General features: G+C 45.6%; 2 protein-coding genes, 1 non-coding gene and 2 pseudogenes across 4 annotated transcripts; 1 reads left to right on the plus strand and 4 right to left on the minus strand.

Annotated features, from left to right (window-relative positions):
- The first annotated feature begins 12,393 nt into the window (after positions 1-12,393).
- Positions 12,394-28,405, plus strand: AHCY (adenosylhomocysteinase). Its single transcript, XM_055435888.2, has 10 exons — positions 12,394-12,531; positions 18,149-18,339; positions 19,469-19,544; positions 21,133-21,282; positions 22,091-22,203; positions 22,658-22,865; positions 22,957-23,044; positions 23,151-23,268; positions 24,264-24,458; positions 27,518-28,405. The coding sequence occupies exons 1-10, from the start codon at positions 12,504-12,506 to the stop codon at positions 27,647-27,649; spliced, it is 1,299 nt and encodes a 432-aa protein (XP_055291863.2). The 5' UTR covers positions 12,394-12,503; the 3' UTR covers positions 27,650-28,405.
- Positions 12,620-18,131, minus strand: LOC148775356 (uncharacterized; annotated as a pseudogene).
- A 2,692-nt stretch (positions 28,406-31,097) lies between the features above and the next one.
- LOC148775357 (small ribosomal subunit protein uS5 pseudogene) lies at positions 31,098-32,043 on the minus strand (annotated as a pseudogene).
- Positions 32,044-44,448: 12,405 nt separating this feature from the next.
- On the minus strand, positions 44,449-48,728 carry ASIP (agouti signaling protein). Of its 2 annotated transcripts, XM_055435874.2 has the most exons (3): positions 48,566-48,728; positions 47,204-47,268; positions 44,449-44,680 (listed from the first exon to the last, which is right to left on the minus strand). In XM_055435874.2, exons 1-3 carry the CDS (start codon positions 48,723-48,725, stop codon positions 44,504-44,506), a joined length of 402 nt encoding a protein of 133 aa, XP_055291849.2. In that variant the 5' UTR covers positions 48,726-48,728; the 3' UTR covers positions 44,449-44,503. The 2 variants fall into 2 exon arrangements, 1 of the variants encoding a protein (XP_055291849.2); XR_016039223.1 differs by lacking the exons at positions 47,204-47,268; positions 48,566-48,728 and adding an exon at positions 44,916-45,074 and having other exon boundaries at positions 44,545-44,680.
- An 8,926-nt stretch (positions 48,729-57,654) lies between these two features.
- LOC129535600 (small nucleolar RNA SNORA73 family) lies at positions 57,655-57,854 on the minus strand. The gene has a single exon (XR_008681687.1). It is a non-coding gene; the product is annotated as a small nucleolar RNA SNORA73 family (small nucleolar RNA).
- Positions 57,855-70,803: the final 12,949 nt, after the last annotated feature.

Raw genomic sequence — 70,803 nt, forward strand, 5'->3', positions numbered from 1 at the left:
CTATGGACAACAGCCCACCAGGCTCCTCTGTCCACGGGATTCTCTAGGTAAGAATACTGGAGTGGGTTGCCATTTCCTTCTCTGGAGTTCAACTACTTGGGTTCAAATTCTAGCTCCTTTACTTATTAGCTGTGTAACTATGGCCTAGTTATGTAACTTCCTGGTGCCAGTTTCCTCATTTGTGGAAAACCTACTTAATATTGTTATAAGGATTAAATGAGTTACGGTTTATAAAGGACTTTGAATACAATCTGGCACACGCTGAGAGCTTTATGCAGCCAACTCATGTGATGTTAAGTGGAAAAGAAGAAGTATAAGAAAGTCTCTACATAGTATGATCTCAAATATCTAAAACGTGTACTTAATTATGGGCTTTCTGTGTGGCTCACCAGTAAAGAATCCACCTATAATGCAGGAGACATGGGTTTGATCCCTGGGTCAAGAAGATCCCCTGAAGGAGGGCATGGCAACCCACTCCAGTATTCTTGCCTGGAGAATCCCATGGACAGAGGAGCCTGGCATGGGGTCACCCAGAGTTGGACACGACTGAAGCGATTTAGCATGCATGCTATACCTAATTGAAGAGGCCAGAAGGAAATTTAACCAAAATGGGAATAGTAATGATCTTTGAATTATAGCATTTTAAAATCTTTTTGTTTTCTACATTTCAAAAAGTGCATGTTTAATAGAAAAAGTTATTAAATTTTCAATGTGAGAAAGTGGACTAAACAGTGCTTCGTAATGATAGCATTGTACTTAAGTGGGTAAAGTATTTTTTGATTAGCACTAAGTCTTTAAATTGATTTATTATTATGATTTTTATGATTATTATGATTCCCATTTTACAGTCAAGAAAACTGAGGCTCAGAGAGGTGATATGCCTCTGCAAGGTTCACAGCAGGAGTGTTAAAGATCAGGTAAGAGGCATGAGAGACAAAGGAGCAGGTGGCAGTCAACTCTACCAGAGAGATGTGACAGTCAGGGGTGTGTGGAAATTACCTCTGAAGAAACGCATGTAAAGTCACATATTATATAAAGTATCTCACATTGTACTGCACAGAATGCACAATGCACTGCACTGTCATAAACTTTCAGTGGGAGGTTCCCACTAGGTTTATTCTGGAGCAGGAAACTTTTGTTCCAATGATAAAGAAATGTACATGTAAATTATTTATCATTTTCACTTACTAAATTAGCAAAGAAGAAAACAGAATATAAAAAATGATAAACATGCAGTGACAAACTCAGAAACTGCAGATAACTTTTAGAAAACAACATGGCCATAAAATCAGGAAAATCTTTAAAAATACTTCTGCCCTTTGGTCCAGTTATTCCAAATGCTAGGATTTTTTTCCCAAGGAAATTATCCAAAATACATGGGAAGTTCTGCATGAACGAACAACTTGTTGTACTTCCAATAGTGAAAAATGGAAAAGGCGTACTACTCCATGAGAGTGCTGTGATTTATCCACTCTATGTGCACTTTTATTTTATTTTTTTAAAATTTTGACTGTGTTGGGTCTTTGCTGAGGTGCGAGGGCTCAGCAGTTGTGGTGTGCAGGCTTCTTTAGTTGCAGAAGGTATATGGGATTTCAGTTCCCCAATGAGGGATCAAACCTGCATCCCCTGCACTAGAAGGCAGATTCTTAACCACTGGACCACCAGGGAAGTCCCATCTATGCACACTTTTAAAAAATTATCCTCGAACATATTCTCTTTTCTTGCTTGGGTGTATGCCTCTGTCAAAATTCATCTAGATAATACTTCAGTTCTGTGCATATCACTGTATACACAATACCCCTCAACTAAAAATGAAAAAAGGTCACATATTATCTGATTGCATCTATATGACCTGTCCAGAACAGGTAAACTTACTGAAATAAAAAACATATTGGTTAGTGGTTGTCAGGGTCTGGTGGGAGGGAAGAATAGGAACTTTGACTGCTAGAGGGTAGATAAACGGTTTCTTTACTAGGTGATGAAATGTTCTGGAATTAGATCATGGTGATGATTGCACAACGTTGGTGGCTATACCAAAACGACTAAATTGTACATTTTAAAATGATGAATTTTATGATGTGAATTAAATCTCAATAAAATGAGGAGGAAAATTATTCTCATATAGTAACATAAAATTATGTGCTTAGTCGCTCAGTCATGTCTGACTCTTTGCGACCAAACGGACTGCAGCCCACCAGGCTCCTCTGTCTGTGGGAATTCTCCAGGCAAGAATATGGAGTGGGTTGCCATTTCCTTCTCCAGGGGATCTTCCCAACCCAGGGATGCAACCTGGGTCTCCTGTATTGCAGGCAGATGCTAATGGGAAAATAATCCCACCCCCATTCCCCTCAAATGAATGGTATAATACAGAATATTTCTGCATGAACATCATGGTCTCAAAGTCCCATGGACACACAATTCCAGTGGAGCATGATGTGTGGATTTCAGCAAGACTCAAAGAGACTATGAACCAGTACAAACCAGAACTTGATTTGTACACAGAAAAACCTTAACAACCAAGGGACCCTACTACATCTTTTTCGTGTTACTTACTCTGTATTAGCCAAGCATACTGACAATGTAGAAGGAAAGGTGGGGAAATCCATACTTCCTTTTCCTTTCAGTCCTTCCTTACTTACCAGTAAGCTGAGGGCAGATTGTTGATAAAATGTGCACATATCAAAAAGTAAAATAAGTGGCTTTTTTTCTTTAGCAGCATTGTACGGCTTGCAGGATCTTAGTTCCCCCACCAGCGTTGAACATAGCCGGTGTCAGTGAAAGCGTCAAGTCCTAACCTTTCGATCACCAGGGAAGTCCCAAATGAAGTGGCTTTTGTGCAGTGTTTCCTCTTTCTGGTTAGAACAAAACACATATGCATATTTGGTGGCACTTCAGGGGCTCTGAAGAGCTCCAGTTCGATAGCCCTTTATGTCTCATGCAGAAAGAAATCAGTGAGAGGCAAAGTGATTAGAATAGGAGCTTGTGAGGTTTATAAGTGGGTGGGTGAAAGAGTGGGCTACAGTTTTATAATCAAAGGAAAAGTGGGGATGGGGAGAAGACCTTCTTTGTCTTTCTTGAGTAGTAGATGCCATGCTTCCATCTTCAGCTTCTCCTCCAGGTTGGGTAGGAGAGCTTTCTTGTCCCTACATGGTCCAGCTAGATCCATAAACTGTTTTTCATGTGTGCAGACAGCGTGTCCTAACTGAGCTCACTGAGCAGGAGGTGGGGCTTGGGCCACCATTGTCTTATTGTTTTGGAAGATGATTCTGTTGCATTGTTTTCTTGCTAAACAAACCTGCTTTACTGAGTAATCATTAACTTACGAGGGTCTCCCATACATTTTCTACTTACACTCCCTTAGTGGTATTAACTCTTTAATCACCTACTTTGTCCCTTTACTCTGTCCTTATCACATACACAAGCTATGTAACACAAATTGTGATTCTACATATGAACTAAATGCTCTTATATTTGCCTTTAAAACTGTCATCGTACAATATAAAGAATGGTAAAATTTAAAAATATTTCTTTCACTTAGGGTGACACTGCTGCTGCTAAGTCGCTTCAGTCGTGTCCAACTCTGTGAGACCCCACAGACGGCAGCCCACCAGGCTCCCCCATCCCTGGGATTCTCCAGGCAAGAACACTGGAGTGGGTTGCCATTTCCTTCTCCAAGGGAGACACTAATTAGCAAATAAAAACATAATAAGTCAAGACAGAAGAGAAGCTCTGTATCTATATTTTAGTATATTTGTTGGGCTTCCCTGGTAGCTCAGCTCATAAAGAATCCACCTGCAACGCAGGAGACCTGGGTTCGATCCCTGGGTTCAGAAGATCCCCTGGAGAAGGACATGGCAACCCGCTCCAGTATTCTTGCCTGGAGAATCCCCATGGACAGAAGAGCCTGGCAGGCTACAGTCCATGGGGTCTCAAAGAGTTGGACATGACTGAGCGACTAAGCACAGCACAGCACATCTTTGATGGCACTACCCCCTCCCCCCAGAGCTTAAAACAGTTCTTTTTGACTGCTCCACAAGCCTTGTGGGATCTTAGTTCCACAACAAGGTCCTCAGCAGTGAGAACACGGAGTCCTAACCACCAGACCACAATTTCACCTCCCCAACCGAGTGCTTTTCGAACAAGGGCCTTGCATTTTCATTTTGCACTGGGCATCAAAAATTATGTAGACAGCTCTGGGTAACAGAAACACATTTTATTCAACTTCTCAGGTGGCTTCACGGTGCGATCATGTAGCAGCCCAGAGCGGTGGCCAGCCCAGGGATACAGCTGCTCACTTGTTTCCTTTCTCTGCTCTGCCTGCTCATCCTCACTTAGCCTGCACCCCAGGATCACACACCCTAAAGGTTTCACACATGAACCTTTGTGTGAGTTCTGAGACTCAGGCAAAAGTAAATGCTTTTTTCCCACTTTCTCTATATTTCAAATTGTGGAGTTAAGATATATTTACAACCTAAAGCTTGAGTGTTTTGTTTGGCGGAAATTTCTAGGACTTCAAGCCCTAGAGACAGTATCTCAAGTGACCTTGAGAGAACTGCTCAGAGGAGGCAAGGGGAGGAGCCAGGTCATACAGAAGTTTTGCAACAAAGGGCAGGTAGTCCCTTTGAACATCAGAAGATTATTCTCAATTAAAGAAAACCAGATGAGGCTTCCCAGGTGGTGCTAGTGGTAAAGAAACCCTCTCCTACCAATGCAGGGGACATAAGAAATATAGGTTCTACCCTTGGGTCAGGAAGATCCCCTGGAGGAGGCATGGCAACCCACTCTAGTATTCTTGTCTGGAGAATCCCATGGACAGAGAAGCCTGCTGGGCTACTCTATAATCCCAGCCTAGTCCATAGGGTCGCAAAGAGTCGACTAAAGTGACTTAGCTCGCAAAGAAAACCAGATAACCCAAGTTAAAGAATTTAGCACTTTTCTCTGTATGGGAAGATCCAAGTGTCTAGGCTCACTGAAACCACTCCTTTGATATGCATCTCAGCTATCTGTGGCCAGTATCCTGTTTTCACATCCTGAGCTTTCTCAGGGCTCACTGTAGGGAATGGCTACAGTCTGATGGCTGCTAGATGGCAGGTATTCTTTGCTTCCTGTGTTCCCTCAGAGCTCACCAGCTCACCATCTGTGGTAGCTGCAATCACTGGTGATGGTGACATCCTCGTTTACTGATATGGCAGGAAATACTCCATTTCTCAAATTTTTCTATATTAGAATTTAAAATAACTTTGATTTAATGTAAAAGAGCTAAAATGTAACTACATTTATTCATTAAACCAATCAACCATATAACAAACTAAGCATCAACTATGTGCCAGGATGATTTTTTTGTTGTTGTTTTGTTTTTTTGCTGCACCACACAGTACTCAGGATCTTAGTTCTCTGACTTGGGATCACACCTGTGGCTCCTTCAGTGAAAGCATAGAGTCCTAACCACTGGACTGCCAGGGAATACCTGGGGATGATTTCCATGGGAGCCAAAGGGACCAAAGTAGGGCTGACAACACTGTTGTAATGGGAAACACAGTGTCTCAGGCTGGAAGGGACTTCAGAAGCCATGAGTCACAGAAAGAATAATAAAGAAAGCTACACTTTGGCACACCTGATTTACAGGAAGAATAATTGTTTGTCATGCAAAGGGTCAGGAAGAACTTTCTAAGCACAAGGAATAGCATGTGCAAAAGCCTTTGGGCAGGACAGACAAATCCTTACCTGAAACTGCTCATTTCTTTGTTATTTTCCACCCGTTGCCCACTAGAATGCAACGCTGTGAGGGCAGGGGCTGGGTCTGGCTTCATCATATAGCTGCATTCTCAGAAGCTAACTAACTGGATCAATACTTAGTGAATGACTAAATGAAGGACCTCAACTTCTGGTTTTATTTTATTTTTTAAAAATATTTATTTATTTTATATAGCAGCCAGGTCTTAGTCGTAGCACGTGGGATCTAGCTCTTTGACCAGGGCTCAAACCTGGGTCTCCTGCACTGGGAACATGGAGTACCAGCCACTGAACCACCAGGGAAGCCTCAACTTCTGGTTTTATTAATATTTATATTATTATTTTTTTAATATTAACCAGGGCCGGGACTTCCCTGGTGGTCCAGTGGTTAAGACTCTGTGCTTCGAATGCAGGCAGCACAGATTCTATGCCTGGGGTGGGGGGAACTAAGATCCCACAAACCTGAGCCTGAGCACTCTGGAGCCTGTGCACCACAACTAGAGAGGAGCCCATATACTGCGACAAAGGATTTTGCATGACTCAGTTAAGATTCGTGCCCCAACTAAGGACTCAGTTTGCCCCCTGGTCAAGGAACTAGATCCCACGTGCTGCATCTAAGACCTGGCTGCTATATAAAATAAGTACATACTTTTTTAAATAAAATAAAACCAGAAGTTGAAGTCCTTAATTTAATCATTCACTAAGTATTTGAATGAACTCCGGGAGTTGGTGATGGACAGGGAGGCCTGGCGTGCTGTGATTGATTCATGGGGTCACAAAGAGTCGACACGACTGAGCAACTGAACTGAAGTATTGATCAAGTTAGCTAGCTTCTGAGAATGCAGCTATATAATAAAGCCAGATCCAGTCCCTGCCCTCATCCAACGCAGCCAGATAAATATATATAAAAAATTAACCAGGGCCTGTGCTGGATCTTGGGGCTAAAAGAGAAAGAGGTCTGTCCTTCCCCTCAAAGATGGCATGAAACAATGTGGAAAGGGCAGAGGCAGAGCTGCATGAGGGGGTTTGTGGGAGCACAGAGGAGGCATCTATTCTGGCCTGGGGATGGGGTCAAGGAACGGTTGGGCTTTAAAGGCCAAGTGGGACTTTGACAGGAAGTCTGGGATCAGGGAGCATCCAGAGACAGAGGGGAGAATATTGGGGTAGAAAAGAACATAGTGTGGGAGAACCATCTGTAAGTTTTGAATGGCTGTAGTGTGAACTGTGATGCTGTTGGGGCCAAAGAGACAAGGTGAGGTGCACAAGCAGGGGTCACACAAGGGAGGGCCTTGAAGGCCAGGCAAAAGTGCTTGGACCTTCTCCTGAGGCCAGCAATCTCCAAAAGTTTTGTTCAAATGAACTTAATATACTACATGAGCAAGTGTGTCCTTAATTGACATCTCCCAAAGCAGGACAGACACTTAGGATGCATTTTTGTCATTAACTGACACCGTTTCCCTCACCTGGTCTGTTTGTCTGATCTTTGTCAAGTGAGGTAGCAGAGATTTCCTAAGGAAAGGGGGTTCACATGTTGAGGGGTGGGCAGTGGGGCTCTTAGCCCCCGTTTCAGCATTCTGCAGTATAGTCTTGGGTGTAGTGCGTGTTTCTGTCAGGCTGTGCTGTGTTTAGTAGCTCAGTTGTGTTGGATTCTTTGTGACCCATGACTGTAGCCCCCTAGGCCTCCTATGTCCATGGGGATTCTCCAGGCAAGAATACTGGAGTGGGTTGCCATGCCCTCCTCCAGGGGACCTTCCCAACCCAGGGATCAAACCTAGGTCTCCTGCATTACAGGCGGATTCTTTACTATAGAGCCACCAGGGAAACCCCCTCTGTCAGGCTAAGCAAATATAAGTATCATGTACCAGGTTTCCTATATTAACCTAACTAAATGGACAACTGGTTTCAAAATGGTGGGAGGCTTCAAAATATTCCTGCAAAGAAATGGCAGTTCCAGATAATACTGAAGTTACAACAGTGAACAAACAGAAAAGGCTGAAGCTGACAGCCCCTCTCGTGAATCCCTATCCTGGTCAGTTATGTTGTAAAAAACATAATAGAATCTGAGGAAAGAAATTTTGATCAAAAAGACACTTTAGAAGACGTCCCTGGTGGTGCAGTGGATAAGAATCTGCCTGCCAATGCAGGAGACAGGGGTTCCATCTGTGGTCCAGGAAGATTCCACATGCCGCAGAGCAGCTAAGCCCGTGTGCCACAACTACTGAGCCCATGTTCTAGAGCCTTTGCTCTTCAATAAGAGAAGCCACTACGGTGTGAAGCCTGTGACCACAAGGAAGAGTGCCACTAGCTGCAACTAGAGAAAGCCCATGCAGCAACGAAGATCCAGCACAACCAAAAGTTAATTCATTCATTAATTAAAGACACTTTAGAGACCACTCCTTTAGGCAACTGGAAGCCATTTATTATTTTTAAGCTGAAGGAAGATACAGACATATTTGTAGTTTTAAGAAATCATTCTGGGAAATTCCCTAGTGGTCCATTGTTTGGGACTTGGTGCTTTCACTCCCATGGACCTGGGTTTGATCCCTGGTCAGGGAACTAAGATCCACAAGCCACATGGCATGGCCAAATATATATATAATTATATATATAATATATATAAATTATATAAATATACAAAATAAATAAAGATATAAGATAACATTTTATATATGTATATATATAAAATCACTCTGGCTATAGGGTAGAAGATGAATGGGACACAGCTAGGCTGGATGCTTAAAGATCAGTGATGAGGTTGGTGCACTGGTCCAGGTGGGAGGTGATGAATGTTGGAATCAGGTTGTTGGTCATGAGATAGAGAGGGAAAAATGAATTTTACAGCCCTGCATGTGTGTGTGTGTATATATATATATATATATTTTTTTTTTTTTTTTCCCTTTTGGCCGCACTACATGGCTTATGGATTTTAGTTCCCCAGGCAGGGACTGAACCTGACCCTCGGCAGTGGCAGTGTGGAGTCTTAATCACTGGACTGCCAGGACATTCCCTGTAGCTTTACTGGTGATGATAAAATGGGCATTACTGGGTGGAAAGTGAAAGTGTTAGTTGCTCAGTTGTGTCCAACTCTTTGTGACCTCATGGACTGTAGCCTGCCAGGCTCCTCTGTCCATGGGATTTCCCAGGCAAGAATACTGAAGTGGGTAGCCACTCCCTTCTCCAGAGGATCTTCCTGACCCAGAGACTGAACCTGGGTCTCCTGTATTGCAGATGGATTCTTTACCATCGGAGCCACCAGGAAAGTCCAAATAATTTATAGATTAATACAACTGAAGTAAAAATTCAAAAAAGTTTTTTTCCCCTAAGACTTGACAAAGTAACTCTAAAATTATATAGATTTGCAAACATCCAAGACAGTGCAAGATATTCTTTCTTTTTTTGGCTGTGCTTCGCAGCTTGTGAGACCTCAGTTCCCTAACCATGGATTGAATTCAGGCCATGGCAGAGAAACCCCAAAATCCTAATCACTAATTCACCAGGGAACTTCCACAAGATACTCTTGAAAAAGAATGAGATTCATCAAAAATCTTTAGTAATTTCAACAGTGCATACACAGATCAATGCATCAAAATAGAGAGACAGGAATAACCCAGTGTATTTATGGACACAATGTATGACAGAGATGGCTCTATAGCTCACTGGGAGAAGGATGTACTGTTGCATAAGTAAAGCTGGGACAACTGCTTATCCATTCGGGAAAAAAAAAATGAAATAGAATTCCTACCTCACACCACATACATATTTGAACTATAAAACTTTGGGCTAACAATACAGAAGAAATTCTTTATGACTTTGGGGGTATATCAGTTCAGTTCAATCGCTCAGTTGTGTCTGACTCCTCGCGACCCCATGAATCACAGCACGCCAGACCTCCCTGTCCATCACCAACTCCCGGAGTTCACTCAAACTCATGTCCATCGAGTCGGTGATGCCATCCAGCCATTTCATTCTCTGTCGTCCCCTTCTCCTCCGGCCCCCAATCCTTCCCAGCACCAGAGTCTTTTCCAGTGAGTCAACTCGTTGCATGAGGTGGCCAAAGTATTGGCGTTTCAGCCTCAGCATCAGTCCTTCCAATGAACACCCAGGATTGATCTCCTTTAGAATGGACTGGTTGGATCTCCTTGCAGTCCAAGGGACTCTCACAGGTTTTCTAAAACAAGACAAAAACTGTCATTAACACTACAGAAAAGGCTGACAAATTTGAATACATTAAAACTAAGAATTTCTGGAACTTCCCTGACAGTCCAGTGGTTAAGACTCTGCACTTCCACTGCAGGAGTTCGATCCCTGGCCAGGGAACTAAGATCCCACATTTGGAGCAGCATGGCAAAACAAACACAAAACTCTTAAGATTTTCTAGTTATCAAAAAAACAACAGAGAGAGGGTGAGAACACAAACCACAAATCTGGAGAAGATATCTGCAGCACGTATAATTAGCAAAGGACTAATACCCAGAATATGTAAAGAATTTCTATTAGTTGAAAAGAAAAACAAACCACCTAGTTTTAAACAGGCAAAGACATGAACGGAACTTTTACAAAGAAAGACTCTTAGATGGGTTATAACATAAGAATAGATGCTCAACTTCATTAGTCATGGTAGTCAAAGAAATGCAAATTAAAACCACAATGAGATATCACTTCATACCTGCCAAACAAGCAAAAAAAAAAAAAAATTGGTAGGCTGATAAGGGCATAAAACAAGAGTATTTATCCACTGCTGGTAGGAGTATAGACTGATGCAACCACTTTGGGAAACAGTTTAACATTACCTAGTTAAGTTGGACCTGAGCATATTTGCTTAAGAAATTCAACTCCCAAATTATATCTATATCTATCTACACACACAAGAATATTAAAGCAGTATTCTTTGCAATAGCAGAAAACTGAAACAACCCAATGTCCATCAACAATAGAATGAATAAGTGGATTAAACAGAAATGAAAATAAGTGAACCAGAGCTATAATATCTACATGAATGACCCTCAAAAGCAACGTTGAAAGAGAAAGTAAGTAGAAAAGGAATACACACATTGTATGATTTCATTTATACAAAGACAAAACACAGTCAAAACTAAACAATGTGTTGCTTAGGATAGTCATATAAGTTGTAAAATCCATTCTAAAAAAGCAAAGACATTAATGATAAAGACATTAATCACTGCAGTGGTAACTCCAGGGATGTGGAGAAAGGGCATGTAATAATTGAGAAGGGTAACAGGCCACTTTGGGGGTAAGGCAGTGTTTTATTCCATGTACACTCGGATTACCTGGATATGAGTGGTCACAACAGCTTAAGTGTGGGTGAGATGGGGCTGGAAAATGGAGCCCAATAAGAGAAAAAAGGAACATTAATACTTGGAGAAAAGGAGAGGAAGTTGCTTAGACCAGAGAAGGCACCCTGCGGAGAGTGGGTGCGGAGTCAGGAAAGTGAAAGACAAGGGCACATTGTGTGCAGCAAGGAGGTGGGTTGGGATGCAGGCTGAGGCACGCTGGTCTGCCTTCCCTACTGACCTTGGCTGGAGCAGTTTCAGCAGAGACCTGGGGGGTGGAGACCAGACAACTGAGGACTGAGTGGAAGGTGAGAAAGCACAGACTCAGAATGGGTTAACTCTGAAAAAAGTATGAGCGAGCAGGGGGTGGAGGTTGGGGAAGGGGGGTCCTATAAAGATGATAACGGGTCTTCACGTGGCCATTAAAACCACAAGGAGAGTTTCACAGCCATCAATTTGATAAAAATTTTTGTCAGTCTGACAAGTGGTGACAGGGATGTGACACGCCCCGTCAGACACTGTGGTGAGGCTATAAACTACTTTGGAAAACAGTTTGGCAAGACCTAGGAAAGTTAAAAACATGCCTTTAACTCCGAAACTTTACCCCTAAGTACACTTATGACTCTGACACCTACTCAGGTGAGCTAAAAGACAATGTTTATTTTTCCATTTATGCAATAATGGCAGAATGATACGCAAACTGAATGTCAGCAAATAGGAGAACAGATACATTAATCATGGGATGTAGACAATGAAATACTATGCAACAGCAAAAATGAATACATTCTAAGTCTATGCATTACTCTTACAAATATAATATCAACAGAAAAAAGCAAATTGCCGAACGATAAGTACAGTACGTTACCATTTACATGAAGGTTTTAAACACAGAAACAATTCTAAGAAGCATTTAATGATTTCTACATACGTAGCAAAAGTATAAAAACGTATACAAATTTAACTAAATTCAGGATAGTGGCAAGAGGGTGGAAGGCCTACGATATGCTAGAAACTTGACATGTTGCAGCTTTATTTATAATCTGCATGGTAGGTATCATTCTGCCCAGTTTACAGAAGAAGAAACTGAGGTTCAGGAAGGAGAGCTGGCTGGAATTTCAGTTTTACCCGGTTTTGACATGGGTTTCACTGGTTGAACGAAGGAAAGAATGCAGTTTGTTCTTAGGCCCTTCTCCGAGATCCCTTTGCTACCCAGTGCGGGAGGTGGAAGGACCGCTTGGGATAAAACCTGCTCTCAGCAGGGAGCAAAGTCCATTCCGGTCCCGCCCCTGTGCGTTGGACCCCGCCCCGACGGCTCAGCTCGCTCGGGACTCATGAATATGCAAGACAGGGGTAGATATTTAAAGGCGTCGGCGCCAGGCGCAGGTCCCTACCCGGCGCCGCCCAGCCCGTGACTCTTCACAGCCCTAGGCCCGGCCCCTTTCGCCTGCGTGCATCACTCCGTGCGGAAACGCTGCCAGCATGTCGGACAAGCTGCCTTACAAAGTCGGTGAGTTACAGGGCGTACAGCCAGCCGCATCTGCTCCGCACCCGCTGGGGACCTTTTCGGGCGCGGCCGTGGGGCCGACCTGGGGCACTCAGGAGGACCCGCTTGAATCACTGGCACAGCGCGGTCTTGGCCGCGCGTGGCCGCCTGGGGGTTGGAGTTCCCCTGCCGCAGCTAGCTTGTCTTGGCGTGTGACCGCGAACTACGAGTTCCGGCGTGCCCCGCGAGGCAGGGTGCAGCGGCGCGGGCTGCGGAGCGGCGGCGTGTTCCGCGCAGAGTCGCCTGGGGCAGGGGCAGCGCGCACCTGGCCACGGCCTGGGACCAATGGCACCTGCCTGGACCAACGCTAGGGAGCCTGGATCCTGCCTCCTGGGCCAGGACCGGCTCCTTGACCAACTGGATAGTCCCGGGCAAGTGCCCCCCGCCTCGAGCCTCCCACGGGGAAGGCGAGGGTACTGGGGCCCCGAAGGGCGCGTGGGGGAGAGGCCTGGAGACTGAGCCCGAGGCCGGGCACGTCCACTCACCGGGAACCTTCGGTTTGTTACTCAGCCTCTGGGGTCACTCACTTGGCCAGCAAGAACAGTCCTACAGAGAATCTCGAACTTTTGGAGTGGTTAGAAAAGTCCTTCCTGCTGTCCTATGTATTGAAGCTGATACACTGATCGTTAACGTTTACTGGGCGTTTACTGTGGCATGGCACCGCTTTCTACCTTTCTTATAGATTAATTCATTTTATTCTAATGACTTTTTAGGGTAGGGACTGTTACTTTCTCATTTTATGGATTTACTGAGACATGAAAAAAGGTAACTTGCCCACACTCTTACAACTGGGAGGTGGTGGAGTAGATGCACCCAGGCTGTGCTCATCTTTTCACCACTGTATAAGTGAACACATTTGGAATAATCCTAATGAATGACCTTTCAGCAGAAACCGGTTCAGGCTGGCTAGCAATTTTTAAAGTAAATCCAGCACACCATTCAACCTGGAGAAAAGCATCAACATTTATGGAGCACTTCCTGTGTATCTGGGGATTTGCATTTGTTTACAGAATGATCTTTAAGGCTGGACTTTATCCCATTATGCTATGCTATGCTAAGTCACTTCAGTCGTGTCCAACTCTGTGTGACCCCATAGACGGAAGCCCACCAGGCGCCCCCATCCCTGGGATTCTCCAGGCAAGAACACTGGAGTGGGTTGCCATTTCCTTCTCCAATGTGTGAAAGTTAAAAGTGAAAGTGAAGTCACTCAGTCGTGTCCGACCCCTAGCAACCTCATGGACTGCAGCCTACCAGGCTCCTCTATCCATGGGATTTTCCAGGCAAGAGTACTGGAGTGGCTTGCCATTGCCTTCTCCGTTATCCCATTATACAGAGAAAGAAACTGAAGCCCTAAAAGGAAATAACTTCCAAAAACTCTCTGGAAAATAGTAACTTACCAATAGTAGTTTATCAAGTATCAGGCCAGAGTAGGTTATTGTCCCTGTTGTGTGGATGAAACTGAAGCCCAGAAAGATTAAGCAAGGTCCAGTGGCTGAGCTGGAAAAGGGGCTTGTTATTACTCTGGAGAGAAGGGTGGGTTAAGGGTTGAGGGCTTTGGGTTGTGTGGGAGGAGATAAGGCTGCATTCGGAAGTGGAGGAACTTGGCTAAGTAGGGTTGAAAGGAAGCCTCCAGCAGGGAGGGCACACTGTGCCAGACATTGCCCATATGGCATCTTTAATCCTTGGGGTCAAGGAAGGTTAGGATTATTCCCACTTCACAGATGAAGAAACAAACTCAGAGAGGGTTTTGCAACTATTCTTGACTTGTCCTAGGACAGGTGTTACTGCAGTCTCTTCAAGTCCTCAGCTCCCCTGGGCACCAAAAACCCCAGAGCTTAGAGTGCCAGACCCTCCTGTGCTCTTGAAGTTGAGGGACCCATGAAAACGCTAGGGCTGGCACAGCTGTATCCCGAGGGCAGTGAAAGAGTTCTTTTCGCTAGAGGGACAGGGGGTGGCAGAGGGGGTGGAGCTTAGGATAGGAGAGGAACCATTGTCCACTACTGGGCCCCCCCCAGAAGCCTCTGGCTCTACCAGCTCTTCCTGGCCACCAGTTCCACCCCTACTCTTGACTGGCTGTCAGCCCTGGGGCAAACATTTCTCAGCCTTTCCTCATTGGGAGTTGGACTAGGTTCAGATTTGGGGTTGGTTTTTTTTTTTTGGCTACCCGTCCACTGCCAGCCCCTCTCATGGACCTTCTCTCATTCAGTCTTAACAACAAGGAGGGTCAGTAAACATGGCCGACCCCTACTCGGTGCTCAACCCAGCTGAGAACTAGAGACACAATCTGTTTTGTAAGTGAGGAGATCTGCCCACTTTTCTGTTTCCACAGCTACCACCCCAGTCCTGGGCTCCCTCCTCACAGGTCTCTGTGAGTCTCTTGCTTCGTAGATACTTGTAGCCACCAAAGAAACCTTCTCAAAAGACAAGTCTGGTCATGAGACTCACCTTAAAACTCTACAGGAATAATCCTGACTCATCATCTTACTCCAGCTACTAGAGTCACCCTGGCATGCTCTCAGTTCCTCCAGCAGCAGTATACCAAGTTCTTCCTTCTTTCCTAAGCACCTACTGTGTGCCAGGTACTGTATCAGGTGCTGGGGAGGCTAAGAGAGCTGCTTGGGTTAAAGCCCTGAGATGGGAATATGAAGATAGTAACTAGTGAGGGGGAGAAAAGGGTCGAGAGGTGGGCAAGAAGGGTGAACAGACACCTGGGTACGGCACTGTGGCCATGTGAAGAGTTGGTTAGGGGAAGCCATTGGAGGTTGGCTTGCTTTTTTACTTTAGCAGAAGAATGGAGGTGATACATTTTAAAATTTAAAAGTTTGTTTCTCTGACTTCTGTGGGGTATTGTTTGGTTTTTTAAAGATCTAACTCTTATTAGGTGATTCCTGAATCAGGCAGCATCCCAACTAGCCACTTGAAGAGCTCTCCTGTGGGATGTTTTACTTTGATTTTAGATTTAAAGAATTCATTAACAAAAAAAAAAAAATCCACTTGTTATACACAAACAATTAGACAGTTGTTAAAAGCAAAGAAATAGAAACAATAGAGAGGGGTAGTAGCATATACATCACCAAATTGGGCTGACAACCTCCATCCAAATTTGAACAGTGCTGGGAGATCCTGAGTACCAGCAGTCTGGAGTCTCAATTGGGAAAAGGGTCCCGGGCAGTGGTCTACCCCACGGGTGAGACTTCAAATTGCAGTTTTGGGGGCTCCTGCTTGTAATCCCAGGCTGCAAGCTGATACCGTCAGTTTGCACGCAAAAATGCAGCTCTCATTTCCCCTTAACTTTTACAATGCTGTTTCTTTCCTCTTGTGAAACGGGCCCCAGGGTGGGGGTTTGGCCAGGCCTCCAGGGGCTCAGGAAATTCCAAGACCCACTCCCTCTCATAACATAAGGTGTGGCTTGACTTGCTGGTAACCAAAGCAGGCACATAGTCCATGCAGGCTCAGAAGTCAGTCAGAGGGCTGCTCTCCTGCTTCTGAAGCCTGAACAAGATGACCTGCATCTTCATTTCCCTAACATGGGGAGAACAGCAAGGAGACCAGTGAGGAGGCTGCTTCAGTGATCCAAGGTGGTGAGATGCTGTTGGATTGCTCATATTTGGGATGTTGAGACAACAGTGCTGATGGGTTGGAAGAGGGTGAAAGGGGAAAAGAGGAATCAAGAAATCATAAGTTTTTGGCTAGAGCAGCTGGTTGAATGGTGGTTTCATTTCCTAAAATGAGGAGACTGGGGGAGTAACAAGTTTGGGGGTGAGAAAAAGGAGTCATGAGGGCTCAAACTTGACACATTATCTAGATGGACAACCAAGATGCTGAGTAGGCAGTTGAATTATGAGTCTCAGGTTCAGGGGAGAAGTTTGGGCTGGAATTGAACAGGTGGGAGACACTGCTGTAGAAAAGGTATTTCAAGCCATAAAGTGGGATGAGCTCATCTGGTAGGAGAGAAGAGGGAGATGATGGAGCTGTGAGGCCCTCCAAACTTTGAGAGTCTGTTACAGGAAGGGGAACCAGGAAGGTGGAAGGGAAACCACAGAAAGACAGGCCAAGCAAAGAAAGGGATTCAGAAGGAGAGAGTACTTAGTGCTGTTGGTGCTGCAGGGAGAAACGTAAACATAGATAATTGACCAATGGCTGTGGGGCCTTACGGAGACCTTAAGGAGAGCAGTTTCAGTGGAACAGTGAAGTCATCAAAGAGGTAAGAGTATATGGGATATTGAGTGATCTAATGGAGCATATAGGATTCCCTGGTGGCTCAGCAGTAAAGAATCCGCCTGCCAATGCAGGAGATGTGGGTTCAACCCCTGGGATGGGAAGATCCCCTGGAGAAGGCAGTGGCAACCCACTCTAGTGTTCTTGCCTGGGAAATCCCATGGACAGAGGAGCCTAGTGGGCTACAGTCCATGGGGTCACAAGAGTTGGATATGACTTAGTGACTGAACCACCGCCACCATGCCATTTTATATAAGGCAATTGAGCATCTGAGAATTTTGGTATCCATAGAGGTTCCCAGAACCAATCCCCTGTAGGTATCAAGGGATAACTAATAGCATCCACTGAAGCCCGAAGATGTAGACTAGTGTTAAAGTCCAATGTTCATGCTAACCAACCCCCCAAATTCAGCAGTTAACCTGCCTGTTACAGGCAAGGTGGGTTTAGGTAGATCTCTCTGTGGAAGAATGGGCTCCCTGCAGGCAGGCTGGTTGTTGCTTGCTTGCAAAAGAGGGGAGAACTGAACTGTGCATGCCCAGTTTTTTCCTTCTAATTTTACTAATTAAACAGGTTGCTCCACCTCCCCTGGGCAGAGAGAGGCCAAGAGCTGTTAGTTACACAGATGAATTCCCTCCAGATGGGAAGAAATGACAGGGGTGAAGAAACGTTTCTCTGTCTTCAAGGAGATCAAAGAATGGTGCTGAGTCCAAGGTGTTAGGTTATATCACTTAGGAGTGTTGAAGTCACCAAGAGTGGTGATTAGGAAGATGGAGAACCAGGAGCTAAAATCTTTAGGGAATGAGGAGGTTGGTAGGTGGCAAGCAGAAAGGGTAAGAGGCATGTTTAGGCTGATAGCTATTTATTTTTCAAGGGAGCACTTAACCTGTGTTGTAATCATGTTCCTCTGTGTGTTTGCCTTAGTCACTCAGTTGTGTCCGACCCTTTGCCACGCCATGGACTGTAGCCCGCCAGGCTCCTCTGTCCATGGGATATTCCAGGCAAGAATACTGGAGTGGGTTGCCATTCCCATCTCTAGGGGATCTTCCTAACCCAGGGATTGAACCTGGGTCTCCTGCATTGCAGGCAGATTCTTTACCATCTGAGTCACGAGAGAAGTCCTTATGTTCCTGGGGGATTCTTTAATTAAATGTGTTCTCCCACAAGGCTGTAAGTAGGCTGCGGTTAGGCAGGGACCATGTCTTTCTTTTTTGACTGCCCTGGCTCCAGGAAATCCTTGTTGAATCAGTGAGACTGCAGCCAGCCTAGTGTTTCGAGTCCACAGGGGATGAGTGTGGAGTGGCGGGTGCTTCATGGTTGATGGGATGAGGTAGCTCATGAACTTCCATCCATCCTGCCCCTGCAGCTGACATCAGCCTGGCCGCTTGGGGACGCAAGGCCCTGGACCTGGCAGAGAATGAGATGCCGGGCCTGATGCGCATGCGGGAAATGTACTCGGCCTCCAAGCCTCTGAAGGGCGCCCGCATTGCCGGCTGCCTGCACATGACCGTGGAGACCGCCGTCCTCATTGAGACCCTCGTCGCCCTGGGTGCTGAGGTGAGGCCTGAAGCAGCAGTTCTTGCGGAGCCGGGAACTCTGTAGTCTTGTTTCCCCTCAGGCCCAGCAGGGGCTCCAGCTCCAGCCTTGTCACGGGCGCCCCTCACTGCCATTGGTGGTGACTGTTCTGCTGCTTTGCTCTCACTGGGAAGATGGCGTCTGGTCACCCTCAATTCACATTCTCCTGACTGGGGAAGCTCTAGCAGGAAAGACTCAAGCCCAGAGCCCTACTGAGTCATCTAAGGGTCTGACTCCCATAGGCCCTCCCGGGGTCACGTGCTTGCTCTTGGCCAATCACGGCTGCTGGACAGATGGTGCACTCTGATTGGTTCAGCCTGGGTCATGTGTACCGATGATTGCAGCTCTTCCAAGTTCTCTGAAGATGTTTTACGCGGGGCGGGGTCGGTTGTGGTGCAGGGGAGCCAGAACCAACTGAGTCCAGCAGGGTTCAGTCTTTGGCCTGCTTCTTTCTTTTCTACAGTCACTCTCTTCAGTGGTCTGATTTTATGGTTTTAAATACTGTTTATATGGTTATGTCATAAAATAAACAATATTTATATGATATGGTACATCGTATCCAGCAACTGATGTACCATCTCCACTTGGAGATCTGATTGATTGACATCGCAACCTCAACATGTCTAAACAAACTCATGATTTCCTACACTTCTTGGTGTCTTCCCCATGTAAGCAATAACAGGCTTCAGCCTTACAGGTTCTCTCCGTTCAGGAACCTGGGGTCATCCCTGATTCCTCTTTTTCTCTCTTACTCCAACAAACTAATCCTCCCAACAAATCCTGTCAGCTCAACCTTCAGAATAATATTTATCCCCTCCACTGCTATAGTTGCATATCTTAACACTAACAACAGCTTCTTCACTTGTCTCCTTGCTTCCTTGTGGAGCCCTTCCCCCTCCACATGGCAGAGTCTTGTTTTCCCATAAGTTAGGTCTTGTCAGTGCTCTGCCTCCCATCCACTCACCAGGGTCCCCAGCCTGTGGTTGCAGAACCCGTTGGATGTGGATCCCAGGCCTCTCATCCCTAGATTCAGGGCCTTTTCTTATCCCTGTCTAGTGACCCTGGTCTTCTCACCTGGCTGTGACCAGCCCTGTCTTGCTGGCTCTTTCAGGTGCGGTGGTCCAGCTGCAATATCTTCTCCACCCAGGACCATGCAGCAGCTGCTATTGCCAAGGCTGGCATTCCAGGTGAGTCCTTGCTTCTGGGGGATACAGAAATACAGGAAGGGGCTCTGATTTTCTCTGTTTACTTCACTTCACTTTTACTGCTGCAGACCTCCCTACAGCAGGGGAGAGGAGTCATGGCCACAGAATCCTAGCCTAGAGACCCATTGGAAAGAGCCGTTTTGTCCAGCCGTCATCTCAGATCCTATTGAAAGCACTCACTTGCCCTAGTCAAGTCAGTGATTGGGAATCACATGATGTTGAAGAGGGGGAAGTTCCTTAAAAGGAGGATGTGGGTCTGTTTCCCAAAGAATCAGGAAGGGGTACTGGGCAGAAAGAGTCCCAGAGATTCACTGCATAGTATCTGATGGTCTAGGGTACTGGAGAAGGACCACAACCAAAGAGGAAGGACTTTCTCACAGGCTGCTGGAGAAACAGAAACAAGTCTGCTTGGGCTTGGAGGGACGTGGTTGGGTCAGACGATGATGAAATAGGACATTATTCACAGTTCCTTCTAACTAGCTGCAGGTGGAAGAGTTGGGGAAGACCTCTCCAGCGACTGACCAAGGATCGGCATGTCCCCAACTCCTCAGCCTAGTTTGGACTCCATGGCCCCTTTCTGGAAAGGCCTTGTTTTCAAGACCATTATCTGCCCCAGTTTGAGTGAAGGGAAGTTGACCTTGCTTGGCAGGTGTCCTTTACTCACAGGAGGTTCTTGGGAGCCCCACACCTGTGTCGCAGTTGTATCAAATGATGGGAGGAGCCTAGGCTGGCAGTCAGGAACACTGGACTCTGTCGCTTGCTCAGCATTGCCATGCTGGGACTTCTCTGGTGGCCCAGTGGTAAAGACTCAGGGCTTTTGGTGCAGGGGGCATGGATTTGATCCCTGGTTGGGGAACTAGGATCCCACATGCTGTGCTGCCAAAAACAGCAACAGCAGAGTGTCATGATGAGTGACCTGGGCACATCTCAGCCCCTCTCTGGGCATCTGTTTGTGATGATGATGGTAATGCCAGCCTCACAGGGTTTCTGTGAAGACAAATGAGATGGGGGCAAGAAGCAGTAAGAGTAACACCTGATACAGAGAAAGTGCTCCATACACAGTAGCTGCTGTTAGATTTTGGCCAGACTGTGGGCCCATAAATGGACCCTGGATCTTGTCTCTCGAGTCCACCTCATGTGGCTCCCTCCTACTGTCACACCTCCCTCCCAGCAGTAGGTACTGTGGGTAGGAACCCTGGTCACTGTGAGCTGGGGGCCCAGACAGACGAGGGTAGGAAAAAAAAGAAGAGTGAGAAAGGAAAGAATTATTTCCAGACACTTATATATAGGGGGTCTGTGTTTGGCTTCTGTACTACTATTGACAATGAAACTGAGACTCAGAGGTGAAGTGATTTGCTGAAAGTGACACAGCTGGGCAGTTCAGAACCAGGATTCACACTCTGATACCTCTGGCTCCAAGTTGCGTCTTTAGCACTGCTGAGTCCTCAGAGAGGCTTTAGGTGGCTGGGGATGGAAATTAGGAAGGAGATAGTCTTAAGTCTACCTAGGTGGGTCCCTGGAGCAGATGCCATTGTGGAGGGCCAGCCCTGACATGCTGCTCACTCTCCAGTGTATGCCTGGAAGGGTGAAACGGACGAGGAGTACCTGTGGTGCATTGAACAGACGCTATACTTCAAAGATGGGCCCCTCAACATGATTCTGGATGACGGTGGTGACCTCACCAACCTCATCCACACCAAGTACCCGCAGCTCCTGTCAGGTGAGTAGGGCAGGTCAGTGGGCTGGGTGCTGGTGGTCTAAATGGGTCTTGCTTGTCCACATGAGCGCGGCAGGCCTGGCAGGACTCCTGGTGCCTCAAGCAGCAGATTTTGTGGAAGATGGGATATCCGCAGGCTCCTGTAAGCATGCTGGGGCCCATCTTCTGGGCTGGGGCAGCTGGGGGAAGGCTGGCTGAGATGATGGCCCGAGGGCAAGCATAAGGCCAGGGCTGAGAACAGCTGGGAAGCTTTGTTAAAAGCAGGGTGGGGAGGGAAGTAGGGAATGTTTTAGTGAGTGCAAAGGCCCTGAGGTAGGAAAGGATCGACCTTTCAGGAAACAGAAAGTTAGCCAGCATGGCAACTTCCTTCACTGGAGCCTTAGTGAAGATCAGATGTGTAAAAAGTTATAATAAACTCAGCGAGAGAGTGGGCTTAGTGCTGAGAGCAAAGGGAAGTAATTGGATGGTATTGAAAAGACGTCTCTGGAAATATAAATGTTAAGTGTGACTACTGTGTAGAGGACGCGTTGTGGCAGGGACGAGAGGAGTGGGGATGGAGAGTCTGTGAGCTGTTGGGAGGTAGAATCTGAGGCCTAGTGAAGGTGGCAGCTCCTCCCTCGTGCTGGCCCATGTGATTAGGTGGACTGTGGTATAGGTTCCAGAGATGGGAAGCCAGAAAGAGGAACATCTTTAGAAGGCAAAGGTGAGGAATTCAGGTGAGTTCAGTTGTGGGCTCTCTTAGGCTCTTGGAGTCCCATCCCAGAGGCCATTCCTTCCTGGCCTGAAATCTGTCCCCTCCCCTCTTGTTCAGGCATCCGAGGCATCTCTGAAGAGACCACGACAGGGGTCCACAACCTGTACAAGATGATGGCCAGCGGGGTCCTGAAGGTGCCGGCCATCAATGTCAACGACTCTGTCACCAAGGTGAGCCTGGGGAGCAGCAGTGGCTCCTGCTGTTGGTTTCCAGAGCAGCTCAGGAGTAGGCCCTGAAGGAGGCCCCCGGGGAGGCTGCCGCTGAGGGATTTAGCCCTCACTTGGTGGGGAAAGGGGTTGTAGACTGAAAGTGATGAGTGCATTAAACAGACAAAGGATTGCGCAGTGATCGTCAGAGCAGGGCATCAGGAGGTCTAAAGTGAAGCAGATTCTTTGGGCAGTCTCTCATAGTTGAGCCTCAGGAAGCCTTCTGGACTGGCTGAGAAAGACTGGGGAGAAAGTCGTGGGGCTGAGCAGGGGCAAGGGGCACATGAACACACTGGCTGGTGGGGAGAAGTCCCAGGAGGTGATCAGCCCAAGGCCCAGTAGGCTGAGATGTTGAGAGTGGGTCTGAGGCCCCAGGCTTTGCCTGCCCCCATCCCCACCTCGCCCCCTCTCCTCTCAGAGCAAGTTTGACAACCTCTATGGCTGCCGGGAGTCCCTCATAGATGGCATCAAGCGGGCCACAGACGTCATGATTGCGGGCAAGGTGGCGGTGGTCGCGGGCTATGGCGACGTGGGCAAGGGCTGTGCCCAGGCCCTGAGGGGATTCGGGGCCCGCGTCATCATCACGGAGATTGACCCCATCAACGCACTTCAAGCTGCCATGGAGGGTATGATAGAGCGGGGGTTGGCCATCAGCTGCTGGGGCCAGAGGAGGGGCGTGGCCATGCTGGCTGACCCACAGGGGCTGTCTCTACACAGGCTACGAGGTGACCACCATGGATGAGGCCTGTCAGGAGGGCAACATCTTTGTCACCACCACGGGCTGTATTGACATCATCGTTGGCCAGTAGGTGCCGGTGTGGTGGTGGGGGTCCTAGGGAGTGAAGGAGGGGACAGGCGTGGGGCTGCCCTTGGTCGCTGACCCTCTCTCACGGACTGAGGCTCCCCCACAGGCACTTTGAACAGATGAAAGATGATGCTATTGTGTGTAACATTGGGCACTTTGACGTGGAGATCGATGTCAAGTGGCTGAACGAGAACGCTGTGGAGAAGGTGAACATCAAGCCCCAGGTGAGGAGCCCCAGCCCTACCAGCAGGCTTGGCAGATGGAGCACCAAGGGGGGCGTGCCTGTGGGCTGGCCCCCGAGGAGGACAGATGACGAGGCTCTGGCGACCTGGGCAGTGGGATGGGAGGAAGAGGTTTCAGGCTGCTTAAATTGGAATATTGGAGGGAGGCCAAGGGACCTCTTTTTTAAAGCTCCCTGGAGGATTCTGATATGCAGCCGAGGTTGAGTACCACTGCATCTGTCTTACTGATTGATTTTATTTTTGGCTACTCTGGGTCTTGCACAGGCTTCTCCTTGTGGTGGCTTCTCTCGTGGAACATGGCCTCTCGAGCGCAGGCTCAGTAGTTGTGGCACATGGGCTTAGTTGCTCTGAGGCATGTGGGATCTTCCTGGACCAGGGATCAAACCCATGTCACCTGCATAGATTCTTATCTATGGGACCACCAGGGAAATTCTACATTTAGCTTTTTACTAAGCATGGTGATTGAGAACCTGGGATCTGTCCTCAGACTGTCCAGGCTCAAATTACTCTGGACAAGGAACTTAACCCTTTAAACCTCAGTTCCTTTATCTGTGAAATGGGGATAATACCAGTACTTAATTTATAGGATTGTTAGTAGAATTAAATGTAATTTTTATATATTGTATACACACACAGTTACATGTGTGTTCTTAGCCCAGGGCCTGTGCCAGTAATAATATTAAAATACCATTAGCTAATGTGTAGTACTTAAATTAAGTGCCTTGCACATGTGAGCTCTTTAAATTCTCACAGTAGATGTATGAGGTCTGCAACTCAGAGTTGTTTAATAAATACTGGCTTTTATTATTAATTGTGTGTCCCGGTCCCTATGCTGGAGGCTGTTCTAGGGCAGTCTAGGCCCTTTGTGGGCACTGCTGGAGGCAGGGAGGCCTGCTAGGCAGGAGGATGGGATGAGGATGGGGTGGACACCGGGAGCAGTGCCTGCCAGTCCTTACCGCTGCTCTGCCCACTTGCAGGTGGACCGCTACTTGTTGAAGAATGGGCACCGCATCATCCTGCTGGCTGAGGGCCGGCTGGTCAACCTGGGCTGTGCCATGGGCCACCCTAGCTTTGTGATGAGCAACTCCTTCACCAACCAGGTGCTGGCGCAGATTGAGCTCTGGACCCACCCGGACAAGTACCCTGTCGGGGTCCACTTCTTGCCCAAGAAGGTGGGTTCCTACCTGCACCCCTGGCCACGGGTCATGTGACCTGGGCTCCCCAAGCAGGGCTTGCCTGAGTTCATACAGCGCTTGCCTCCACTCTTGAAGATCTTTTTTTAAAAATAAACAAAAAACAAACTCTTGAAGGTCTTAACAGGGTCCCCCTCAGGGCAGAAGTCATTCTCTCCATTTAACAGAGGAGGAAAGTGAGGCTCAATGCAGGGAATAACTTTTTGAGTAGCCAGGCTGGGTGGTGAGAAGAGCATGGGCTTTGGAGAGAGACACATCCAGGTTTGAATCTCAGCCTGTGTAACCAGGTTACTTCACTTCTGAGCCTCCATTTCCTTCTCTGTAACGTGAAGGTAATAGTACCTCTGTAAGGATTGTGAGGACTTCCTTAGGTCACAGGTCACAAACACACATGTCCACTAAGGATGAATGGGCTGGAGGGGAACTGAGCAAAGAACATTGCCCCAGTGGAAGGGGCTGGCTGCCTGTTATCAACCTGGGCGCTTTGGGTCAGGGCTCCTGACATTTCAGAGGAAGCCAGATATCAATATTTTTGTGTGAAATATTCAATTTTAAATATAACTGGGTGGGTTAACTTGGACTTGTTTGTAAGCCAGATGCAGCCTAGAGGCTGCACGTTTGTGGCCTTGGAATGGGGTGATGCTGCTCACACACTGGGCATGGCCCCGACATTCTGCGAGTGTGTGGTCAGGGTAACGATGACAGTGAGGTCATCTGACATCAAGTGCAGCACTCGTCCTAACACCCCACGCGTTGCCCTCCCTCGGGGGTCAGAATGCTGTGTCTTAGTGCTGGCTCTTCAGCATCATGGGCAAATTTGGTTTTGCTACTTAGCCTGATTGGGCCTCAGTGTCCCTCTCAGCTACGTGGTGAGAGTAGTTCTTGCTTCTAACCTTTGACTACTGGTGAGGCTGTGATAGAGTCTTCATATCTCTCCTCCCACCCTTTGAGAAGCTGCTTCTGCCAACTAATGAGAAGTAGGAAGAGGCCGGGGTGTCTGTCCCCCGAGCCAGCCAACTCCTCTCCCCCTAGTCTTCCTCAGGTACTGTCTTGTCTGACCAGATGGTTCACCTCTGAGGGCGTCAGGGGGCTGTCCTGTCCTGTGCAGCCTGCCAGGTCCCCATACTTGTGGTAGGGTTAAAAAAGCCTCATTGACCCCTCATCCGATCTCACTTGGAGGAAATAGGGCGGTAGTGAGAAAAGGGGCAGGCCTCTGAGATGAGACCAGGGTTAGAAGTGAAAGGTAAAGAGCTCACCTCCTACCCCAGCACCTGGCCCCATCCTTCTCTCCTTTCTCCATCACTGCCTTGGCATGGGTTGGGGACATGCTTCACGCTCACGTGCATTGTGTGGGGCAGGGGATTATTGACCATGACAGCATGAGCAGCCCGCTTTATTAAGGTGCCTGCACCATGCCCTCTTGAATATCACTGATCTTGTAAGAACTGTGAGAGATCCAGCCTACAGATGAGGGAACTTAAGGTTCAGAGACTGACTTGCCCCGACAGCTGTAAAGTACTGGACCAAGAGTAGATCAGCCCTGTCTGTCCGGGTTGTTAACCATTACGACACACTGCCCTCCAGGTGCAGGGTGCCCTTCAGTGTGGGGTGCAGGCCAGGCCAAGTGAAGGGAGGATTCATTGTGTCCTCAGGTCATTGGAGACCTTCATTCTGCCTCCAGAACTGCCATGGCCTTAGGGCTAGACTCTGCTCCTGCCTTTGCCTGCCTCTCCCCAGTTTCTTCATTTGTTAAATAGAAAAATAAACCCTGGCCTCCTCCTTAGGGATGTTTGCCTCTAATGAAACAGTGAATGTGAAACCACTTGGGAACGTAAAGCTCTCTGGGCTGTGAAGTGAAAGTCACTCAGTCGTGTCCGACTCTGTGACACCACAGACTATAGTCCATGGAATTCTCCAGGCCAGAATACTGGAGGGTAGCTGTTCCCTTCTCCAGGGAAACTTCCCGACCTAGGGATCGAACCTGGGTCTTCCACATTGCAGGCGGATTCTTTACTAGCTGAGCTACCAGGGAAGCCACCAGGGATCTGGGTTGTGGATAAAGGCGATTGTGCCATTATGGGATGGTGGGATGGGACTTGAGACAAGAAGTCACCCAGGCAGGGCTGCAGTCATCTGAAGGCTTGACTGGAGCTGGAAGAGCCACTTCACATCATCGTGGGCGGGAGGTTCCTTACCACATGAGTGTCTCCTCCATAGAGCTGCTTAAGTTTCCTTATGAGATGGCAACTGGCTTCCCCCAAATCCGGGGGAGAGCAAAGGAGGAAGCTGAAGTACCTTTTAGCTCCCAGTTTTCAAGTCACGCATCATCATTTCTGCTTCATTCTGTTCATTAGAAATGAGCCACTTGAGGGGTGAGGACTTAGGCTTCACCTCTTGAAGGAGGAAGGCATGTTATGAATTTATAGACAGATTTTTAAGGATATATTTGGAAGGCGGCTATGGTCACTACTGCTCAGGAAGTACTTTAAAACAACCACAACCAGTGTAATCCAAAAAGGAACGCTATTGGTTCTGTATTGGCAGAGTGTCAGATTCAGACACTGGATCCGGGGATTCATTGGCATCGGAGCTCTGTCTTTCTCTGTTTCTTGGCTCTTTTGTTCTCCCTGCATTCACTTCACTTGTCAAATTGACTTGCTATTGGTGAGCTGAGACCAGTGGCCTCCCTGTTTAGGAATCCTGAGAGCCCCTGTCATGATGGTATGCCCTGTTCATTGATAAATTCCTGGAAGCATTTTGGTTAGCTGCTTAGGTTGATGGAGGGTGAAGGAGGAGATGTAATTGATGGTCCCACCAGGGCTGCCTGGAGGGGAAGATGTAATTTGATTCCCCCTGGAAGAAGAGCTGAGCAGCCCAAACCCAGACACATCCAGTGTGAGGACAGGATGAAGTAATACGCTTAACACCCGGCAGATGTCACAATAGAACCGTTCCTGCCTCTTTGGGCAGCGAGAAGATGGAGGTTAGGGGTCCCAGAGCACGGCACTGATTCCAGCTTTTCCTGTGTTTCTCTGCAGCTGGATGAAGCAGTGGCTGAAGCCCACCTGGGCAAGCTGAACGTGAAGCTGACTAAGCTGACTGAGAAGCAGGCCCAGTACCTGGGCATGTCCCGTGAAGGCCCGTTCAAGCCTGATCACTACCGCTACTGAGAACCGGGCCTGCCCTTTGCCTTCCAGCTACTGTCCTTGCCTGGGTCCCACCTCTCCTCCCCAAGAGCAAACGGCACCACCTTAGAGATTGGTTTGATAACGTCCCCCATTGACTCCCTGGGGCTCATCACTCAGTCTTTGGCCTCTCCTGCATCCCTCATGCTGTTCCAAGTGTGGCAGGGGGAATTGAGAAGTCTCTCCTCTAGCCCTGGTCATAATGGAGGTACATGGGGGTTACCCACAGGGAACCATGAGCTCAGGGGTTCAGGAACTGCTCACTCAGTCCTTCCTTAGGCTGGAAGTTGGCAGTGGTGGTCAGAAAGCCCATGCACTTTACCATTCAGGCCTTCACTTGGCCTGTGGACTTTAGACTCATGTTCTTGGTTTACAGGTTTATTGGTTCCTCGGCCCATGACAGATGAGAAGGAGCTATGTCAAAGGGTGTGGAGGAACTGTGGGAGTTTGAGTGCTCCGGAGAGCCTGGCTTAGTGCTTAGCATTCTCTTAAACCTCAGAACAATGAGGTTGGTACTTTTAGTCCCTATTTTACAGGGGTTGGAATATATTGTTAAGCGAGAAAAGACAAGAAGAATGACAGCCAGCGGTTAAGAGGGGCCAGAGAAACATAAAAGCACATTGTAACTTGATGGTTCCCATCATAGCTCTGGGTCAAAAAGAGGTTAATTTGGTTTATAATGTTAAAAGAGAGCAAGAAGGTGGGTTAATAAAAATTTTGGTGCCTAAAAGAATTTTGAGCCTTTATTTTATAGAAAATCCATTGCCAACAATGTGTGGTGTGAACCAAGGGGTCTGATATGCTGTAATAGTCTGCTGTGTTGCAGTGTGGGGTGATAAGAGCTGCAGGCAAACCCTTGGGCTTGAAAGAATGGGTCAAATGAGAGAACTCTTACATCTTCAGGTGTGTCTTTTGCAAACAGCCTGCTTTTTTTAACCGAACTTAAAAGACTCATTTAATAGGTGAGTTATGACTATTTATAGTTATTGTAATCTCGATATTTATTTCTTCTACCTTATTTTTTTCTGTTTCAATTTATATTTTCTTTTTCTCCTCATTTTCACTTAGGATTGATCCAGTACTCCATCGGGGACTGTCATTTATTGAGCACCTGCTGAGTGTTAGGTGTTTTGTAGTTTATTTTCACTGTCCTCACAATGAGCTTAGTAATATTCTAATTTTATAGATGAGAATGAAGACTTACAGAGGTTAAGTGTCTTTCCTAAAGTCCACAATTACAAGTGGCCTCATCAGGACTCAAATCATAGGAAGGGGAGTGGGAAATTGGTCTGTTCTGTTTGCCTAAATGGTCATTTACTGAACCCCTATTCTGGTCCTGGAAGGCAGAGAGAAACAAGAACCCACCTGGGAAGGGTAACTAGAGCCTATTAAAGGGTCATCGACTTCATGGAAGGCCTTTGGGATATTTGAGACCTAACCCCCGCATGCGGGAATCTCCACTAGAAGGAGAAGGTCGGCATGCAAACAGCTTTGCCATCTCTTGGGCACTTCCCTTCTACCCAGCTTTAGGGTTCAGTGCCTGGCAGCACTGAAGGGCAGGAGAGAACAGATGATGCTTGAAATGGATTTTGAAGGAACTAAAGATTTGTAATAGGAATTGAAAACAAGAGCATTTTGGGCAGCAGGACAACTTAATGAATTAAGTGGGTGTGGCTGCAAAATAAGGGCAGCTAGGAGATAGAGCGGAGAAGGCAATGGCAAGCCACTCCAGTACTATTGCCTAGAAAATCCCATGGATGGAGGAGCCTGGTAGGCTGCAGTCCGTGGGGTCGCTAGGGGTTGGACACAACTGAGCGACTTCACTTTCACTTTTCACTTTCACACATTGGAGAAGGAAATGGCAACCCACTCCAGTGTTCTTGCCTGGAGAATCCCAGGGACGGGGGAGCCTGGTGGGCTTCTGTCTATGGGGTCACACAGAGTCGGACACGACTGAAGTGACTTCAGCAGCAGCAGCAGGAGGTAGAGGGCTAGACAGGTGGCCTGGGAGACAGGGAAAACCTTGAACACTAGGATGAAACTTTGGTTTTAATCACTGAGCTGCACACATCCCTGAAAATGACCCCACTTGACTGAACATTCATACTTGTGGCTTTTTTTTTACTGTCAGCCTCTGGCTATGAAGTGGTATTAATTAGTAGAGAAATTCAAGAGGCCAAATGGCCTGACCCAAGATCACACAGTACATGGTGCTGCCTGGACTCCACTTTGGGTGGTCTGAGTCCTGGGCCGGGCACTTGGGTGAGACAAATGGGGACTGTTTAAGTGAAGGTTGCTGTACCCAAGGCATGACATTTCGACAGAAGGTAGTGGTTGGGGTTGGAGCTGTCTCTAGTATTTCTTCCTTCAGAGGTGAGAGTTGAATACACAGGAGAACATGAGGAGATGGAGATTGAGGCCAGTCCTGCCACACAGATCAGCTTTCCCAGCCATATGTGCATAGCATTATGCCCTTAGCTGTATCTGGCATTGTAATTCCACCTCTTTTACTATTTGAGTGCAAATGCATCTGAGTGATAGAGGCCTAGTTTGCTTTAATTTTTTAAAAGTATATGGTGTCAAGCAAAACCCATGAGTCATACTCAGTGGCCTGTGGTTTGACCGGTTTCACGCTGAAAACTAGAGGATCAATAGACCTTGTTCATGCTTACTTGAGTTTAGATGCTCATCGAGGTGTCCTGCCCAGTTAATTCTCACTTTTTTTTTTTAAACTCCATATGTGTAGTTGACGTTGCACTGTTGTTCAGTTGATAAGTTGTGTCTGACTCTGCAACACCATGGACTGCAGCACGCCAAGCTTCCCTGTCCTTCACTATCTCCATGAGTTTGCTCAAATTCATTTGAGCCCATTCATTCATGTCCATTGAGTCAGTGATACTATCTAATCATCTCATCTTCTGCTGCCCTCCTTCTTCTCCTGCCTTTAGTCTTTGCCAGCATCAGGGTGTTTTCCAGTGAGTTGGCTGTTTGCATCAGATAGCCAAAGTATTGGAGCTTCAGCTTCAGCATCAGTCCTTCCAAAGAATATTCACGGTCAATTTCCTTTAGAATTGACTGGTTTGATCTCCTTTCAGTCCAAGGGACTCTTAAGAATCTTCCAGCACCACAATTCAAAAGCATCAATTCTTTTGCACTCAGATTTTATGGTCCAACTCTCACATCCATACTTGATTAGTGGAAAAATCATAGCTTTGACTACACAGACCTTTGTTGGCAAAGTGCTGTCTCTGCTTTTTAATATGCTGTTTAGGTCTGTGATAGCTTTCCTTCCAAGGAGCAAATGTCTTTTAATTTCATGACTGCAGTCACTGTCCACAGTGATTTTGGAGCCCAAGAAAATAAAGTCTCACTGTTTCCACTTTTTTTCCTTCTTTTTACCATGAAGTGATGGGGCTGGATGCCATGATCTTAGTTTTTTTTTTTTTCCAGTTTCATTCACTTTATTATTCCACATAAAATTATGTGGTGGCTACAGCTGGGGCCTGCGTCCTCTGCATGGAGACTCTGGTGTGGGTCTTCACAAGATGGTCAGTGAATTCCTGATATGGAGACTTGGTGAACACCGTCTCTTTCCAGAGGTCAGGGGTGAGATAACTGTAGGTCTTGGAAATAGCATCAAAAGTGGCCTTGGCAAAGTTGCCCAGCGTGGCGGTGCAGCCCCTGGCGGAGGTGTAGCAGTTGTCAATGCCGGCCATCATCAGCAGCTTTTTGGGCACAGGGGCGGAGACGACGCCGGTGCCTCTGGGCACAGGGATGAGGCGCACCAGCACGGAGCCACAGCGGCCAGTCACCTTGCAAGGAACTGTGTGGGGCTTGCCAATCTTGTTTCCCCAGTAGCCTCTTCGCACGGGGACGATGGACAGTTTGGCCAGGATGATGGCCCCACGGATGGTAGTGGCTACTTCCTTGGAGCACTTGACACCCAGACCAACATGTCCATTGTAATCCCCGATGGCAACAAACGCCTTGAACCTAGTCCGCTGGCCAGCACGGGTCTGCTTTTGCACGGGCATAATCTTCAAAACCTCATCCTTGAGGGATGCTCCCAGGAAAAAATCAATAATCTCAGACTCCTTGATGGGCAGAGAGAAAAGGTAGATCTCCTCCAGAGACTTGATCTTCATGTCCTTGACCAGGCGGCCCAGCTTGGTAACGGGGAGCCACTCCTTGTCCTCGGCCTTGCCTCCGCGAGCTCCGCGGCCTCTGCCCCGGCCTCGACCCCAGCCGCGACCCCGGCCCCGGACGCCACTACCGAAGCCTCCGCGGAAGCCACTGCGGCCTCCCATTCCGGGGCCCCCGGGGCCTCCGGGCCGTCCCGCAGCACCGGCGTCATCCGCCATTTGGTGTTTTCACAAAGAAGAAGCTGATCTTAGTTTTTTTAAACTAAGTTTTTAAAAATGTTTTAAGTTTTTTAAAACGTTACATTAGGTTACACGAATATATGCTATGGCTCTGCAATAAATAATTTTAAAATTTTGGTACTTCAACTATTATTAGCAACAAATGACACAGGAACCACCTCTCAACTGATAATGACATCAGTGGTCAAAACTGACCTAGCGCCACTCCTGCCCTCTGCCATTTCTTTTACACCGAGTTGTGTACCAGCCATTGCTCTAAATAAGCACTTATTTATTCCTCATGATAACCTTGTAGAGACTTGGATTTCCGTTTTACAGTTCAGGAAACAGGCTTTGAGAGGGTGAGCTGGCTTTTGTACTCAGTGGGACCAGAATCCAAGCTCTTAGTAGAAAAGAGAGGCTGCTGTTCATCTGAGCATTAAGCATTAAAGTGCAGCCTCTTAAATCCTCCACAGAGCTCCTGCCTGTGTGCAGACATGCTCCCTTCCCTAGAGCCTGTCTGCACCCAGGCTCAGGAAAGAGTGATACCTTTCAAGATGTTCCCTCCTGTGGGATCCCATGCAGTCCCCCACATCCGGTCCCCTAGGGGTTCTGGTTTCTGTTATCTTGGCCTTTTCCTTTCCTCTTTGGAGGTGTCCTGCCAGTTCTCAGAACCCTTTTTTAAAAAACAAAACAAAAATACCCCTCTCCTTTCACATCTGGTCTCAACCTTACCTCTGATCTCAGGTCTGCTAATCTGTCACATGTGTGACACTGACCAGATACTCACAATGAAAGTTGATGGGTGTCTTACTGACCCTCCACATCTCCACTCCTGAGGCTTCTTGGGGAGATAAGGAATTGGTCAAGGGTCCTATTGGAGAAGGAAATGGCAACCCACTCCCAGTACTCTTGCCTGGAAAATCCCAGGGACGGGGGAGCCTGGTGGGCTGCCGTCTATAGGGTCGCACAGAGTCGGACACGACTGAAGCAACTTAGCAGCAGCAAGGGTCCTATAGTATCTGGTCCAACCCCTGCCCTGCCACAGGAACGTGTGAAGGGAGATTAAGACCGAGGGGATTTTGTGCAAGTTTACTGGGCTTTGAAGGGAGGAGACCTGGGTCTGCTGTTAAGTTATCATGTGACTTTGGGCAGGAACAGAAATAACTATCTCAGATGGTTGTTTTGAAGGTCCAGGATAACATGTATATACAGAGTTTTTTTCTTTTTTGGCCAGGGCCAGGCAGCATGTGGGATCTTGTTTCCTTGACCAGGGATCAAACACCTCCTCATGGGGAGGGTGGAGTTTTAAGCACTGGACCATCAAGAAGTCCCCTAAAGAGTTTTCTGTCAAGTTTTCAGGGCTGTGTCAGGTACCAGTGAGTGAAGAAGGAGCTGTTTTGAAGGCAGGAAATTTAGACTGGAGAATTAGATACCTGAGGAAAATCAGGATCTTAAAACAGCAGGACTTTAGGGCATCTACAGAGCCAAATCCAGCATTTGTAAATGGAGAAATGCAGGCCCCGAGGGCGTACGTGACCCCCTGCAGGCCTCGGTGTCCTGTTTGCCTCTATGCCAGAGCTCTTCCCTGCATACCAAGCCCCTTACCCACATCCATGTGGCAGGTTGTGGTGGGAGGGCCTTGCTAGGCTAGAAGGGCTGGGATCTCTTTTCAAGTCCTGCTGGGGACAAGTAACAAGCTTGGAGGGTTTGAGGTAGCACGGACTAAAACAACCGGAGGGGTTGTGCAGGTTGGCTTGTGCCAGGTGTCGGGAGAGCAAGTTAGCCAAGGTGGTGGTGGTCAGGCTGTCTGGCCCCACGACCTTTTGCTCTCCACGTTTTGTAAAGACAGTTATGTAACAGCTGAGACCACTTACAGCACTGCTCATGCATGTTATGATGTACCCACTTGGCCATGGGCCACTTTTGTTCTGCAAACATACATACAAGCTCCACCTGAACAGCCCCTGTGGCTATGTTACCGCTACGTTATGGCTATGTCTACCAGGAGAGGAGGGAATACAATGTGTCTGTTGCTATGGCTGCTGTGCCAGTAAGGAGAAAAGAAACATGTCTAGTTCTTAGGACTCCTTAAGTTTTCTTCAGCTTCCCTGTTTGCGCCTTGCCTACCTTGGGTTCAGCCAATAGTGAGATACAGCAATACACCAGGAGAACTATAAGAGGTAGCAGGCAGGGGTCAGCTCCACTTTGGGGCCCCAAGGTTTCAGGAAACCTCAGGAATCCAGATTCTTGTCCCTGAGACCTGCTCAGGACTACCCCAGAAGACAAAGGAGATCTGCTTGAAGTGATGGAGGCAGCCAGGTATACTTATATAATCAGGTCTCGTCAGTCAGCTTCAGTTAAGTACCTCGTCAATATACTCTCCAAATGGGCTGGGGGACAGGCACATAGCTCAAGTTGGTCCAGACTCAACCACAGGATTTCAGGATTTTTACTGGAAATCTGGTGTGGTGCAATACAGAGAATTGTCCAAGAGTGAGTGACCCAAGGAGGTTACCCAGGGCTGCTTGGAGACAGATTCCTTGCGGTCTGCAGGCTTCCTCCCTGGTTGGAGGAGTTAAACCCTCCCAGGTGGTCCCAAAAGTCCCCAGGTGCTGGGCAGTGGGCTTTTCCTGACAACTAGCGTAAATAGTTGGTACCTAAAATCACAGTGCTTAGTACCCTGCTAGTGTGATTGCCCCCACCCACAGTTCTCATACTTACCATATTAAAAGGGAGAAAAACAGATAAGTAGGTAGGAACATACACCCACAGTGTGTCCAATAGAATGTCCTGCTTCAGCATGTCTGTCTCTGGGGAACATACTGGCTCTTCTACTAACTGCTGGCTCATACGACTCCTCAATAATCCAGTAGTTCAGCGCCTCAGAACCACCTGGAGGGCTGAATAAAACACAGGTTGCTGGGCCCACCTTGAGCTTCTGATTGAAGGAGATGGGGACCTATAATTTACATTTCCAACAAGAAGCCGGGTGATGCCTATTGGCTAGTCCGCAGTACATTGTAGAATTTTCAGCCCCTCCTGCCCAGTGCCTGTTGCAGAGCAGAGTCTACTGTAAAAGAGACCCACCTGTCCTGAAAATGGAGCAGAGGCGCTATCTTCAAAGCGCTGGCAGGAATGCAAGTCTGGAGCTGCTACTTTGCTCCCGTGAGGGGAAGCCTGCCTGAGGGTGACACTTTCCAGAGGACATGAGTCTAGCCATGCTTGACACTGACTAGATCCACCCTCTGGACGTTTCACTGCTGTGGCAACAACAGTTTCCTTTTTGGCCTTTAGCCCGTTTGAACGGGGGGTGCTATCTGGCAATTCCAAGAGTCCTGCTGAGGTGGAGAAGACAGAGATGCACCAGGGGAGAAAATGGGAAAACACTTGGGGCCGAGGCTCCTGCAAGGGGCTGTCTCTAGGCAGACAGAATCGCCTGCCTGGCTTTCGGTGGCCTGCTGGTTAAGGTCCTAGGCCTTGGAATGAGGTGGGCTGAGATGTTAGCTCCAGGCAGAGTACCTAGCCTCTTGGAGCCCCAGTCGCCTTATTTATTACAGTTACTTACCTCAAGGAGCAAATTAGGGACCTTGGCGATCATCCTGGCATGAAGTAGCTGCTCAGTTGATAGACATTATTAGGATGATATTATATTAGCATGATGCATGTGTACTCTCCAGCTCTTTGCAACTCCATGGACTGTAACCCATCAGGCTCCTCTGCCCATGGGAGTTCCCAGGCAAGAATACTGCAGTGGGTTTTCCTTCACTTGATCTTCCTGACCCAAGGATCTTATGTCTCTTACATAACAATCTGTTGGGAAGATTCTTCTGGTGGGAAGGGCTACCTGGGAAGCCCCTATAATAGTTAAGATCACAATAGGAGGCCTCAGGCTATTAGCAGCAACCCTGGGTCCCTGGCAAAGGGCAGGAAATAACCTCAGAGGCCTCCTGGAGAGGGGGAGTATCTCAGAACCCTCCAGAGGCTTTGCGTGCATCTCAGGGCCAGTGCAGGGGCTCCAGGATTCTGGTTTGGGTGAAATTACTGAGGACTACTTGAGAAGTTCCACCACAGTTGGGCCTTCCTGGGGTGGGGGCAGGGGGGCTCCGTTAGACAAGGATCAATTAATTTCAAGATCATGTAAGACTGGGAAATCAAGATTGCTTTGGGATTTTAAAGGGTGTAACCCTTGGCTGATCCCTGGATTTAGGGTTGCCTTCCCCTTATTCTGTTCCCTCCAGGTCCCTTCTCTACTTTTCTTTTGCAACATCTGGCAAGTCATACTTTATGCAGAATTCTAGATGTTGATAGACGTTGGGATAAATAATGAGAGAAAAAAAGAAACCAAAAGAACTAAACTTTCTCCCAGTCATAATGCTCTACTTTTTCACTTGGGGAGGAATCAGTTCTGGCTCAGACAGTAAAGAATCTGCCTGCCAATGCAGGAGACGTCGGTTTGATCCCTGGATCAGGAAGATCCCCTGGAGAAGGAAAAGGCAACCCACTCCAGTATTGCCTGCAAAATTCCATGGACAGAGGAGCCTAGCGGGCTACAGTCCATGGGGTTTCACAACTTAGTGACTAAACCACCACTACCACCACCACCACAGCTGACTCAATGGCTTATAAATGTGATCTCATCAAATTAGGTAATTTAAGGAAGGTTATTTTTTAATCATCACCATTATCATTAAATTTTCTTTAGTAGTTGTGTTTTTATTATTGCTCTGGTAGTCTGTGCAGCTGTTGGGCCCAGGAATTATAAAGAGGAACACTAAAGAAAAGAAAAATGAGCTCTGAAAGATGTGAAAACCTTCAGGAGCTAAGGGAATGAAGCCATTTGCTGGGCTCCCCAGATAACAATCATCATCGTTGTCATCACCATTTGGTGGTGCCATCTCCTAGACTCTACAACTTCCATAGCCTACTGGGAGAGCTGACAATAGCTACTAGCTCTCTGCAAGCCATCAGTATAAAACTCCTTTCTGGAGTGAATAGAAACATAATTTGATGATTTTACTGAGAAAATAAAAGACATTCCTGCTCCATCCCTAGCCCCCCAACAGACACCTGCTATGCCTATGTGCATATAGATATACCTTGTGCATGGAAGAAAAAAGGGCAGAACAAGTGTATTCTAGACTAATCTGAAATTCACTACAGATGGTTTGGCTAATTCAGTTAAAATAAAATTCCTTTCTTTACCTATCCTGTCACCTTCACACATGGGAATTGGCTTTTGGAATTAAATTCCTTTATAAAGTTCCTATTGTATGATGGAGTAATTTCCTGACAGTGGGTGATGATGCTGGATCTGTGGTTTTTCAAACAGGTGGAGGAACTTAGAGTAAGGATCCAAAGATTGCCAATTAGGTTGGCCTGTGGTCCCCAATCGCAGAAGGGATTGAGGTCCTGAGGATTGGCTACCCCTCAGGGTAGTGGTTTTTGAAGTGTCTTGCTTCTGTAGAACCATAAACTTCTATTTCTACTTTTAAAAACTTTGAAGCCATTTAAAAGATGTAATAAAAACACACATGTTTAAACATGCTAGGCACCAAATTTAACACGTTGGGGACCACCTGGATTAGAGTTTGAAGTAAACCTTTTGCTGTTTCTGTTTAACAGAAGACTGTTTCGAGGTCACAAGGTGAGCTGTTCAAACTTTTTGCAACAACTTCTCTGTGTGAATTAGACCTTTTTTGGCCCTACGCAACCAAAACAAAAGATGGAAACAAACTGGTTGTGAAGGCTGATATTAGGAGGGCAACTGTTAGTCTCTAATGTCTGATTTCAAGTTTTTATAATATTAATTTATAACTTCTAAAGTCTCACATAATGGGCTCCCCTTTAAGAATTCAACTGAGGAAATGGTAAGCTCCTAAACAAAACAAAGCATAAAAACCATCCTTCAGACTTTGTTGCAGCATTTCTGGTGCTGAGAGTGCCCTCAGAATAAATCCAGAGTCCCGCTCTCACAGTGGCCAGTGGATTTTGCCCTTCAGTAATTTTTTTAATTGGAGAATTACCTCTCCCATGTTAAGGACAGATTTTGTGCAACTGTCTGTCAAGATGGGCCACCCTTCCCTGGGTACCACTTTAGGTCAGTCAGATCCCCACTCATGGGAATTTGAATTTTGAGTGGTCCCATGCAAGAACTGAAGTGGTTGGAGGTGACATCCCATAGCTTTGCCCTGAAAACATTGTCCATTGATTTCTTTGACCTGGCTCCTTTTACATCTTCAGGGTGCTATCCTTTGTAAGGCTTGTTGTTTGGCTTTTCCTTTGATTGTTTGAAGAATCCAGACCTCTCCAGTAGAGTACTGCCCTACTTTGTTTCTTAGGCTAGCCAGAATCAGTTCTGTTGTTTGCAACCAAAACATTCTGACTGACTTCCTCCAGATTTTGCAAATGGGAAAATGGTAGTAGCATCAAGAGGTCAGTGACTTGTTCAAGCCCACTTTGTTAGAACTTTGGGCACAAGTGTAAGGCCATGCTCTCCAGGAAGAAATGATCCTAAATCAATATTCACAACAGGAGAACAAGCACATCTAGGACAGAACTCACCTTTGTACTGTGCATATGAGAGAGAGACAGGAAGAGAAATGTGAATAATGGCTGGGAAATAGGAGGCGTGTACCCCAGATCTTCACAACTTTCAATTCTGGTCACTCAGGCAGGGTTTTGCAGAGACCCAGAACCATTCTCTCTGGACCCTAAGGCTTGAGGAGGAATTTCTGAAAAGGTGAAAGAATCTTAGGATCTCAACTGAAGGGGAACTTGGGCAGATAAATACCTAACCAGGGATCTGAGTCAACAGAAGCAAAACTGAGGGTCTGTGGGAATAGATCACATATGCTAACAATAGTAGCGGCAGTGTTAGTCGCTCAGTCGTGTCTGACTCTTTGCGACCCCATGGACTGTGGCTTGCCAGGCTCCTCTGTCCACAGGATTCTCCAGGCAAGAATACTGCAGTGGATTCCCTTCTCCAATGCTAACAATGGTTCTGACTTTTAACAAGGGCTGGTGTCCATGGTCCAAACTGTAAGCTCTGTAAGAAGGGGACCGGACTTGTTCACCACAATATTTACAGCACCTGGCACAAGGCCTCGTGCCTTGTCACTCAGTACACTTTTGCTGAAGGACTGAATGGGTTGGGCTTCCATGTGATTGTCTGGACCCAGCAGCCTAGTGATTTTGTCACTAATGGGCTGGGTCTTTGGCTTTGCATTTCTGGCCTCACCCGGGGGGAGAATGGTGCCTGGCTGGTGAGAAATGTCTAGAAAACAGAGGAGCAGTGGCTGCAGTATGTTCCCAATATTCTAATTACTGATGACTTTTACTCAACAGCACTTGTGGTACAGGGAACAAAATGTTCTGCGGGTTTGCAGCCTAGATCACAGAACACAAAAGCGCAACCGGGAGCTTCTCTCTCTCTGTGTCGCTTGCTTTGTTAAGGTATAAGAAGGAATACTATTTCAGATTTACAATAAGAACAGCAAGAGTGATGATCTCCCATTTTATAGACAAGTGAATAGAAGCCCAGAGAAATGCTGACTTTTCCCAATGTGCAGAATCGTGTCCCCAGCCTGGCCTGGAGCACCCATCATTTTTCTGCGTGTGTGTGCTCTGCCCGGGGAAGTTCCAGCTCTGTCTGGTCTCGGGTCTGATGTTTGCGTCCTTCATTCCACGCTGGTTGTGTTACTGCAAGCACAATGTGGGTCTCCAGTGGAGAAAGTTTCTTGGAAAGGGGTTTTGAGACATTTCAAAGACGGAAGATTGTAAGTAGACAAGCGGGTCGGGGTGGGGGATGGCCCACCTGTGCTGGCCCTTGAGCCCCACTGTCCTCACCTCCAAGGACAGAGATAAATGGTGGTTATCAGGGCTGCAGAAACTGCTTCACATTGTTGAGTCACAATACCTCTCTCTAGACTCTCTTTCTTGTGTACAACAGGCCTGGTTATTATTTTTTAAAAAATTATCTTCTTGTACCACTACTGTTTGCAGTTTCTTCTTTCTTGTTTATGGTAATTCCTTTGGGAAGAGCTCTAGTTCTGGGGAACATTGACAGGTGAAACCTCAACCTGTCTACCTTTTCTACTGGCAGGGATGCCCTCAGCCAAGCAGGGCAAGTAGGTGCAATCACTGAGAGCTCTTGCCTCTCAAAGTGCTGGGAGTTTTCATGTGACCGCCCCCACCCTGGCTGATCCTTTTTCACAGACCCTTTCACACCTTTAGTGCTTCTCTCCCCAAAACAACACCTCCCAGGGTCCTTCCAAAGATAAGATGCTTCATCTCAGTTTCCACAGACTCAGAATCTCTAAGGATGGGGCTGTAGGTGACAGTTTGGGACACTTGAGGAGACAGGTCCCTGATAACCCAGGATAAAAACTGCTGCCGAGTTACCATGTCAGGCTCACTGCCTCCTTCCTAGTTGACAGAGCTGAGGTAAGGAGTGAGAAAAAGTCCAGGCTTTCAGAATTAAAAATGGCTGGGACCACTGGTTGGAGTTCTTTTAGCCTGGGAGTGGGAGAAACACATCTTCTTCTTCTTGAGAACTTGAATTATGAATGGTCCCACGCAAGAACCGAAGTGTCTGGAGGTAATTTGCCCTGAAAACACTGTTCATTGGTTTCTTTGACCTGGCTCCTTTCATGTCCTTCAGGGTCCTATCCTTTCTGAGGCTTGTCACATGGCTTATCCTTTGATTCTTTGAGGCCCCCAGAAGTCTCTAGTAGACTGCCCCCTTCTCCCCCACTCCTTTGTTTCTGAGGCTAACCTTTTTGGTGGAGCCTCCTAAGGCTGTAGGATCCTCAGGCCAGAACCTTCTGGCCGTTGGACCCACAGCAATGTCCAGTGACAATCAGCCACCCCAGCTTGTATTCACAGACCCAGACCCCTTAGGGCAGACAGCACAGTGAGACTGGATACGGAGTTGCAGTCATTTTGTTTTTGTGGAGGTGAGGGGAGCTCCTTAGAAGGGGGGTAGGGTGAAAGACTGAATGTGTGCTCAGTAATGTCCGACTCTTTGTGACCCCCACGGACTGTCGCCTGCCAGGCCCCTTTGTATACCAGACAAGAATACTGAAGCAGGTTGCCATTTCCTACTCCTACTCCAGGGAATCATCTTCCCTACCAGGGACCATCAAATTGACGTCTCTTGTACCTCCTGCATTGGCAGCCGAGTTCTTTACCACAGCGCTGCCTGGGAGGCCCAGCAGTTCCTTAACGGTTGCTTTCTGCCTCCCTGATTTTGGAGGCAGCTTCGGGTGTTCCCAGTCCATTTTAGTTCACTGATTCCTAGAATGTCGACGTTCACTCTTGCCATCTCCTGTTTGACCACTTCCAATTTGCCTTGACAAATTGTGGGCAGGAATCCCTTAGAAGAAATGGAGTAGCCATCATGGCCAACAAAAGAGTCTGAAATGCAGTACTTGGATGCAATCTCAAAAATGACAGAATGATCTCTGTTCGTTTCCAAGGCAAACCATTTAATATCACAGTAACCCAAGCCTATGCCCCAACCAGTAACGCTGAAGAAGTTGACATTGAACGGTTCTATGAAGACGTACAAGACCTTTTAGAACTAACACCCAAAAAAGATGTCCTTTTCATTATAGGGGACTGGAATGAAAAAGTAGGAAGTCAAGAAACACCTGGGGTAACAGGCAAATTTGGCCTTGGAATAAAAAATGAAGCAGGGCAAAGGCTAATAGAGTTCTTTCAAGAGAACGCACTGGTCATAGCAAATACCCTCTTCCAACAACACAAGAGAAGACTCTACACATGGACATCACCAGATGCTCAACACCGAAATCAGATTGATTCTATTCTTTGCAGCCAAAGATGGAGAAGCTCTATACAGTCAGCAAAAACAAGACCGGGAGCTGACTGTGGCTCAGATCATGAACTCCTTATTGCCAAATTCAGACTTAAATTGATGAAAGTAGGGAAAACCACTAGACCATTCAGATATGACCTAAATCAAATCCCTTATGATTATACAGTGGAAGTGAGAAATAGGTTCAAGTGACTAGATCTGATAGATAGAGTGCCCGATGAACTATGGACGGAGGTTCATGACATTGTATAGGAGACAGGGATCAAGACCATCCCCATGGAAAAGAAATGCAAAAAAGCAAAATGGCTGTCTGAGGAGGCCTTACAAATAGCTGTGAAAAGAAGAGAAGCGAAAAGCAAAGGAGAAAAGGAAAGATATAAGCATCTGAATGCAGAGTTCCAAAGAATAGCAAGGAGAGATAAGAAAGCCTTCCCCAGCGATCAATGCAAAGAAATAGAGGAAAACAACAGAATGGGAAAGACTATAGATCTCTTCAAGAAAATTAGAGATACCAAGGGAACATTTCATGCAAAGATGGGCTCGATAAAGGACAGAAATGGTATGGACCTAAAAGAAGCAGAAGATATTAAGAAGAGGTGGCAAGAATACACAGAAGAACTGTGCAAAAAAGATCTTCATGACCCAGATAATCACGATGTTGTGATCACTCACCTAGAGCCAGACATCCTGGAATGCGAAGTCAAGTGGGCCTTAGGAAGCATCACTACGAACAAAGCTAGTGGTGGTGATGGAATTCCAGTTGAGCTATTTCAAATCCTGAAACATGATGCTGTGAAAGTGCTGCACTCAATATGCCAGCAAATTTGGAAAACTCAGCAGTGGCCACAGGACTGGAAGAGGTCAGTCTTCATTCCAATCCCAAAGAAAGGGAATGCCAAAGAATGCTCAAACTACCACACAATTGCACTCATCTCACACGCTAGTAAAGTCATGCTCAAAATTCTCCAAGCCAGGCTTCAGAAATATGTGAACAGTGAACTTCCAGATGTTCAAGCAGGTTTTAGAAAAGGCAGAGGCACCAGAGATCAAATTGCCAACATCCGCTGGATCATGGAAAAAGCAAGAGAGTTCCAGAAAAACATCTATTTCTGCTTTATTGACTATGCCAAAGCCTTTGACTGTGTGGATCACAGTAAACTGGAAAATTCTGAAATAGATGGGAATACCAGACCACCTGACCTGTCCCTTGAGAAACCTGTATGCAGGTCAGGAAGCAACAGTCAGAACTGGACATGGAACAACAGACTGGTTCCAAATAGGAAAAGGAGTACGTCGAGGCTGCATATTGTCACCTTGCTTATTTAACTTATATGCAGAGTACATCAGGAGGAACGCTGGGCTGGAAGAAGCACAAGCTGGAATCAAGATTGTCGGGAGAAATATCAATAACATCAGATATGCAGATGACACCACTCTTATGGCCGAAAGTGAAGAAGAACTATAAAGCCTCTTGATGAAAGTGAAAGAGGAGTGAGAAAGTTGGCTTAAAACTCAACATTCAGAAAACTAAGATCATGGCATCTGGTCCCATCACTTCATGGAAAATAGATGGGGAAACAGTGGAAACAGTGTCAGACTTTATTTTTTGGGGCTCCAAAATCACTGCAGATGGTGATTGCAGCCATGAAATTAAAAGACGCTTACTCCTTGGAAGGAAAGTTATGACCAACCTAGACAGCATATTAAAAAGCAGAGACATTACTTTGCCAACCAAGGTCCGTCTAGTCAAGGCTGTGGTTTTTCCAGTGGTCATGTATGGATGTGAGAGTTGGACTGTGGAGAAAGCTCAGCGCCGAAGAATTGATGCTTTTGAACTGTGGTTTTGGAGAAGACTCTTGAGAGTCCCTTGGACTGCAAGGAGATCCAACCAGTCCATCCTAAAGGAAGTTAGTCCTGGGTGTTCATTGGAAGGACTGATGTTGAAGCTGAAACTCCAGTACTTTGGCCACCTCATGCAGAGTTGACTCACTGGAAAAGACCCTGATGCTGGGAGGGATTGGGGGCAGGAGGAGAAGGGGACGACAGAGGATGAGATGGCTGGATGGCATCACCGACTCGATGGACATGAGTTTGTTTGAACTCCAGGAGTTGGTGATAGACAGGGAGGCCTGGCGTGCTGGGATTCATGGCGTCGCAAAGAGTCGGACACGACTGAGCGACTGAACTGAACTGAACTCGGGTGCCCCCAAGGTTAAAGGTAGGGGGCGGTACTCTCTCTGGCGCCCAGATCCAGAAAAGCGCTTACCGGGAGTGCAGCCTCAGGGCTAGGTAACCGCGTTTCCCCAGACCCGGGAGAGAGCAGGTGCGCAGCTCGCGGAACTTCTGCGGTGCAGGGGGACTCAGCGAAGGGAAAAGGATGGTTCGGGTTCCTTAAAGAAACAGCCACACACTTTCGAGAAGACTACATGTATTTGGATTTTAGCCCAGTGGGACACGATTGAAGTGACTTGGCAGCCGCAGCAGCAGCCAAGACTTCCTGAAGCCCCGCCCCCTTAGAGCCCCGCCCCGACGTCAATAGCCACCTCCACTCCGTACTCGGAAGCCCCTCCCACCAGAGCTCTCGGGCCCCAGAAAGGCCCCAGGGTCCCGGGAGCCCGGCTCCGCCGCCCTGAGGCGCGCTCAGCAGGTGGGGTTGAGCACGCGGCAGGAGCAGGCGCTGCGGAAGAAGCGGCACTGGCAGAAGGCGCACGGGTCGCAGCAGGCGGGAGCTGGAGGCTTGCAGCTGTCGCGGGTGGCCACGCAGGGGGTAGGCGGCGGGGGCCGGGGCCGTGCCACGTTCTTCACCGGAGCCTTTCTCTGTGGGGAAACGCCGGGGCTGCGCGAGCCATCCACGTCCGCCCCACTCGTCCTCACCCCTGCCTGGGAACTCCTCGGATTAGACGTCCCCACCTGCTGTCCACCGCCCGCTCGACTCATGCCCACAGAGCACCCTAGCAGGGCCCCGCCTGCTCCGCCATCAACACTTAACTGGCTCGGGCCTGGCCTCTTTTCTCCCTACGGGATCCCACTCAGCTGCACGGTTTTTAACTACCGTCTCTTTTGTCTTCCCCTTCCAGTGTATCCGCAAGCCCTGTTGGTTCTGCCTTCACGGTAGGTCCGGAGTCTAGCCACTTCTTCACTACCGCTGAAACCCTGGGCTTGGCCACTGTCTGCTGCCGTTGCCCCCTTACTGTCCAGTCTCCAGCGCACAAGGGACTAAACACATCCTCCTTCCCCTTACTGGGATCCCTGAGGCCCTCTGTGATTTGGCCCGCCTACCACTCCCACTGGCCTTAAACACACTGCCCCACCCGCCCGCCCTCTGTGCACCAAACACAGCAAATGAGTTCTTGTTGCAGGCGCTTTGTTTTGGGGCTTCTTTTCCTGGGGACATTCTTTGCTATGCTGTCCAGTGCAGGCAGCCACCCACCGTATGTGGCTGCTGAGTACTTTAAATGTGTCTAGTGCAACTGAGGAACCGAGTTTTTAATTTTTATTTAATTTTAATTAAAATTCAAAGCTGAAGTAAAATGTTTCCCATTAAAGACAACTACATTGTTTTGTTAGGACTGTATTTCACTAGTGTTAAAAACTGGGCATCGGAATTGAGAGTGTAAAAGTCAAAGACTTAGCGCAAAAAAGGTAAAATATCAATAACTTTATGTTGGTTACATATTAAAATGATAATATTTGGAATCTACTGGGTTAAATAAAATATTAATTGCACCTTTTTTTTTTCTTTTAAAAATCTGGCTCCTAGGATTTTAATTTGTGTGTGTCTCTCGTTGCATTTCCATTGAACACTGCGGCTCAAGACTACGGAGTTTCTGAGTCTTTTAAGTGCTGCCTCCTTCTAGAGAACGTCCCCTGACCACTTTCCCTTCCCTGTGTCTCACTGCCATGCTTTCATTCCTTCACAGTGTTTATCATTATCTGAACAGCACTGGTTAATGTGCTGTTCTGTTTCTCCCAGAAGAGCGTAAACTCCATGAGAGCAGTAATATATCTCTCTTGTTCACTACTGTATTCCCAGAATCTAGCATGTAAATAGATTTTACAGTTCTGTCAATCATCTGACCTGCGTGTTCACTTTACAGAAGGCTCAAAGAGAACGGGGAACTTTATTGTGATCACAGTGCCCGGTCATACCTTCCAATGCCTAGTACAGTATTCCCGACTCTGTTTACAATGATCTGATCAAATGAGGCACACTAAAATAGAAACACTGTGCATTTCAACAGTGCCTTAATCTAGTATTTCTCAAAGTGTGGGAACCTGTATCATGGTGGTACAATTTTAGGCAGTACATGAATATTAAATGACACTGAATCACACAGTGAGAGAGGATTCTTTTTTCAATCTCTTTCAAATGGAAAGGCTCAGGTTGATGTTAATATATCCTTAGTGTTTCCCCAACACTTTCTAATCCTTCTTTGTTAATACGGAGAGCAAGTCTCAGATTTAGAACTTTCGGCAAGCAACACCAACCAGCTAGAATTTGCTAACAAGGTTTTATTTTCATTTTACTTCTTTTCATGGATACTTCCGATTTATGCCAAGTGATACTGGTTTTCTATCATGATTATATAGTTTTTTTTTTTTTAATTTATTTTGTTTTTGTTTGTCCTAAGTCTTTGTTGCTTTGAGGGCTTTGCTGTAGTTGTGGTTAGTGGGGGCTACTCTCTAGTTGCAGTGTTTGGGCCTCTCATTGCAGTGGCTTCTCTTGTTGCCTTGCATGGGCTCTAGGGTGCACAGGCTTCAGTAGTTAGTTGCAGCTCCCCAGCTCTAGAGTATAGGCTCAATAACTGCGGTGCACGGGCCTAGTTGCTCTGAAGCATGTGGCGGTCTTTCCAACCCAAGGATCCAACCCATGTCTTCTTCACTGGCAGGCGGATTCTTTACCACAGAGCCACCAGAGAAGTCCTGTTACGTAGTATTTTTGTTTTTAAGTTTTAAACAAAAATAAGTGGAACTCAGATATGGTAAAAGTTGTAGAAATGGTTCTGAAATGACTGAGGTTTGGGAAACATCGCATTCATCCAAAAGAATGAATGACAATGAAATTTCAGGCAGGGTTCAAACTAGTTTAGGAAGTTTGAGCTAGTTATTTTAGGCAGGGTTCAAGCTAGTTTAGTTGAGGTAAGCAATTTTACTCAGCATCCTGGACCTCAGCTCTTGAAGGTCTGTTTCAGGGCTCAAGGTCAGGAAGGTTTTGGTAGCTTTCAGTTTCTCTGGGGCATGCAACCCTGGAAAATCTTTCATTTAGTTTCTAGCCAGAGCTTGGGTGTCCTCCCCCTTTAAGTCCAGTCCCATCCTGACAATGTGGACTCCCAGGCCTACCTTGGAAGGTCTTTTCTTCTTTTCTGCTTCATTTCTGCTGATCTTTTTGGATTTCTTGTTCAGTGCTTCAAAGAGAAACAGAAGGAACAAAGCCATTTTCTGAGGGTCCTTAACTCCAGTGAAGTGGGAGGAGCAGAGAGGGCTCTAGGAAGCCGCAGTGTGGGGGAGAGGATGAAGGTTTGGTTGGATAGATCATATCTTGGGACTTAGGCCAACAGCTTCTGCAGTCTGGCTGCAGACCTGGAGCCGGAGACTGACAGCAGAGTTCTCTGAAGGAAAACGAAAGGGAAAATCCAAGAAGGCCCTGGAAAATGGCCTCAGTATCTCTACAAGGATGGTCTGTTTCCGGTATTCCAGTTTCCTATCTCTCAGCGCTTTGGAGCCAGGCAGACCTGATTTGAATCCTGACTCTGCCACATTACAGCTTTGTGGTCTTGGACAACCTACTTAATCTCCTTAAGACTTAGTTTTCTCATATGCAAGTAGGTACTGTAATACCTACCTTGAAGAGTTGTGAGGATAAATGAGGTATGTTTATATAGTGGAAAATCTGACACAGATCAATGTTAATGTGCTCCAGTCCCTTCTCATATATCTAGAATATCCTCTTTTGAAGTGAGAGGCAAGTCAGTAAGGAATATTCATTTTGAGCTTAGATTCTGGAGTTAAACGGAACCTAACCCAGAACCTGGGTGTGTATTCGGTTCAATCAGTTCAGTTCAGTCGCTCAGTTGTGTCTTACTCTTTGTGACCTATGGACCATCTCTGCCAATTACAAACTATATGTTAGCTACTTAACTTTTTTAACTTTTAATTTACTTAGCTGTGAAATAAAATAGGAATAAAAATAGTATTCACTTCAGAGTGCCTATCAGAAAATAAGTATATATGTTATTATAATTATTGTCAGATGAAATGGAACTAGAAATTCTCCAATGCTAGGCTCTAATACCCCTGATATTTTCTTCTGAGCAGTCATTTTCAATTCTCAACCCTGACATGAAAGAACTAGTTCATCCCAGACTTGGTTATATTCTGCAGCATTTTCTAAAAATTTTACCATTGATAGGAGTTATGTGATTTAGTAAGTTTCAGAAATGCCAAGTTAAACCAAATTCATCAAGTGTCTTGACTTTAGGGCTTCTCAGAGCCTCTAACATGCTAAGCTGCATATTAGATTGGTGAGAGGCAGAGCTTTCTTAACCAAATGAGTTAAGGGGCACTTGATTCCTCCAGAATTGTTCTGAGGAATGAGCACAAAGGAGCTCTGACCAATGGCAATGGATCCTGAGTGTTTGACCCCCTGCAGCCCCTTCTCATGGGCCAGAGCCCAGAGGCTGGGCCCCAGGCCAGGCTACTTACCCACGATAGAGACAGAAGGGAAATCCAACAGGTTCATGGAAGAGTTGTTCTTCAGGTTCCTTTCATCTCTGGGCTTTTCCTCAGGTGCCAGGTGGCTGTAGGCAGTGAGGAAGCACAGGCAGACCAGCAGGGTAGCCAGGAGGAGGCGGTTGACATCCATCCCAGGAGGCCTAAGAGAGACAGAGAAGGCAGTCAGGTGGGCCAGGGGTTCTGGCAAATGCAAGTGCCCTCTGGCTTTCTTTATGTTTCTTTGGGCTGGTGCTCTGACCCCCATCCCAGCGTCCCAGTGGAGCTGGAGGACCAGCAAGGCTTAGGACAGGGAAGGAGAACTCATGAAGGAAAAAGAGAGGAAAGAAGAGATGGGAGAGGAAGAAAGACAAGGAAGGGAGGGAGACTGCAAAGAGAAAAAGAATGCATTGCAATTGATCTCTGCCTTCCAGAGGGTGGGGTGCTGTTTTTGTTTCATTTTATAAGTCGGTGGCTCCAGGAGACCCAAGGCCTAAGCAGAATTGTTGATAGGTCCCCAGTAATGCCTCACAGTGGCAGAGGTCTTACTAAAGTACAGAGAATAAGGCTCATGGGTTAAGACTCAAGAGAAGGTGCATGGATAAATGGCTCCTTTAGACAAATGTGTATGTCATTGCATATGTTATATTCTGACATCCAGAGGAAATGAATGCAGGTATATTTTGTGTCAGAAGGATAGGATGGACCTGTTCACATGGGCTAGCTAGATTTATTGATTTATTGCTAGCTGGGTTTTGATGAAGAAGACAGATTCCAGAGTGGATTTCTTCCGACAAATGTCTGTTTGGCTCAGTCAGGGCTCACAGCTTCAGCATCATCTTATCGTCTCTGAGAGTGGGATCCCCACTCCTCACCCACCCTGTGCATGTTCTTGTTATTGTATCTGGACTTATTAGTTAGGTGGCGCTAGAGGTGAAGAACCCGCCTGCCAATGTAGGAGATGTAAGAGACGGGTTGGGAAGATCCTCTGGAGGAGGGCATGGCAACCCACTCCAATATTCTTGCCTGGAGAATCCCATGGAAAGAGGAGCCTGGAGGGCTCCAGTCCATAAGGTTTCAAACAGTCAGACACGACTGAAGTGACTTAGCACGCACTCGAGCCAATATATTCCCTTTATTTTCTTAAGATTTTTTTTATGTGAACCATTTTTAAAGCATTTATTTGTAATAATATTGCTTCTGTTTTATGTTTTGGTTTTGGGCTGGGGAGCATGTAAGATCTTAGCTCAAACTCATACCCCCTGCATTGGAAGGGGGAGTCTTAACCACTGGACCACCAGGGAAGTCCCCCCTTTATTGTTTTAAACTAGTATGAGTGGAGTTTTCTGTGACTCTTGACTCAGGGCATTCTAAAGGATACTTTCCTTTGCAAATTGTCCTGTTGTTACATTTTCAGGTGTAAGTTCAGTTCAGTTCAGTTCAGTCGCTCAGTCGTGTCCGACTCTCCACGACAGTTAGACCCTAAAGCAAAAACCGCAGAGTACAAAGTTTCTCCAGCTGGCAAATGATGGAATTTTTTTTTTTAATTTCACACTGGAATAAGTAATTGGTTTGCCTTTAAGGATCATACTGTATGAAAAAAATCTTTTTCTTTGAACACCAGGATCACCATCAGCATAATGAAATGTTCATACTGTGAGAGGTGTACAGGAACTGAGACCAGCTAAGGGAAAAGCATATCCATAGCTACCAGTTCTGGAGTGGCTGTCTCCTTATTGCAGAACAGGGGCTCTCTGGATAGGAGGTTGATCAGAATCGCCTGCATATTTATTTATTTTAAAAGTGTATTTATTTTGGCTGTGCTGGGTTTTTGTTGCTGCACATAGGCTTTCACTAGTTGGGTGAGCAGGGGCTACTCTTCTCTTGTTGCAGAACACAGGCTCTAGGCATGTGGGCTCAGTAGTTAGGGTGCATGGACTTAGTGGCTCCATGGCATGTGGAATCTTCCTGGAACAGGGATCAAATCCATGTCCCCTGCATTGGCAGGTGGATTCTTATCCACTGTGCCAGCAGGGAAGTCCTCTCCTGCATATTTAAATTGCTTCTCTCCCCTCTCTCATTTACTCGCTAAGTTCATATCATTGACTTTGTATAAGTTAACTGCGATCATGATCTGGCTTCACTGTGCTTTCTATCTTTGTCCAATCACCACCCTTCACAGTCAAGAATGTTGCTTTCAATTTTTGACTCTTTCTTCCCTGATCTTTACATCTGATCTTTTACCAAATTTTACTTTATGCTCTCTTTAATCTCATATTTTCCACTTCCTCTTCACTCCAGCCATACCTTCTTCTCCGTGGACCCAGTTTCGCTACTCCTCCATCAGGAGGCCTTTGCTCTGGCTTCCACAACATTATCCACTCTGAGCTCCCCCAGTCACATTTTCTCCTTCCTCCAGGGCCCAGCTCAATGCCAGCTTTGGCACATTTTCTCTCTCAGTTTCAGATCAGCCCCAATAGTTCTCTCCCTTTTCTGAACTCTTCCAGGTCTTAAATACCATATTGCTTAGTACCTCATTGTTCTTTAAGTGTTCATGTGGGTCATCTCATCAGTTAGTCTTGGTTCTTTGGTTCAAGAGTCTCACGGTTGCCTCCCAGCTGCTGTAGCTCTGCTGTCATATCCACCTATTCCAGTTTGCCTCTCTGCCTGTTTTAGATGCCACTTGAATTCTAAATTCTTGGCCAACCAAAAGGTTCTTCCAGCCCAGTTCAGTCTAACTAGAACCATCAGGGTTGCCTGGGGTGGCTAGTTGGTTAGGAATGAGGAAAACTATATTTGAATGATTTCCTCCATTCCTTCCTTTTCAAATCCTGGGCCATCTCTTCCTCGTAGGACTCCCTTCTCTCTCTGATGCTGCTGCTGGGCTCTTAGCTTGGAGAGCAATTTCTTTCTTTCTTGTTCCCCACATCCAATCCATCAGTCATTTCAGTTCTAGTGATTTTCATTCCTCCCATTTCTCACAACCATTTCTCCCTCTCTTTCCATTCCTTCTGTCCCTAGTGGTCTAGTTCCTCCCGCTTGGTCTTCCATAAGAGCCTCCTCACTGGCCTTGACTCTAGAACATATAACCAGATTAAGCTTCCTTTTAAATAAAGTCCCATTTCCATTTATTCATTCATTCATACAGACCTATTCATTCATCTCGTTGACAGGGACACAGTAAAGGGACAAAAGGCTTCCCTGGTAGCTCAGCTGATAAATAATCTGTCTACAATGCTGCTGCTGCTAAGTCACTTCAGTCGTGTCCGACTCTGTGTGACCCCATAGACAGAAGACCACCAGGCTCCCCTGTCCCTGGGATTCTCCAGGCAAGAACACTGGAGTGGGTTGCCATTTCCTTCTCCAATGTGTGAAAGTGAAAAGTGAAAGTGAAGTCGCTCAGTCATGTCCGACCCTTAGCGACCCCACGGACTGCAGCCTACCAGGCTCCTCCATCCATGGGATTTTTTAGGCAAGAGTACTGGAGTGGCTTGCCATTGCCTTCTCCGGTCTACAATGCAGGAGACCCCAGTTTGATTTCTGGGTTGGGAAGATCCACCAGAGAAGGGATAGACCACCTACTCCAGTATTCTTGGGGTTCCCTGGTGGCTCAGCTGGTAAAGAATCCACCTGCAATGCAGGAGACCTGGGTTTGATCCCTGGATTGGGAAGATGCCCTGGAGAAGGGAATGTCTACCTACTCTGGTATTCTGACCTGGAGAATTCCAAGCACTGTATAGTCCATGGGGTTGCAAAGAGTCAGACATAACTGAGCAACTTTCACAAAGGGACAAAACAGGTCATTAAATAGTTAATCTCACTAGGGGATTTTAAGTAGAAAAAATATGGGAGGACCCTGTATTACTCAGATTAAAAAAATCAATTACTCAGATAAAAAAAATCAGGTTTGCTTAACCACAAAACCAAGCAAGCTTGCTTAGCAACAAAACCATACAACAGAAGTATGAGACATGCCCACAAACAATAAAACAATGGTGGCATGAGACATCTGGTCCAGTGAGCTCAATAAGTTAATGATTCCCTAGGACATGCTCTCTGAACACATAAAAAACAATAATTTGTGGACCTAGCTTGGCCATGTAGGAACAAGGAAATTCTCTTGTTCAACCTAGAGGAGGAGCTGATGATGGAAGGATGACGTCTATTCAAGAAAAAGAAATTTCTTCTCCCTCTCCCTGCTTTTACTTTGATTATAAAACTGCAGCCCACTAAATTCTTGGGATATGGCACCCTGTCACCCCCTGGCTTGTAAGCCTCACAAGTATCCTATTCAAATAAATCATTTTTTAATCTATCACTTTGCCTCTTCCTGAATTCTTTCTGCACTGAAACATAAAGGACTGTGGTACCAGAGCTCTTCGGAACCCCCCAAAATGACACCAAATGCTTTCATAGTGAAAATGATTAGTTAAGTACCTACTATAAACCAGTGCTAGATTTTTGGGTTACAATAGTGATCAAGATACAAAATGATGCCTGTCCTTACAGAGCTTAGATTCTATCAGGGATGGCTGACAAGTTAAATAAGTTATTCTAATAAAGCTTTTGCCACAGCAAACCTCAACTAGTGCATAGACTTGGGAAGGTCTCAGAGCAAGTTGCACTGAAGCTGAGAACAGAGGGATGATTTGGATTTATCCATGTTGGAGAAGAGAGTGAAGGTGGTGATGGCAGTGTTGCAGACACTGAGAATCGTGTACAAGCATGAAGATCTAAAGGCAAGAGAGGATGGTGCATTTGAGGAACTAGAAAAGATCAGTAAAGAAATATAACAGGAAATGGAGGCAGGGGCCAGATCATGACAGGACTTTTAAACCATGGTAAATAGGAAAAGGAGTACGTCAAGGCTGTTTATTGTCACCCTGCCTATTTAACTTATGTGCAGAGTACATCATGAGAAATGCTGGGCTGGAAGAAGCACAAGCTGGAATCAAGATTGCCGGGAGAAATATCAATAACCTCAGATATGCAGATGACACCACCCTTATGGCAGACAGTGAAGAGGAACTATAAAGCCTCTTGAAGAAAGTGAAAGAGGAGAGTGAAAAAATTGGCTTAAAGCTCAACATTCAGAAAACTAAGATCATGGCATCCAGTCCCATCACTTCATGGCAAATAGATGGGGAAACAGTGGAAACAGTGTCAGACTTTATTTTTTTGGGCTCCAAAATCACTGCAGATGCTGATTTCAGCCATGAAATTAAAAGACACTCCTTGGAAGGAAAGTTATGACCAACCTAGATAGCATATTAAAAAGCAGAGACATTACTTTGCCAACCAAGGTCCGTCTAGTCAAGGCTATGGTTTTTCCCGTGGTCATGTATGGATGTGAGAGTTGGACTGTGAAGAAAGCTGATCGCCGAAGAATTGATGCTTTTGAACTGTGGTGCTGGAGAAGACTCTTGAGAGTCCCTCGGAATGCAAGGAGATCCAACCAGTCCATCCTAAAGGAAATCAGTCCTGGGTGTTCATTGGAAGGACCGATGCTGAAGCTGAAACGCCAATACTTTGGCCACATCATGCGACAAGTTGACTCATTGGAAAAGACCCTGATGCTGGGAGGGATTGGGGGCAGGAGGAGAAGGGGACAACAGAGGATGAGATGGCTGGATGGCATCACCGACTCAATGGACATGAGTTTGGGTAAACTCCGGGAGTTGATGATGGACAGGGAGGCCTGGCGTGCTGCAATTTATGGGGTCACAAAGAGTCGGACACGAGTGAGTGACTGAACTGAACTGAACTTAACTGAAGGAGTTTGGACAATATCTTCAAGACAATGGAAAGTGAATGAAGGATTCTGAATAGGAGGAGAGACTTAATCAGATTTGCATTGTAGAAAGGGGGTGGGGTGTGAAGATGGAGGGAACAAGACTGAGAGGAGGAAAACCAGTTAAGAGGCTGCTGCTGGATTCCAGGCAATGTCATTCCTCTAGAGAGGTTACCCTGATTACCAAATGAAATACATACTACATAGCCTCAGAAAATGACCAGAGCCCTCCCCAAGCTACCTTCCACATTCTTTCCCAGTTTTATCTTTTCTTATAGGAAGTATATACCCTAGCCAAGCTTAGCTACCTCCTGGTCCCCATACAAAGGTCCTCCTTTACCATTTCTTACACCTGACCACTTCCAACCTAAGCACAGTACTTAGCTTGTTACACAAGCATTTATTTACTTATCACTGAAGCTGAATATGTGGCCTTTAGTGACTGCAGTATTCATTTGCTCTTTCCATATTTTGTGCAGCATTTGTATGCTCTTCAAGCTAAGAATGGTTTTGACATTTGTCAAGTGTTCTATTAAAAAATAAAAAACAATGGGGAATTCTGTAATAGTCCAGTGGTTAAGACTCTGTGATTTCACTGCTGAAGGCCAGGGTTCAGTCCCTGGTTGGGGAACTAAGATCCTGCAAGCCTTGCTGCTGCTGCTGCTAAGTCACTTCAGTCGTGTCCGACTCTTTGTGACCCCATAGACGGAAGCCCACCAGGCTCCCCCGTCCCTGGGATTCTCCAGGCAAAAACACTGGAGTGGGTTGCCATTTCCTTCTCCAATGCGTGAAAGTGAAAAGGGAAAGTGAAGTCGCTCAGTCGTGTCCGACCCTTAGCGACCCCACAGACTGCAGCCTACCAGGCTCCTCTATCCATGGGATTTTCTAGGCAAGAGTACTGGAGTGGCTTGCCATTGCCTTCTCCTGCAAGCCTTGAGGAGTGGCCAAACAACAAGAGACCCTATGTGGTCCATAAAGCATAGAACATTTAGTATCTAGCCTTTCACAGAAAAAGTTTGCTGACCCTGTCTAGAATGTGAGACTCACAAGCGGCTGTTAAGCAAGCATGAAAAATCTCACATGACACAAAGAAGATCCCATGTGCTGCAGCTAAGACCTGACACAGACATATAAACAAATAAATATTAAACAAATAACTCCTGCATTGAAGTGAAAGGATAGTTGGGAAATGTGAGTTAGAAAAGAAGTGACTGGAGTTTGGGGGAGATTAACTGAGACCCAATGTGCATCACTTCCTCTGAACACCTGGTAATGCAGGAATTATCACCAGCACAGTATAATGGTGGCTCAGAGGTTAAAAGCGTCTGCCTCCAATGCAGGAGACCTGGGTTCGATCCCTGGGTTAGGAAGATCCCCTGGAGAAGGAAATGGTAACCCACTCCAGTATTCTTGCCTGGAGAATCCCATAGATGGAGAAGCCTGGTAGGCTACCGTCCATGGGGTCGCAAAGAGTCGGACACGACTGAGTGACTTTACTTTACTTTACAGTATAATTATATAATTATATACTAGCCACTGCACAACAGGCAGGAAGGAGAAGTCACCGGATACCATCTCTAGACTAATTCAGGTTACAGTGAATTCCAAGGTTTAATTTTTTAAAGTTTCCTTTGTTGTACAAGCAACTCTTAAGAAATAAACTGAAAATACTGTTTCTTTTATAGTTACAGAATCTATAAAACTAGACTGAGCCTAGGAAGGGTGAAGTCTCCATGGAATTAATTTTATTTGTGTATTGGGAAAGGGTAAGAACCAATATTCCTTAAACCAATCCTGTAAGAGACTGTATATTCTATATATAATATATATCCATAATACCTAGGTGTATTATGATCTTTGGGGTCAGATTTTTTTTAACATTTTAACATTCTATGAATGTTAAATTCAGGATTTTGCGGATTTTAGAAAAACAGTATCTTCTATATACCATATTAAACCACATATACGGGGTCTAGAAGCACCCATTACAAATATATTGATGCTTCTGAAGCAAGTGAATATACAAAGGATAAACAAAGACTGAGAATTGATTTGCATCAGTTCAGGACAGATTTTGTTGCCAAATGAGTTAGCAAAGGAAAAAAAAAGTTTTCAGAGTTGGGGGACTTTGCCATTTCAGGTAATGGGTTAAGAACCTATACAAAGCCTTGGTGCTATTACTCCTCAACAGGGGACACACACTCCATCTGCTAATACAGGCTCATAATGCTGACAGCAGTGACCTGTGTAACTGCTTTTCTTAAGAGTAAACTGTCCTTCCACTCTGTAGTAGGGAAGAGTGTTCTTTGATCGGTGGTATCAGTGATGGCAATTCTTCCTCTTAAACTCATCATCTGCTTTAAGTTACTGCTTAGGACTTAAGATGAGTTTCTCTTCAGTATGTGGATATAAAGAATCCCTAAAGGGGAGTGAGGTTTCATGGATATACCTGCCATTTACGAGACTGTGTGCACCCTCAGCTCATCTGGGCCTCTGCTTTCTCATCCATGAAATGAGAGTAGAGAACTATACAACCCATTACACATTACAAGGCACAGAGTACAGCTTGAATACAGATTTGTTTAATGGACGAAAGAATGGAAAGACCTATTTTAACATTCTATGAATCCATAATTTCTGATTCCTGCTTCCTGAACTTTGGGGAGGTTAAGCAGTCACACAAAGAAGGATTTTGTAAAGGCCACTTGTGTACCCTTAAGAGCTGAGGGATTTATAAACGTATTAGTGTGACTGAATCTGATTAAAGTCTGGAAAAGAGGGCATGAAAAGTCATGGCTAAATGCGAGTGGTTTATACACCTCAGGAGTGTTGATCTGTGTTTGTGCATGTGTGTGTGCACGCACTTGAGTACTAATGTGTGAGGGTTGATTGAGGGGCTATGGGAGACAGCAGTGTCCAGAGCATCTCTGTAAGGTAGGGAGATGGTATATCAGTATTCAGTGGGCACTGAGTGTACGCCACAGACATCCCCTTGGCTATGACACTGGGGATAAGCTGACACCTTCATCCTTTAGGTCAAGGCCTTGATCTCCAAAGGAAAGGAAAGAATTGTAATGTCCCAGTGATGGGGGATGGCTAACCACCTATTGGGACAGAGGTATAGTGAAAGATGAGAACTGAAGAAGAGGTGAAGGCAGCAGAATCTTCTTGAAGACTGCAAACAATATTAGCTGCCGACCTAACTAGGTGTTTATGAGCTGCAGTCCTGACAGCCTGCTCTGGGCTGTGCTGGTGGCACCTGGGAGGGGAACCAGGATTTTTTTTTTTTTTTAGATGCTTCCTGCATGGTTTGTCTTCTCAGTCATTGTCCATAGGACTCTGAAAAGCTGTAGGAATATGCAGGTGCAGATGCAATGCCCGGCTTCACCTCCAACATTATGGAAAGGGACTGAACATCATGGGACAGAGCCCTACGCTCCTGTACCCCACTTAGGGCCTGGGGAGAGTGACCTCCTGGGGTATCCATGCTGGATGTATTTGAATTTTTTTACAAGCATGTTATCACTTTGTAATAAGAAATACTTTGATACTTTCACACTGTGGTGTTGGAGAAGGCTGTTGAGAGTCCTGTGGACAGCAAGGAGACCAAACCAGTCAATTTTATTTTATTTTATTTTTATTTTTTTTACCAGTCAATTTTAAATGAAATCAATTCTGAATATTCATTGGAAGGACTGATGCTGAAGCTCCAATAATTTGGCCACCTGATGCAAAAAACTGATTCACTGGAAAAGACCCTGATGCTTGGAAAGACTGAAGGCAAAAGGAGAAGGGGGTGACAGAGGATGAGATGGTTGGATGGCATCATCAACTCAATGGACATGAATTTGAGTAAACTTCGGGAGATGGTGAAGGACAGGGAAGCCCGGCGCGCTGCAGGCCATGGTTGCAAAGAATTGAACACAACTGAGTGAATGAACAACATCAACAAGAAACAATAAAGGAGGATAGAAATAAAATATTAGAAACTGTTTGACACAACACCAAAGGATTTTAAGAAGCTGGACAGAGAGTTATATTTGTTGTGTGATAGTGAGTCTGGGGAATTTGCAAGACCCTCCTCCCCTTTTGTACCTTAAATTCAGCATGCAATTTGCTCTCAGTACCTACTGCTACTGTTCGTAAAATGTAGGGCTTTCTCATGGCATATCTTCCTATTACCTGGGGCTCTTGCTCTGCCCTGGAACACTCTCAAAACCTGTTACTATTCTGGCTCATAGCCACAGTTTCTGACATGCCAAAAGCGGGGAGAAGCAACACTTAATTTTTGTTGTGGTTTAATTTCTCAGCCAAACTAGCTGTACCAAATACTGAGGATCTGGACCAGAGGAGTAATATCTCTCATTCATAGTTACCTAGATGCCTCAAACCAGATGTTCAGCAGTGCAGAAGGATCCCACTGCCTTACACATGTTTCATCCACCTGGGCGGTTGTTGATATGCCTGGCTGGGCTGAGCATGGGAGGCTCCACTTGGGCTACTGACCCATTCCTTAATGATCACCCAGGCTTATTAGTGATGAAATTTTCTGGGGTAGCAGGAGAGTGACAATATGCTTTACCTACTTATTTAATAAGAAGAACAGCCAATCAAGCAAGAAATACTTTTTGAATACCATGGGACTTGACATGAATCCCTGTCACTTCTCTCCAGGGGAGTTAAGTAATGTCTCCTCCCTAGACACACTGTATTGTAATAATTTGTTCATTTGTCTGTCTCTTCTAGGCTGAAGACTCATTAAGGGCAGAGCCTTTGCCTTACTCATCTCCATGCCCATCGCCTCCCTACTACCCCTAGCCCTAATGCCTAAGCTCAGCACAAAATAAGCCCTCAATAAATGTTTCTCTCAGTTGAGTCAATTTACTATATGCTCAATATAAATGAATATGGGAATTCCCTGTCAGTTCAGTGGTTAAGACTCAGTGCTTTCACTGCCATAGGCCTGGGTTCGATCCCAGGTCAGGGGAACTAGGATCCTGAAAGCTTGCATGGTGCAGCCAAAAAAAAAAAAAAGATGAATAAAGGGTCCCTAGAAAAACAAGTCCCTGACTTTGGATGGCAAGCAAACAAATAACTAACAAAAAAAGGAGGAGAGAAGTGCTAGAGTTGAGATACAAGTGAAATAAATGCCTCAGGTAGGCAGAAAGAGTGTGGTTAAACTGCTCAGGGTCTTGGGTAATTTTTGGATTATTGTTGACCTCTGATTTCCTCAGCCTCCTTCCAGTTTTGGACTGTAGCTCCTGTAGTGCTCAGACATTCTGTGCTTCTCTTGCCAGTTCTTCCCTCTTCCGCATGGTTCTATTTAGCACACAGCCTCTGCTGTCCTTTCCCTTTGGCAGTCTCCTTGAATTTCCTGCCCTAGAAGGAGGCTTCCTTTTATAGCCATCAGGCCACTGGTAGCCAAATGTGCACTGCCAAAGCCACTTACTGAGATTTCCATCCTATTTTAATCAATTATTTGGCTAGAGCTTTTTTTTTTTTTAATCCTTATTAGAGTATAGTTGTTTTACAATGTTGTGTTATTTAGGTTGGTGCAAAGTAACTGCAGTTTTGCATTGTTGAACTGTGCTGTTTGAAATTGGAATACATTCTTAAATAAATGTGATTATGTTACACATTATTTTAATGCACATTTCTTGCTTTTTTTTTTTTTTGGCTAATGATGCTAAAGCTGAAACTCTAATACTTTGGCCACCTCATGTGAAGAGTTGACTCAATGGAAAAGACTGATGCTGGGAGGGATTGGGGGCAGGAGGAGAAGGGGACGACAGAGGATGAGATGGCTGGATGGCATCACCAACTTGATGGACTTAAGTTTGAGTGAACTCCGGGAATTGATGATGGACAGGGAGGCCTGGCGTGCTGCGATTCATGGGTTCGCAAAGAGTCGGACACGACTGAGCGGCTGAACTGAACTGAATGACTTATTACTTGCTGTTTATTATATTTATTTTAGACTAGGGAAATGATGTCAAGACAAAAAGTAAGTTCAAGTGATGTTCTTATTCGAGTTCAAAATGGTGTGTAAAGCAGCAGAGACAACTTGCAACATCAGCAATGCTTTTGGCACAGGAATGGTTAATGAACGTACAGTGCAGTGGTGGTTCAAGAAGTTTTGCAAAGGAGACAAGAGCCTTGAAGATGAGGAGTGAAGTGGCTGGCCATCAGAAGTTGACAATGACAACTGAGAGCCATCATTGAAGCTGATCCTCTTACTACAGGAGAAGTTGCTGAAGAACTCAACATCAACTGTTTTACGGTCGTTCAGAATTTGAAGCAAATTGGAAAGGTGAAAAAGCACAATAAGTGGGTGCCTCATGAACTGACCGAAAATTTTAAAAATCGTCATTTTGAAATGTCATCTTCTCTTGTTTTATGCAACAATAATGAACCATTTATTGATTGGGTTGTGACGTGTGACAAAAAGTGGATTTTACATGACAACTGGCAATGACCAGCACAGTGACTGGACTGAGGAGAAGCTCCAAACCACTTCCCAAAGTCAAGCTTGCACCAAAAAAAGGTCATGGCCACTTTTTGGAGATCGGCTGCCTGTCCAATCCACTACAGCTTTCTGAATCCCAGCAAAGTCATTACATCTGAGAAATATACTCAGCAAATCAATGAGACGTACGGAAAACTGCAATGCCTGCAGCCAGCATGGTACAGAAAGGGCCGGATTCTTCTCCACCACAACGCTCCACCACACACTGCACAACCAATGCTTCAAAAGTTGAATGAATTTTGGTTTCTTTCCAGGTATAGGCCTAGTAGTGGGATTACAGAGTTATATGGTGGTTTTATCCCTAGCTTTTTTAAGGAAACTCATCCCGGGTCTCTATAACAACCTAGAGGGGTGGGATGGGAAGGAAGGTGGGAGGGAGGTTCAAAAAGGAGGGAACATACGTATACCTATGGCTGATTCATGTTAACATTTGGCAGAAACCAACACAATTCTGTAAAGCAATTATCCTTCAATTAAAAAATAAATATTTTAAAAATTCACAACAAAAGTTGAATACATTGGGCTATAACTCTTGCCTCATCCGCCATATTCACCAGACCTCTTGCCAACTGACTATCACTTCTTCAAGTATCTGGACAACTTTTTGCAGGGAAAAGGCTTCTACAACCAGCAGGAAGTAGAAAATGCTAAGAGTTTGTTGAACTCCAATGGATGGATTTTTTATGCTACAAGAATAAACTTTCTCACTGACAAAAAGGTGTTACTTGCAATCATCCTGATTTTGATTAATAAAGATGTGTTTGAGCCTAGTTATAATGATTTAAAATTCATGGTCCAAAACTGAAATTGCTTTCTCACCAACATAAATGGTTTCTGCTGTACAGCAAATGGAAGCAGCCCTACATATATATATACATCTCCCCTCTTTTTTCGATTTTCTTCCTACTCAGGGTCATCACAGAGCATTCAGTAGGGTTCTCTGGGTTATACAGTAGGTTCTCATTAGTTATCTATTTTATACATAGTATCAACAATGTATGCATATCAATCCCAATCTCCTAATTCATCCCACTCCCCCTTCCTCCCCTTGTTGTACATGTGTTTGCTCTCCATGTCTGTGCCTCTATTTCTGTTTTGCAAATAAGATCATCTACCATTTTTCTAGATTCCACATATATGCATTAATACGTGATATTTGGTTTTCTCTTTCTAAATTACTTCACTCTGTATGACAGTCTCTAGGTTTATCCATGTCTCTACAAATTACCCAAATTTTTTCCTTTTTAAGGGCTGAGTAATATTCCATTGTATATATGTCCTGAATCTATTTTATCCATTCCTCTGCTGATGGACATTTAGGTTGCTTAGAGCTTTTCTTAAGAAGCCAAACTGCATAGTGGGAAGATCATTAGGTCCTGCACATCCAAACTAGGTTGGTGGCCTGGGGTTGTGGGAAGTAGTCAGTGATCTGAGTCAGGAGTACAGGTGCCAAGTTACTGATCCTCTTCCAAGGGATAGTTCTAGGCATTTCATTACAATCTCCTAACAAAATGGGGAGACCATTTTCCTTCTCATTTCTATCTCATGGGGTATAAGTTACCAGTATGCTGCCTGATTTGTGGGGTTCTGTGCAAAATGAAAATGTGGAACCACTTGCTAAAAAGTTAAGAGTTTCAAGGAACACCTTAAACTAAGCAAGCATGAAGCCCTCTAAGCATGAGGCCCTATGCAACTGCTCACATGAATACTCATGAAGCCATTTCTGGTTATAAGAATGAGAAAGCTGATACTAATAGTGTGACATGGTGGCTATAAAGAAGTTTCTGGGGGGTTCAAGAAGGGGAACACATGTACACCCGGGGCGGATTCATGTCAATGTATGGCAAAACCAACCAATATAATATTGTAAAGTAAAAAAAAAAAAATGATTACAATTATATGAAAAAAAAAAAGAATTGATGGAAAATAATATTCAATAAAAAAAAAGAAGTTTCTGAGGAAAAAAAAAAGTCTGTGGATTAGGGGAAACATTAAATTACACTCAGTAGTTTCAGCAGTAAGTTATATAATGATAAGATTGCTTCTAGACATTCCCTGCGGTTGTCTGTGCTCCAGGCATGAGACATCTTAAAGGAGCAGAGGCCAAAAATGGACCTAGGTTCTAGGCCCAGTCCTGCCAGGAATTCACTGTGGGACTTCTGGAAAGTTACTTTCTCTCTATGGGCACTTTTTCTTCACCTGTACAAAAAAGAATTTGAATTAGATGGTTAAGGTCTCTTCTAACTCTGACTCTAAGAATCTATTGTCTTGTCACTTTAGCAAAGCTATACTGTAACTAACCTTAAGCTGGCACCACCACCACCATGCTCTACTCGTCTCCTGCCCAAGCACACTTTTCACATCTTTTGATCACATAATACTTTGCCTAATCTGTTGGTTCTTTCTGTAGATCAAAACATTAGAAATGAACAGTAATTAACAGATGACCAGATCTCTTCCCTAGTCTTCCCTTCAGTAATCTCACAAACAAATTATATGAACAAGATATTATCTCAAGAAAGATAACAAGTAGTCAACAAGCCTGCACACAGGGGATATGGAGATAAGTGTGGTCCCCTATCTCAGTGATTAACAGTTTACTTCCCCTTTTCCCTTAAAAAACTTCCATGGCCTAGCAGAAGCTTCAGAGTTGTGTTTTGGGGACATGAGTCCACCTTCTCCCCCAGAAAGCTGACTTTCTGATTAAAAGCAACATTTTCTATTTCTACCAACACTTGCTTCTCAAATATTAATTTTTGAGCAACAGGCAGCCATACCTGAGTTCAGGAACATAACCTGCTGTGATTCCATATGAGCAGCATCCCCTTCAGAGAGGCTGCAACACACTCTGTTGAATATTCCTTTTGATGGTAAGAATGTGCCCTCTGAAAATAAATCTGATTTCAGGAAGCAGACAATGATTTATAGCCAAGTCTAGTAAGGATAGTAATATATGGCCTAAATCAGGAGAATTTATAATTAAAAAACAATTTTCATTTTAAGCTGACACATTGGAAGGACTGATGCTGAAGCTGAAACTCCAATACTTTGGCCACCTGATGCGAAGAACTGACTCATTGGAAACGACTCTGATGCTGGGAAAGATTGAAGGTGGCAGAAGGGGACAACAGAGAATGAGATGGTTGGATGGCATCACTGACTCAATGGACATGAGTTTGAGGTCTGGCGTGCAGCAGTCCATGGGGTCGCAAAGAGTCGGATACAACTGAGCAACTGAACTGAACTGAAGCGGAAACAACCGGAATTAAGATAGCCCGTTAAGTGTTTTTACTCAAAATTGTAATTCTGAGAGGCCATAAATTCATTCTAATGCTGCAAGTTCCTTAAAATATCTTTAGAATTCTAGACATTCTTTTATTTTTCATTTTTTATTTTTATTTATTTTTTTATTGGAGGCTAATTACTTTACAATATTATATTAGTTGGTTTTGCCATACATTGACATGAATCCACCCCGGGTGTACATGTGTTCCCTTTCTTGAACCCCGCTCCCACCTCCCTCCTCCCTATATCCTCCCTTTGGGTCATCCCCGTGCACCAGCCCCGAGCATCCTGTTTCATGCGTCAAACCTGAATTCTAGACATTCTAAAGGCAATTTAAAAGTTACACAAGAAAAAGCACCATATAATTTAAAAATCACAACTTTTACCTTGGAATGGAAACCTGTTTCAATTAAGGACCGGATATGCACCCAAAAAGTAATCAAGATCCTTAAAGAAGCCTCCTTTTAAATTGGTCTTCTATTTTGAAAAACATATTTAGAAGAGTGTATAAAATATTAAACTCACTAGATTTTAGAGTTAATGAGAACAGGGAAATTCCCTGGTGGTCCAGTGGCTAGGACTCTGTGCTATCACTGATGAATGCAAGGGTTCAGTCACTGATTGGGGAACTAAAATCCCACAAGCTGCGTGGCATGGTGAAAAAAGAAAAAAAAAAAAGAATTAATGAGAAGAGAATTAAACAGGTGGGGCTTTCCAGGTGGCACTAGTGGTAAAGAACCCACCTGCTAATGCAGGAGACTCAGCAGACTTGGGTTTGATCCCTGGGTTGGAAAGATCCCCTGGAAGAAGACATGGTAACCCACTTCAGTATTCTTGCCTGGAGAATTCCATGGACAGACAAACCTGGCAGGCTGCAGTCCATAGGGGTGAAAAGAGTCAGACACGACTGAAATGACTTAGCAAGCAGCACACACAAAATAGTCAGAAAAGGAAAGTACAGAGGAGAAAGTTAAGTAGGGAGGAAAAGCTGAAGAAATATAAGAATTACGGGGATTGGAGCAAGGGAGTAAGTGAAACTCTAACTTTATCTGTAATTTTTTTTGGAAGGATGGAGTCCTAACCACTAGACCTCCAGGGAGTTCCCTCTGTAATTTGTTTTAAATAAAAAAGACTTGAAGCAAATATAGTAATAAATATGGATGATTCTGGGTGGAGGTTATATGAAATTCTCCATGTTTAAAAATATTCTTACACTGATGAAAAAAAAAAAAAAGGAAGAGATAAATCGTACTGTGGTCTGGTCTCTCTCTGTATCTGGTAGATCACAGACCTTTGAGATGCTGATTAGATTCAGAGCTCTTAGGTCTTAGACTTTCTAAAGAGTGGGGCAATTATTTATAGCCAAGCGGAGATGTTGATTTTGTTTCTCTCTAAATGGGCTGTTTCTCTTTAAAAAGGATAAAGCATGGCTCATCCAACTCACAAGACCAGGGTTGTGACTTAGGGTTGCTTATCCCTAAGAGGACTCCAACTTGCCCAGGTCAGGAGAGAAGAGGAGGAAGGAAAAGTTAGCCCCATCAGCATCAATGAGAATCAGTCATTGTCAGATATGGGTTTATGCTTGACCTCCAGCTTTTCTCTCTACAACCTTTGGTGAAAATAGGAAGCAAGTTATGGGCAGAGTTGTGGACTTGTACCTTCTAATCTGAAAACAAGGGCTTCATTCCCCTTGTTTATTTTATGCTATTTCTTTCACTTTTGGCTACGCCACATGGCTTGTGGGATTTTTAGTTTCCTGACCAGGGATTGAACCCAAGCCCTTGGGAGTGACAGCGCAGATTCCTAACCACTGAATCGCCAGGGAATTCCCCCACTCACCTTGTTTAGAACGTCATGGCCATTTATCATCTCCTTCTCCAAATACTATACTTCCCTTCAGAAGCCTGTTTAAGTCGTGCCTCCTCCAGGCCCGTTGCACTGGCCTGTTTCTGGGTTCTTGCCTTCAGCCAAGCAAGATGGGGCCCTCTACTTGGGGACTGCCTGGATTGTCTTCTCTTAAGATTTCTATGGAAAGCCAGTCCCACCCTATGTTGCTCTGAATCCCTCTACCTGCTGATCCAGGCCTCAGGGTCCACAATCAATGGTGTCTCCAGTTAATGTTTTCCTTCAAACAACCTCTGTCAGCTAGTCTGAATTCCGTGTGAAAACAGAGAGGGATAATTCACAAAACAGAATTTAAGCCACATTCTTCCTCAAAATATCTTTCCTTAACTAGTCAGATTCCGTAGCATGTCTTCTGGGCTCTAAGGATCAAGTGCAAATGCTCTCAGTCATGGTTAAGCTGGTAGCAATTATTACTACTGGATTAGTTTTCTACTTCCCTATCTAAGGGCAGAACTCTGAAGACAGGAAAGAAGAAGCAAAGAAAGAAGGGTTCAAGAGCGTTTTGGGGCACCGTGTTAAGAGGGTAGATTCCGCTGAGGGTGAGTGTGAGACCCTAAGAGAGAGAAAGAAACTAATGAAAAGCACCTGGAGAGCCTTGGTCACAAATTTGGCTCACTTCTCAAGACTGTCTCTTGTGAGTGAGTTTGAAGAAAGGTACTCTAGGGACTGAGCCCAACCTTCTGAGGGATCCTTTAATCAGCCTCATCTAGACATGCAGGCAAAACATTAGAAAGACAAGGCCAACTGAGCATGAGGAATTCACTAACTTCTGAAGTTGTTTGCTCTTGTTCTCTGTCTTTGGTTAACCGAGTTACCAAAGCTAGGGTAGCTTTGATTAGCAATTCAGCAGAGATTCTGAACCTCTGGGACTGTTGCCTGGACAGCTATAAATGTCTCTTAATTAACATCCTGTCTTCATTCTTGTCCTGTTTCATCCATTTCCAAAATAGTAGAGAGATTTTTTTTTTTTGAGGGTTAGGGAGAGGGGGAATTAAAAAATCACATATCATCCCCTGCTTAAAGACTTTAATAGTTTCCCATTGCTCTTTAAATAAAATCACAAATTCTTGTAAGGCCCTGTTGTTACTTTCTCTGCCCTCATCTGATAGACTCTCCCACTTAATTACTAGATTTTAGACATATTGTACTCCTTCTTCAGTTCAGTTCAGTTCAGTCGCTCAGTCGTGTCTGACTCTCCGCGACCCCATGAATCACAGCACACCAGGCGTCCCTGTCCATCACCAACTCCCGGAGTTCACTCAAACTCATGTCCACAGAGTACTCCTTCTACCTTGGCCCTAATGTTCATTCCCTGGCCTTGAACTTGATTCTTTTAGTTCTTCAGCTGGCTGGATCACTGGCAATCTTTGGATCTCTGTACAAATATTGTTCATACAAATGGTGGTCCTCCTTTGACCACTCTATCTAAAAAGTGTCCTTCCTTGGTATTTATCTGTTTCATCATCCTATTTCTTTCATAGCACTTACCCACAATTAATAATTGTTAATAATAAATATTTATTTTGTATGGGCTTTCCTTATCTTGTAGAATTTAAACTCCCTGAGGGCAGGGACCTTGCTGTCATATTTATTTTGTTTCTCCCACTACCCAGCAGTACTTGGCACAAAGCAAGGCACTCAATAAATATTTGGTAAATGAATGAAGAGAAAAGAAAACCAGCAAGAGAAAATCCTCAGATTTGTTGGTCCCTTTGGGCCAACAAGACTGGAGAGATGTCAGATTTCATATCATATCAGATTTCAGTCAGATGGTGGTTTCATATTTTTTTCCTTAGCCTTTGTTCTGTCATACTGGGGCTTAGACAACCCTTAAATTGCATTAGCATCCCTTATCTGAGTGCTAAGATATATTCGGGACTATGGCTTTTCTTAGGGCTCCCCTGGTGGCTCAGACAGTAAAGAATCTGTCTGCAATGCAGGAGACCTGGATTCAACCCCTGGGTTGGGAAGATCCCCTGGAGAAGGGAATGGCTACCCACTCTAGTATTCTTGCCTGGAGAATTCCATAGACAGAGGAGCCTGGCAGGCTACAGAACATGGGGTCACAAAGAGTCAGACGTGACTGAGAGACTAACACTAACACACTATGGCTTTTCTTAATATGTTTGATTTTGCATTTGATCAAGAAAGGTAAAAGAGGGATTTCCTGGCTGTCCGGTGGTAAAGAATCCACCTGCCAAAGCAGGGGACACTGGTTTGATCCCTGGTCTGGGATGATCCCAGGTGCCGCAGAACAACTAAACCTGTGTGCCACAACAAAAGAAGCCACCACAATAAGAAGCTGTGCACCACAGCCAGAGGAAGCCCAAGCACAGCAACCAAGGCCCAGCACTGCCAAAAATAAAATAAATCAAAATTTAAAAAAGAAGTAATCTAATTTGTGGATAAAAATGACTAAGGGGACTTGAAATGAGGATATAAGAACCACAGGGCTTTAGCACTGAAAGAGATCTTAGGAATCATCTTGTCCAGGAAACTTAAACATGGCTGTGCATTAGGGTTGTCAGGAGAACATTTTGCTCCTTTGCTAACAGTACTTTGTTAAGATATTATTTCTATACAGTAAAATGCACCAATTTTAAGTGTATCAAGGTTGATGAATTCTAACTTTGTACACTTGTGTAACCACCACTCAGATCAAGGCATAGAACGTTTCTTCCATTCCTGAAAGTTCCATTGTGCTTCTTTCCAGGCAATATCCATTTTCACCCATCAGAGGTAATGTCTATGCTGACTCCTACCACCATAGATTGATTTTGCTGGTTTTTGTACTCACATGAATGGAATCACAGGGCGTCCCCGGTATCTCAGTGATGAAGAATACACTTGCCAAGCAGGAGACGCAGGTTTGATCCCTGGGTTGGGAAGATCACCTGGAATAGGCAACGGCAACCCACACTGATATTCTTGCCTAGAGAATCCCATGAACTGAGGAGCCTGTTGGGCTACAGTCCACAGGGTCACAAAAGAGTAGGACATGACTGGACGACTGAGCACGCAAAGGCAATCATACTGAATGATGGTTCAGCTTTCATGTCTGACTTCTTTTGCTCAATATAATGTTTTTGAGGCTTCATTCATTTTTTTTGTATGCATAAGTAGTTTGTTCTTTTTTTCAATAGCTGATTAGTATTCCACTGTAAATATACCATATTTGTTCATCCATTTTCTTGTGGAACTTTTACAAAATGTAAACGCCAAAGCCTGTCCTCGGCCCACTGAATCTAAACTTCCAGGGATGGAGTTTGGGAGATATACTTTCAAAAAGTTTCCAGGCAATTGTGATGTACAACCATGTGTGAAAACACTGATTCTGTCTATTCACTTTGGTTCTACAGATAAGGAAACTGACAGCAGGAAAAAGATTTCCCAAGTAGACACTTGAATCGGTTGAGTCAAGCTTAGAACATTTTCCACTGTGCTACTCTTTTCCTTGGAAGATAAGTCAAGTTGCTAATTACTGACAAGGGCAGAGACGTGAGTCATAAGAGCTTCCATTTATCAAGTATCTGTTATACAGTAGGCTCTGCTCTAGGTACATGAGTCCAACTCTTTGTGACCCTATGGACTATAGCCGGCCAGGCTCCTCTGTCCATAGGATTCTCCAGGCAAGAATACTGGAGTGGATTGCCATTTCCTTCTCCAGGGGAATCTTCCTGAACCAAGGACAGAACTTGAGTCTCTTGTCTCTACTGCATTGGCAGGCAGGTTCTTTACCACTAGCACCACCTGGAAAGCTCCTGTAGGCACATTATGTACATTTAATCCTCTTAACAATTCGTGTATCACAGCTGAGGACACTGAAACCCAGTGCCCCCAAGGGACAGAGGCAGCATGTGACAGAGAGAGGAGTTGATCCCAAGCCTTCCCAACTCCCTCACACAAGAAGTTTGGTACTTTAACCTGACATGAAAAGAAGCAAAATTACAAACTCCTTGGTTTGGTTGTCTTCCATTCTGGCCCAGTCCAGCTTGCTACAGTAGAAATAAAAACAAAACAGTGTTCACCCCATTTCTCAAACTGGTTTTAGAATTCCATTACTTTGGTACACTCCGTGCTCTGTCAATTAAAGTGGCTGACTGTCCCATTGACTAAAAATGTGGCACTTAAAGGGAGGGTGATGTATTTGCTTAATCACTAGCTCTTTCTCCTCTATTGTCCCTGGGGGTGGGGACTGCAAATGCTGCCAGTAGGTCTGTCAGAGATGTTCTCCACAAATGGAAAGCTAGTTTCCCAAAGTGGGGAGGGCCTTGACTCTTTCATCAGGGAGTAAATTAACCCTAGCAATCAGAGAAGGCAATGGCACCCCACTCCAGTACTCTTGCCTGGAAAATCCCATGGACAGAGGAGCCTGGTAGGCTGCAGTCCATGGGGTCGCTAAGAGTCGGACACAACTGAGCGACTTCACTTTCACTTTTCACTTTCATGCATTGGAGAAGGAAATGGCAACCCACTCCAGTGTTCTTGCCTGGAGAATCCCAGGGACGGGGGAGCCTGGTGGGCTGCCGTCTATGGGGTCGCACAGAGTCAGACATGACTGAAGCAACTTATCTGCAGCAGCAATCAGAGACAAGAATGAGTCAGAAATACATTTGCTAGTTGAGATGGTGAACCTTGAGTCCTGAGAGACTCCAGGACTCCAGAACCTGGAGTTTTCAACAACACACTGTGTTTTTCAATAATGAGGGAATCTGGAAAGTATAA

This window comes from Moschus berezovskii, chromosome 15 (genome assembly GCF_049115385.1).
Source record: "Moschus berezovskii isolate FMDL1 chromosome 15, NW_MosBer_1.0, whole genome shotgun sequence".
Taxonomy (NCBI): domain Eukaryota; kingdom Metazoa; phylum Chordata; class Mammalia; order Artiodactyla; family Moschidae; genus Moschus; species Moschus berezovskii.

Bases quoted from the DNA above. Each gene is read 5' to 3' on its own strand.
- AHCY (XM_055435888.2), top strand. From the start codon at position 12,504: ATGTCGGACAAGCTGCCTTACAAAGTCG. The intron at 22,204-22,657 runs GTGAGCCTGGGG...CTCTCCTCTCAG, and splicing joins TCAACGACTCTGTCACCAAG to AGCAAGTTTGACAACCTCTA. The intron at 23,045-23,150 runs GTAGGTGCCGGT...GCTCCCCCACAG, and splicing joins ATTGACATCATCGTTGGCCA to GCACTTTGAACAGATGAAAG.
- ASIP (XM_055435874.2), bottom strand. From the start codon at position 48,725: ATGGATGTCAACCGCCTCCTCCTGGCTACCCTGCTGGTCTGCCTGTGC. The intron at 47,269-48,565 runs GTAAGTAGCCTG...TTCTCTTTGAAG, and splicing joins CCCTTCTGTCTCTATCGTGG to CACTGAACAAGAAATCCAAA. The intron at 44,681-47,203 runs GTAGGCCTGGGA...GTTTCCCCACAG, and splicing joins AGAAGAAAAGACCTTCCAAG to AGAAAGGCTCCGGTGAAGAA.